A 72,089-nucleotide genomic window follows, 5' to 3' on the forward strand; every position below is an offset into this window, starting at 1 on the left:
GTAGGTTATGACACACTGTTGAGTAGTCTTCTCCTGGTCTTCCGTACGTCTTTGGTGATTATATATTTCACATGGTTTGTATATCTCTGTTAACCCCAATATGGTAATGTATCCAATCCTCATCCCTTTCTATTTGGTGAACCATAAGATTTTTTTAATGGATCTGTGATTGCCTTTCTCTGTGGAAATATCTTCATTGGTATCAATTTTTAAGTAACTCCTAAAAGTGATATGATAGGATATGTGTCTTTTGCTCTCTCACTTACTACAGGTGGCGTGATTATGTCTAGACTCATCTATGGTGCTGCAAATGACATTGTTTCATTTTTTTCACTAGCGAATATTCCATCTGTACATGGAGGAGTTCTTCTTTGTCCACCCATCTGTTGGTGGACTTTTTGGTTACTTCCATATCTTGGCTATTGTAATACTGTGCCATGCAGATTTGCCTGCCTGTGTCTTTCCAATTCTCTCTTCTTAGATTATAGGTCGAGGAGTGGGCCTGCTGGATCATATGGTAGCTCAATGTTTACCTTTTTAAGGCACCTCCATTCTGTTCTCATTCGTGGCCCTTTCCAAGTTACGTCCCACTTGAAGTTGGGGGTATGCATTTCTCCACAACACCTTCAGCATTTATTGTTTGTAGTTTCCTTGCTGATGGTTATTCTGACAAGTGTGAGCTGGTACCTCTTTGTGGTTGAATTCGCATGTGCCTCATAATCCGTTGAAATTGAGCTTTAAGGCATGTCCTTTTTATTTTTCACCCTGTGATTACCCCTTAGTTCTTCAAAGTGTTCTCTTAAAGTATGTGTCACATTTTGAAATGTTTTGGCCATTACCTCCCTCAAGACATTTTGAGGGCAGGTTTCATTTACAGTTCTGCAGTACTTGTTCCTATGAAATGACCATTAGCACAGGCTTTAAAGCTGCTTTTGCAGGTAAATGCCAGAGGGCGGCAGCCTTTCTATGCCCCCACCATGGTAACTAGGGAAAAGCCCTTGTGGCCTGTGGTGTTTCTCGGTTATAAATTAGAGTGGAGTGTGCCCGGACAAACCCACACAAGCTGATGTCTCCTTACTTTTGTTGGATTTTTAAATTTAATTTTTAGTTTTTATTGGAGTAATTTCCCAGTGTGCACGTGGACCACTTCTACTTTGCGCATTCCTCGGTTGATGGACATTTTCATTGCTTCCAAGTGTTGGCTATGGTAAATATTGTTGGAGTGCAGGATGGCCAGCCTGTGACTTCTTGATTCTCATTTTCTCAGGTGATAGGCCCAGCAGTGGGTGTGACTGATTGACTGGTAGCACAGTGTTTCCCTTTTCAAAGCACCTTCTTTGTGTTTTCATTAGTGGCTCTTACCACGTCTCCCTTAGAATCGAGGGTATGCATTTCTCCACAATCGATTTATCGTTTATTGTTTGCAGCATGTATGCTAATGGCCCGACTGGCTGCTGTGTGCTGATAGGTTTTTGTAATTTGGGTTTGCATGTCTTTGAAAATTCGTAAAACTCATCATTTTTCTCCACCGTTTACGTTTCTGTTAAAAAAAAGGAAACGGTTGGGAGTACAATATATCTCTTGAAATTTTCTTCTTGGAAGGTTGCCCTATTTTGAAAATTTTGGTCGATTTTCCACCCCAGAATTTTTTTAGAGAGCAGGTGTCATTTCCCAAACTGCAAGTTTGGTGAATATTTAGTGACCTTTAGCAATGGGTTTAAATCTGCTGTTGTGGGAAGTGACCTCAAGCAGGCAGCATTTCTCCACTCCCAAATCTGGGTACGAGGGCAGCAGAGCCTTTCTGGAAGTCGTGTTCCTAGGTTGTAAATTAAATTGGAATGTGCATGGAGAAACCCCCATAAGTTTATGTCTCATTATTTCTTCTTGGTTTTAATTTTTTTTTAATTGGGGTAAAGCTTCGAATATTGTCTGTCCTAGGTGTACACAATCTGGTTCATTTGTACATTATATATGTCTATTCAAGTACAGATCCTCTTCCCATGTAAAATGTTACAGAGGGTTCCACAGACCTCCCTTGCTACATGGTCGGTCTTTTTGAGATATGTATATACTATGTGTTTGTATACATAGAGCAACACTAATCTTAACTTATCCATTCCCCTCACCTTTCCTTTTAGATGAGCATAGTTTGTTTTCTAAGTCTGTGAGTGTCTTTCTCTGTGGAAATATATTCATTTGTGTCAGTTATTAGATAACGCCTATAAGTGATATCATAGAATACAGGTCTTTGGTTTCCGAGTTACCTCATGTTTCGTGATTATCTCCAGACTCATTTGTGGTGCCTCAAAGAGCAATGGTTCATTGTTTTCCATGGCTAATATTCCATTGTGTACATGGACCACTTCTTCTTTATCCATTCACCTCTTGTTGGATATTTTGATTGCTTCACTGTCTTGGCTATTGTGAATAAGGCTGCACTGCAGCTTTTGCGGCCTGTGTCTTCTCGATTCTTGTCTTCTCAGGTGAGAGGTCCAATGGTGCGCCTGCTGGATTGAATGGTACCTCCATTTTTACTTTTAAACACAGCTCCTTTCTGTTCTCATTATTGGCTGTTACCCCTTTTCGTCTCACCAGCAGGTAGAGGGGACACAGTTCTCTAAAACCCCTTCAGGAGTTATTGTTTGTAGACTTTTTGCTGATGGTCAGTCGACTGGTCTAAGTTGAAACTTTTTGTAGATTAGATTGCATGGGTCTAACACTCCCTGAGGTTGAGCTTTTATCCATTTTCCTTTTTTTTTTTTAAAAGAGCGTGTGTAAAACTTAAGTCTTCATACTCTCATCTTGAAACATTTGCCTGTTTTGAATTTTTTTGTCCATTCCCTACTTCAGCACAATTTTTTAGGGCAGGTGTCCTTTACAGCCCTGAGTCCTTGTGAATGTTAAGTGACCATTAGCTGTGAGTTTAAAGCTGCTCTTGCAGGAAACGGACACAAGGTGGCAGCATTTCTCCTTTACCAAATTTGGTAACTGGGGAAACAGAGCCTTAATGGAAGTGGTGTTCTAGGTTGTAAATTCGAATGGAATGTGCCAGGAAAAAAGCACTTTATGTTTATGTCTCATTACTTCTTGTTCATAATTGTAATTTACTTTTTATTTTTTATCCCAGCAAATTTGATTACAATGGTTTGTTTGTTCTAGGTGTGCAAGATGTGGTTCTTTCACACATATACGTGTATCTATTCTTCCTCGCATCCTTTTCCCATGTAGCTTATGACACAATGTTGAGTAGTCTTCTCCTGGTCTTCCGTACGTCTTTGGTGATTATATATTTCACATGGTTTGTATATCTCTGTTAACCCCAATATGGTAATGTATCCAATCCTCATCCCTTTCTATTTGGTGAACCATAAGTATTTTAATGAATCTGTGATTGCCTTTCTCTGTGGAAATATCTTCATTTTTATCAATTTTTAAGTAACTCCTAAAAGTTATATGATAGGATATGTGTCTTTTGCTTTCTCACTTACTACAGGTGGCGTGATTATGTCTAGGCTCATGTATGGTGCTGCAAATTGCATTTTTTCATTTTTTTCACTAGCGAATATTCCATCTGTACATGGAGGAGTTCTTCTTTGTCCACCCATATGTTGGTGGACTTTTTGGTTACTTCCATATCTTGGCTATCGTAATAATGTGCCATGCAGATTTGCCTGCCTGTGTCTTTCCAATTCTTTCTTCTTAGATTATAGGTGGAGGAGTGGGCCTGCTGGATCATATGGTAGCTCAATGTTTACCTTTTTAAGGCACCTCCATTCTGTTCTCATTCGTGGCCCTTTTCAAGTTACGTCCCACTTGAAGTTGAGGGTATGCATTTCTCCACAACACCTTCAGCATTTATTGTTTGTAGTTTCCTTGCTGATGGTTATTCTGACAAGTGTGAGCTGATACCTCTTTGTGGTTGAATTCGCATGTGCCTCATTATCCGTTGAAATTGAGCTTTAAGGCATGTCCTTTTTATTTTTCAAGCTGTGATTACTCCTTAGTTCTTCAAAGTGATCTCTTAAAATATGTGTCACATTTTGAAATGTTTTGGCCATTACCTCCCTCAAGACATTTTGAGAGCAGGTTTCATTTACAGTTCTGCAGTACTTGTTCCTATGAAATGACCATTAGCACAGGCTTTAAAGCTGCTTTTGCAGGTAAATGCCAGAGGGCGGCAGCCTTTCTATGTCCCCACCATGGTAACTAGGGAAAAGCCCTTGTGGCCTGTGGTGTTTCTCGGTTATAAATTAGAGTGGAGTGTGCCCAGACAAACCCACACAAGCTGATGTCTCCTTACTTTTGTTGGATTTTTAATTTAATTTTTAGTTTTTATTGGAGTAATTTCCCAGTGTGCACGTGGATCACATCTACTTTGTGCATTCCTCGGTTGATGGACATTTTCATTGCTTCCAAGTGTTGGCTATGGTAAATATTGTTGGAGTGCAGGATTGCCAGCCTGTGACTTTTTGATTCTCATTTTCTCAGGTGATAGGCCCAGCAGTGGGTGTGACTGATTGACTGGTAGCACCGTGTTTCCCTTTTCAAAGCCACTTCTTTGTGTTTTCATTAGTGGCTCTTAGCACGTCCCCCTTAGAATCGAGGGTATGCATTTCTCCACAATCGATTTAGCATTTATTGTTTGCAGCATGTATGTTAATGGCCCTACTGGCTGCTGTGTGCTGATAGGGTTGTGTAATTTGGGTTTGCATGTCTTTGAAAATTCGTAAAACTCATCATTTTTCTCCACCGTTTACTTTTCTGTTAAAAAAAAGGAAACAGTTGGGAGTACAATATATCTCTTGAAATTTTCTTCTTGGAAGGTTGCCCTATTTTGAAATTTTTGGTCTATTTTCCACCCCAGAATTTTTTTAGAGAGCAGGTGTCATTTCCTGAACTGCAAGTTTGGTGAATATTTAGTGACCTTTAGCAATGGGTTTAAAGCTGCTGTTGTGGGAAGTGACCTCAAGCAGGCAGCATTTCTCCACTCCCAAATCTGGGTACGAGGGCAGCAGAGCCTTTCTGGAAGTCGTGTTCCTAGGTTGTAAATTAAATTGGAATGTGCATGGAGAAACCCCCATAAGTTTATGTCTCATTATTTCTTCTTGGTTTTAATTTTTTTTTTTAATTGGGGTAAAGCTTAGAATATTGTTTGTCCTAGGTGTACACAATCTGGTTCATTTGTACATTATATATGTCTATTCAAGTACAGATCCTCTTCCCATGTAAAATGTTACAGAGGGTTCCACAGACCTCCCTTGCTACATGGTCGGTCTTTTTGAGATATGTATATACTATGTGTTTGTATACATAGAGCAACACTAATCTTAACTTATCCATTCCCCCCACCTTTCCTTTTAGATGAGCATAGTTTGTTTTCTAAGTCTGTGAGTGTCTTTCTCTGTGGAAATATATTCATTTGTGTCAGTTATTAGATAACGCCTATAAGTGATATCATAGAATACAGGTCTTTGGTTTCCGAGTTACCTCATGTTTCGTGATTATCTCCAGACTCATTTGTGGTGCCTCAAAGAGCAATGGTTCATTGTTTTCCATGGCTAATATTCCATTGTGTACATGGACCACTTCTTCTTTATCCATTCACCTATTGTTGGATATTTTCATTGCTTCACTGTCTTGGCTATTGTGAATAAGGCTGCACTGCAGCTTTTGCGGCCTGTGTCTTCTCGATTCTTGTCTTCTCAGGTGAGAGGTCCAATGGTGCGCCTGCTGGATTGAATGGTACCTCCATTTTTACTTTTAAACACAGCTCCTTTCTGTTCTCATTATTGGCTGTTACCCCTTTTCGTCTCACCAGCAGGTAGAGGGGACACAGTTCTCTAAAACCCCTTCAGGAGTTATTGTTTGTAGACTTTTTGCTGATGGTCAGTCGACTGGTCTAAGTTGAAACTTTTTGTAGATTAGATTGCATGGGTCTAACACTCCCTGAGGTTGAGCTTTTATCCATTTTCTTTTTTTTTTTAAAAGAGCGTGAGTAAAACTTAAGTCTTCATACTCTCATCTTGAAACATTTGCCTGTTTTGAAGTTTTTTGTCCATTCCCTACTTCAGCACAATTTTTTAGGGCAGGTGTCCTTTACAGCCCTGAGTCCTTGTGAATGTTAAGTGACCATTAGCTGTGAGTTTAAAGCTGCTCTTGCAGGAAACGGCCACAAGGTGGCAGCATTTCTCCTTTACCAAATTTGGTAACTGGGGAAACAGAGCCTTAATGGAAGTGGTGTTCTAGGTTGTAAATTCGAATGGAATGTGCCAGGGAAAAAGCACTTTATGTTTATGTCTCATTACTTCTTGTTCATAATTGTAATTTACTTTTTATTTTTTATCCCAGCAAATTTGATTACAATGGTTTGTTTGTTCTAGGTGTGCAAGATGTGGTTCTTTCACACATATACGTGTATCTATTCTTCCTCGCATCCTTTTCCCCTGTAGGTTATGACACACTGTTGAGTAGTCTTCTCCTGGTCTTCCGTATGTCTTTGGTGATTATATATTTCACATGGTTTGTATATCTCTGTTAACCCCAATATGGTAATGTATCCAATCCTCATCCCTTTCTATTTGGTGAACCATAAGATTTTTTTTAATGAAACTGTGATTGCGTTTCTCTGTGGAAATATCTTCATTGGTATCAATTTTTAAGTAATTCCTAAAAGTGATATGATAGGATATGTGTCTTTTCCTTTCTCACTTACTACAGGTGGCGTGATTATGTCTAGACTCATGTATGGTGCTGCAAATGGCATTGTTTCATTTTTTTCACTAGCGAATATTCCATTTGTACATGGAGGAGTTCTTCTTTGTCCACCCATCTGTTGGTGGACTTTTTGGTTACTTCCATATCTTGGCTATTGTAATACTGTGCCATGCAGATTTGCCTGCCTGTGTCTTTCCAATTCTCTCTTCTTAGATTATAGGTCGAGGAGTGGGCCTGCTGGATCATATGGTAGCTCAATGTTTACCTTTTTAAGGCACCTCCATTCTGTTCTCATTCGTGGCCCTTTCCAAGTTACGTCCCACTTGAAGTTGGGGGTATGCATTTCTCCACAACACCTTCAGCATTTATTGTTTGTAGTTTCCTTGCTGATGGTTATTCTGACAAGTGTGAGCTGGTACCTCTTTGTGGTTGAATTCGCATGTGCCTCATAATCCGTTGAAATTGAGCTTTAAGGCATGTCCTTTTTATTTTTCACCCTGTGATTACCCCTTAGTTCTTCAAAGTGTTCTCTTAAAGTATGTGTCACATTTTGAAATGTTTTGGCCATTACCTCCCTCAAGACATTTTGAGGGCAGGTTTCATTTACAGTTCTGCAGTACTTGTTCCTATGAAATGACCATTAGCACAGGCTTTAAAGCTGCTTTTGCAGGTAAATGCCAGAGGGCGGCAGCCTTTCTATGCCCCCACCATGGTAACTAGGGAAAAGCCCTTGTGGCCTGTGGTGTTTCTCGGTTATAAATTAGAGTGGAGTGTGCCCGGACAAACCCACACAAGCTGATGTCTCCTTACTTTTGTTGGATTTTTAAATTTAATTTTTAGTTTTTATTGGAGTAATTTCCCAGTGTGCACGGGGACCACTTCTACTTTGCGCATTCCTCGGTTGATGGACATTTTCATTGCTTCCAAGTGTTGGCTATGGTAAATATTGTTGGAGTGCAGGATGGCCAGCCTGTGACTTCTTGATTCTCATTTTCTCAGGTGATAGGCCCAGCAGTGGGTGTGACTGATTGACTGGTAGCACAGTGTTTCCCTTTTCAAAGCACCTTCTTTGTGTTTTCATTAGTGGCTCTTACCACGTCTCCCTTAGAATCGAGGGTATGCATTTCTCCACAATCGATTTATCGTTTATTGTTTGCAGCATGTATGCTAATGGCCCGACTGGCTGCTGTGTGCTGATAGGTTTTTGTAATTTGGGTTTGCATGTCTTTGAAAATTCGTAAAACTCATCATTTTTCTCCACCGTTTACGTTTCTGTTAAAAAAAAGGAAACGGTTGGGAGTACAATATATCTCTTGAAATTTTCTTCTTGGAAGGTTGCCCTATTTTGAAAATTTTGGTCGATTTTCCACCCCAGAATTTTTTTAGAGAGCAGGTGTCATTTCCCAAACTGCAAGTTTGGTGAATATTTAGTGACCTTTAGCAATGGGTTTAAAGCTGCTGTTGTGGGAAGTGACCTCAAGCAGGCAGCATTTCTCCACTCCCAAATCTGGGTACGAGGGCAGCAGAGCCTTTCTGGAAGTCGTGTTCCTAGGTTGTAAATTAAATTGGAATGTGCATGGAGAAACCCCCATAAGTTTATGTCTCATTATTTCTTCTTGGTTTTAATTTTTTTTTAATTGGGGTAAAGCTTCGAATATTGTCTGTCCTAGGTGTACACAATCTGGTTCATTTGTACATTATATATGTCTATTCAAGTACAGATCCTCTTCCCATGTAAAATGTTACAGAGGGTTCCACAGACCTCCCTTGCTACATGGTCGGTCTTTTTGAGATATGTATATACTATGTGTTTGTATACATAGAGCAACACTAATCTTAACTTATCCATTCCCCTCACCTTTCCTTTTAGATGAGCATAGTTTGTTTTCTAAGTCTGTGAGTGTCTTTCTCTGTGGAAATATATTCATTTGTGTCAGTTATTAGATAACGCCTATAAGTGATATCATAGAATACAGGTCTTTGGTTTCCGAGTTACCTCATGTTTCGTGATTATCTCCAGACTCATTTGTGGTGCCTCAAAGAGCAATGGTTCATTGTTTTCCATGGCTAATATTCCATTGTGTACATGGACCACTTCTTCTTTATCCATTCACCTCTTGTTGGATATTTTGATTGCTTCACTGTCTTGGCTATTGTGAATAAGGCTGCACTGCAGCTTTTGCGGCCTGTGTCTTCTCGATTCTTGTCTTCTCAGGTGAGAGGTCCAATGGTGCGCCTGCTGGATTGAATGGTACCTCCATTTTTACTTTTAAACACAGCTCCTTTCTGTTCTCATTATTGGCTGTTACCCCTTTTCGTCTCACCAGCAGGTAGAGGGGACACAGTTCTCTAAAACCCCTTCAGGAGTTATTGTTTGTAGACTTTTTGCTGATGGTCAGTCGACTGGTCTAAGTTGAAACTTTTTGTAGATTAGATTGCATGGGTCTAACACTCCCTGAGGTTGAGCTTTTATCCATTTTCCTTTTTTTTTTTTAAAAGAGCGTGAGTAAAACTTAAGTCTTCATACTCTCATCTTGAAACATTTGCCTGTTTTGAATTTTTTTGTCCATTCCCTACTTCAGCACAATTTTTTAGGGCAGGTGTCCTTTACAGCCCTGAGTCCTTGTGAATGTTAAGTGACCATTAGCTGTGAGTTTAAAGCTGCTCTTGCAGGAAACGGCCACAAGGTGGCAGCATTTCTCCTTTACCAAATTTGGTAACTGGGGAAACAGAGCCTTAATGGAAGTGGTGTTCTAGGTTGTAAATTCGAATGGAATGTGCCAGGAAAAAAGCACTTTATGTTTATGTCTCATTACTTCTTGTTCATAATTGTAATTTACTTTTTATTTTTTATCCCAGCAAATTTGATTACAATGGTTTGTTTGTTCTAGGTGTGGAAGATGTGGTTCTTTCACACATATACGTGTATCTATTCTTCCTCGCATCCTTTTCCCATGTAGCTTATGACACAATGTTGAGTAGTCTTCTCCTGGTCTTCCGTACGTCTTTGGTGATTATATATTTCACATGGTTTGTATATCTCTGTTAACCCCAATATGGTAATGTATCCAATCCTCATCCCTTTCTATTTGGTGAACCATAAGTATTTTAATGAATCTGTGATTGCCTTTCTCTGTGGAAATATCTTCATTTTTATCAATTTTTAAGTAACTCCTAAAAGTTATATGATAGGATATGTGTCTTTTGCTTTCTCACTTACTACAGGTGGCGTGATTATGTCTAGGCTCATGTATGGTGCTGCAAATTGCATTTTTTCATTTTTTTCACTAGCGAATATTCCATCTGTACATGGAGGAGTTCTTCTTTGTCCACCCATATGTTGGTGGACTTTTTGGTTACTTCCATATCTTGGCTATCGTAATAATGTGCCATGCAGATTTGCCTGCCTGTGTCTTTCCAATTCTTTCTTCTTAGATTATAGGTGGAGGAGTGGGCCTGCTGGATCATATGGTAGCTCAATGTTTACCTTTTTAAGGCACCTCCATTCTGTTCTCATTCGTGGCCCTTTTCAAGTTACGTCCCACTTGAAGTTGAGGGTATGCATTTCTCCACAACACCTTCAGCATTTATTGTTTGTAGTTTCCTTGCTGATGGTTATTCTGACAAGTGTGAGCTGATACCTCTTTGTGGTTGAATTCGCATGTGCCTCATTATCCGTTGAAATTGAGCTTTAAGGCATGTCCTTTTTATTTTTCAAGCTGTGATTACTCCTTAGTTCTTCAAAGTGATCTCTTAAAATATGTGTCACATTTTAAAATGTTTTGGCCATTACCTCCCTCAAGACATTTTGAGGGCAGGTTTCATTTACAGTTCTGCAGTACTTGTTCCTATGAAATGACCATTAGCACAGGCTTTAAAGCTGCTTTTGCAGGTAAATGCCAGAGGGCGGCAGCCTTTCTATGTCCCCACCATGGTAACTAGGGAAAAGCCCTTGCGGCCTGTGGTGTTTCTCGGTTATAAATTAGAGTGGAGTGTGCCCAGACAAACCCACACAAGCTGATGTCTCCTTACTTTTGTTGGATTTTTAATTTAATTTTTAGTTTTTATTGGAGTAATTTCCCAGTGTGCACGTGGATCACATCTACTTTGTGCATTCCTCGGTTGATGGACATTTTCATTGCTTCCAAGTGTTGGCTATGGTAAATATTGTTGGAGTGCAGGATTGCCAGCCTGTGACTTTTTGATTCTCATTTTCTCAGGTGATAGGCCCAGCAGTGGGTGTGACTGATTGACTGGTAGCACCGTGTTTCCCTTTTCAAAGCAACTTCTTTGTGTTTTCATTAGTGGCTCTTAGCACGTCCCCCTTAGAATCGAGGGTATGCATTTCTCCACAATCGATTTAGCATTTATTGTTTGCAGCATGTATGTTAATGGCCCTACTGGCTGCTGTGTGCTGATAGGGTTGTGTAATTTGGGTTTGCATGTCTTTGAAAATTCGTAAAACTCATCATTTTTCTCCACCGTTTACTTTTCTGTTAAAAAAAAGGAAACAGTTGGGAGTACAATATATCTCTTGAAATTTTCTTCTTGGAATGTTGCCCTATTTTGAAATTTTTGGTCGATTTTCCACCCCAGAATTTTTTTAGAGAGCAGGTGTCATTTCCTGAACTGCAAGTTTGGTGAATATTTAGTGACCTTTAGCAATGGGTTTAAAGCTGCTGTTGTGGGAAGTGACCTCAAGCAGGCAGCATTTCTCCACTCCCAAATCTGGGTACGAGGGCAGCAGAGCCTTTCTGGAAGTCGTGTTCCTAGGTTGTAAATTAAATTGGAATGTGCATGGAGAAACCCCCATAAGTTTATGTCTCATTATTTCTTCTTGGTTTTAAATTTTTTTTTTTAATTGGGGTAAAGCTTAGAATATTGTTTGTCCTAGGTGTACACAATCTGGTTCATTTGTACATTGTATATGTCTATTCAAGTACAGATCCTCTTCCCATGTAAAATGTTACAGAGGGTTCCACAGACCTCCCTTGCTACATGGTCGGTCTTTTTGAGATATGTATATACTATGTGTTTGTATACATAGAGCAACACTAATCTTAACTTATCCATTCCCCCCACCTTTCCTTTTAGATGAGCATAGTTTGTTTTCTAAGTCTGTGAGTGTCTTTCTCTGTGGAAATATATTCATTTGTGTCAGTTATTAGATAACGCCTATAAGTGATATCATAGAATACAGGTCTTTGGTTTCCGAGTTACCTCATGTTTCGTGATTATCTCCAGACTCATTTGTGGTGCCTCAAAGAGCAATGGTTCATTGTTTTCCATGGCTAATATTCCATTGTGTACATGGACCACTTCTTCTTTATCCATTCACCTATTGTTGGATATTTTCATTGCTTCACTGTCTTGGCTATTGTGAATAAGGCTGCACTGCAGCTTTTGCGGCCTGTGTCTTCTCGATTCTTGTCTTCTCAGGTGAGAGGTCCAATGGTGCGCCTGCTGGATTGAATGGTACCTCCATTTTTACTTTTAAACACAGCTCCTTTCTGTTCTCATTATTGGCTGTTACCCCTTTTCGTCTCACCAGCAGGTAGAGGGGACACAGTTCTCTAAAACCCCTTCAGGAGTTATTGTTTGTAGACTTTTTGCTGATGGTCAGTCGACTGGTCTAAGTTGAAACTTTTTGTAGATTAGATTGCATGGGTCTAACACTCCCTGAGGTTGAGCTTTTATCCATTTTCTTTTTTTTTTTTAAAAGAGCGTGAGTAAAACTTAAGTCTTCATACTCTCATCTTGAAACATTTGCCTGTTTTGAAGTTTTTTGTCCATTCCCTACTTCAGCACAATTTTTTAGGGCCGGTGTCCTTTACAGCCCTGAGTCCTTGTGAATGTTAAGTGACCATTAGCTGTGAGTTTAAAGCTGCTCTTGCAGGAAACGGCCACAAGGTGGCAGCATTTCTCCTTTACCAAATTTGGTAACTGGGGAAACAGAGCCTTAATGGAAGTGGTGTTCTAGGTTGTAAATTCGAATGGAATGTGCCAGGGAAAAAGCACTTTATGTTTATGTCTCATTACTTCTTGTTCATAATTGTAATTTACTTTTTATTTTTTATCCCAGCAAATTTGATTACAATGGTTTGTTTGTTCTAGGTGTGCAAGATGTGGTTCTTTCACACATATACGTGTATCTATTCTTCCTCGCATCCTTTTCCCCTGTAGGTTATGACACACTGTTGAGTAGTCTTCTCCTGGTCTTCCGTATGTCTTTGGTGATTATATATTTCACATGGTTTGTATATCTCTGTTAACCCCAATATGGTAATGTATCCAATCCTCATCCCTTTCTATTTGGTGAACCATAAGATTTTTTTTAATGAAACTGTGATTGCGTTTCTCTGTGGAAATATCTTCATTGGTATCAATTTTTAAGTAATTCCTAAAAGTGATATGATAGGATATGTGTCTTTTCCTTTCTCACTTACTACAGGTGGCGTGATTATGTCTAGACTCATCTATGCTGCTGCAAATGGCATTGTTTCATTTTTTTCACTAGCGAATATTCCATCTGTACATGGAGGAGTTCTTCTTTGTCCACCCATCTGTTGGTGGACTTTTTGGTTACTTCCATATCTTGGCTATCGTAATACTGTGCCATGCAGATTTGCTTGCCTGTGTCTTTCCAATTCTCTCTTCTTAGATTATAGGTCGAGGAGTGGGCCTGCTGGATCATATGGTAGCTCAATGTTTACCTTTTTAAGGCACCTCCATTCTGTTCTCATTCGTGGCCCTTTCCAAGTTACGTCCCACTTGAAGTTGGGGGTATGCATTTCTCCACAACACCTTCAGCATTTATTGTTTGTAGTTTCCTTGCTGATGGTTATTCTGACAAGTGTGAGCTGGTACCTCTTTGTGGTTGAATTCGCATGTGCCTCATAATCCGTTGAAATTGAGCTTTAAGGCATGTCCTTTTTATTTTTCACCCTGTGATTACCCCTTAGTTCTTCAAAGTGTTCTCTTAAAGTATGTGTCACATTTTGAAATGTTTTGGCCATTACCTCCCTCAAGACATTTTGAGGGCAGGTTTCATTTACAGTTCTGCAGTACTTGTTCCTATGAAATGACCATTAGCACAGGCTTTAAAGCTGCTTTTGCAGGTAAATGCCAGAGGGTGGCAGCCTTTCTATGTCCCCACCATGGTAACTAGGGAAAAGCCCTTGCGGCCTTTGGTGTTTCTCGGTTATAAATTAGAGTGGAGTTTGCCCGGACAAATCCACACAAGCTGATGTCTCCTTACTTTTGTTGGATTTTTAAATTTAATTTTTAGTTTTTATTGGAGTAATTCCCCAGTGTGCACTTGGACCACTTCTACTTTGCGCATTCCTTGGTTGATGGACATTTTCATTGCTTCCAAGTGTTGGCTATGGTAAATATTGTTGGAGTGCAGGATTGCCAGCCTTTGACTTTTTGATTCTCATTTTCTCAGGTGATAGGCCCAGCAGTGGGTGTGACTGATTGACTGGTAGCACCGTGTTTCCCTTTTCAAAACACCTTCTTTGTGTTTTCATTAGTGGCTCTTACCACGTCCCCCTTAGAATCGAGGGTATGCATTTCTCCACAATCGATTTAGCATTTATTGTTTGCAGCATGTATGTTAATGGCCCTACTGGCTGCTGTGTGCTGATAGGGTTGTGTAATTTGGGTTTGCATGTCTTTGAAAATTCGTAAAACTCATCATTTTTCTCCACCGTTTACTTTTCTGTTAAAAAAAAGGAAACAGTTGGGAGTACAATATATCTCTTGAAATTTTCTTCTTGGAAGGTTGCCCTATTTTGAAATTTTTGGTCTATTTTCCACCCCAGAATTTTTTTAGAGAGCAGGTGTCATTTCCTGAACTGCAAGTTTGGTGAATATTTAGTGACCTTTAGCAATGGGTTTAAAGCTGCTGTTGTGGGAAGTGACCTCAAGCAGGCAGCATTTCTCCACTCCCAAATCTGGGTACGAGGGCAGCAGAGCCTTTCTGGAAGTCGTGTTCCTAGGTTGTAAATTAAATTGGAATGTGCATGGAGAAACCCCCATAAGTTTATGTCTCATTATTTCTTCTTGGTTTTAATTTTTTTTTTTTAATTGGGGTAAAGCTTAGAATATTGTTTGTCCTAGGTGTACACAATCTGGTTCATTTGTACATTATATATGTCTATTCAAGTACAGATCCTCTTCCCATGTAAAATGTTACAGAGGGTTCCACAGACCTCCCTTGCTACATGGTCGGTCTTTTTGAGATATGTATATACTATGTGTTTGTATACATAGAGCAACACTAATCTTAACTTATCCATTCCCCCCACCTTTCCTTTTAGATGAGCATAGTTTGTTTTCTAAGTCTGTGAGTGTCTTTCTCTGTGGAAATATATTCATTTGTGTCAGTTATTAGATAACGCCTATAAGTGATATCATAGAATACAGGTCTTTGGTTTCCGAGTTACCTCATGTTTCGTGATTATCTCCAGACTCATTTGTGGTGCCTCAAAGAGCAATGGTTCATTGTTTTCCATGGCTAATATTCCATTGTGTACATGGACCACTTCTTCTTTATCCATTCACCTATTGTTGGATATTTTCATTGCTTCACTGTCTTGGCTATTGTGAATAAGGCTGCACTGCAGCTTTTGCGGCCTGTGTCTTCTCGATTCTTGTCTTCTCAGGTGAGAGGTCCAATGGTGCGCCTGCTGGATTGAATGGTACCTCCATTTTTACTTTTAAACACAGCTCCTTTCTGTTCTCATTATTGGCTGTTACCCCTTTTCGTCTCACCAGCAGGTAGAGGGGACACAGTTCTCTAAAACCCCTTCAGGAGTTATTGTTTGTAGACTTTTTGCTGATGGTCAGTCGACTGGTCTAAGTTGAAACTTTTTGTAGATTAGATTGCATGGGTCTAACACTCCCTGAGGTTGAGCTTTTATCCATTTTCTTTTTTTTTTTAAAAGAGCGTGAGTAAAACTTAAGTCTTCATACTCTCATCTTGAAACATTTGCCTGTTTTGAAGTTTTTTGTCCATTCCCTACTTCAGCACAATTTTTTAGGGCAGGTGTCCTTTACAGCCCTGAGTCCTTGTGAATGTTAAGTGACCATTAGCTGTGAGTTTAAAGCTGCTCTTGCAGGAAACGGCCACAAGGTGGCAGCATTTCTCCTTTACCAAATTTGGTAACTGGGGAAACAGAGCCTTAATGGAAGTGGTGTTCTAGGTTGTAAATTCGAATGGAATGTGCCAGGGAAAAAGCACTTTATGTTTATGTCTCATTACTTCTTGTTCATAATTGTAATTTACTTTTTATTTTTTATCCCAGCAAATTTGATTACAATGGTTTGTTTGTTCTAGGTGTGCAAGATGTGGTTCTTTCACACATATACGTGTATCTATTCTTCCTCGCATCCTTTTCCCCTGTAGGTTATGACACACTGTTGAGTAGTCTTCTCCTGGTCTTCCGTATGTCTTTGGTGATTATATATTTCACATGGTTTGTATATCTCTGTTAACCCCAATATGGTAATGTATCCAATCCTCATCCCTTTCTATTTGGTGAACCATAAGATTTTTTTTAATGAAACTGTGATTGCGTTTCTCTGTGGAAATATCTTCATTGGTATCAATTTTTAAGTAATTCCTAAAAGTGATATGATAGGATATGTGTCTTTTCCTTTCTCACTTACTACAGGTGGCGTGATTATGTCTAGACTCATGTATGGTGCTGCAAATGGCATTGTTTCATTTTTTTCACTAGCGAATATTCCATTTGTACATGGAGGAGTTCTTCTTTGTCCACCCATCTGTTGGTGGACTTTTTGGTTACTTCCATATCTTGGCTATCGTAATACTGTGCCATGCAGATTTGCCTGCCTGTGTCTTTCCAATTCTCTCTTCTTAGATTATAGGTCGAGGAGTGGGCCTGCTGGATCATATGGTAGCTCAATGTTTACCTTTTTAAGGCACCTCCATTCTGTTCTCATTCGTGGCCCTTTCCAAGTTACGTCCCACTTGAAGTTGGGGGTATGCATTTCTCCACAACACCTTCAGCATTTATTGTTTGTAGTTTCCTTGCTGATGGTTATTCTGACAAGTGTGAGCTGGTACCTCTTTGTGGTTGAATTCGCATGTGCCTCATAATCCGTTGAAATTGAGCTTTAAGGCATGTCCTTTTTATTTTTCACCCTGTGATTACCCCTTAGTTCTTCAAAGTGTTCTCTTAAAGTATGTGTCACATTTTGAAATGTTTTGGCCATTACCTCCCTCAAGACATTTTGAGGGCAGGTTTCATTTACAGTTCTGCAGTACTTGTTCCTATGAAATGACCATTAGCACAGGCTTTAAAGCTGCTTTTGCAGGTAAATGCCAGAGGGCGGCAGCCTTTCTATGCCCCCACCATGGTAACTAGCGAAAAGCCCTTGTGGCCTGTGGTGTTTCTCGGTTATAAATTAGAGTGGAGTGTGCCCGGACAAACCCACACAAGCTGATGTCTCCTTACTTTTGTTGGATTTTTAAATTTAATTTTTAGTTTTTATTGGAGTAATTTCCCAGTGTGCACGTGGACCACTTCTACTTTGCGCATTCCTCGGTTGATGGACATTTTCATTGCTTCCAAGTGTTGGCTATGGTAAATATTGTTGGAGTGCAGGATGGCCAGCCTGTGACTTCTTGATTCTCATTTTCTCAGGTGATAGGCCCAGCAGTGGGTGTGACTGATTGACTGGTAGCACAGTGTTTCCCTTTTCAAAGCACCTTCTTTGTGTTTTCATTAGTGGCTCTTACCACGTCTCCCTTAGAATCGAGGGTATGCATTTCTCCACAATCGATTTATCGTTTATTGTTTGCAGCATGTATGCTAATGGCCCGACTGGCTGCTGTGTGCTGATAGGTTTTTGTAATTTGGGTTTGCATGTCTTTGAAAATTCGTAAAACTCATCATTTTTCTCCACCGTTTACGTTTCTGTTAAAAAAAAGGAAACGGTTGGGAGTACAATATATCTCTTGAAATTTTCTTCTTGGAAGGTTGCCCTATTTTGAAAATTTTGGTCGATTTTCCACCCCAGAATTTTTTTAGAGAGCAGGTGTCATTTCCCAAACTGCAAGTTTGGTGAATATTTAGTGACCTTTAGCAATGGGTTTAAAGCTGCTGTTGTGGGAAGTGACCTCAAGCAGGCAGCATTTCTTCACTCCCAAATCTGGGTACGAGGGCAGCAGAGCCTTTCTGGAAGTCGTGTTCCTAGGTTGTAAATTAAATTGGAATGTGCATGGAGAAACCCCCATAAGTTTATGTCTCATTATTTCTTCTTGGTTTTAATTTTTTTTTAATTGGGGTAAAGCTTCGAATATTGTCTGTCCTAGGTGTACACAATCTGGTTCATTTGTACATTATATATGTCTATTCAAGTACAGATCCTCTTCCCATGTAAAATGTTACAGAGGGTTCCACAGACCTCCCTTGCTACATGGTCGGTCTTTTTGAGATATGTATATACTATGTGTTTGTATACATAGAGCAACACTAATCTTAACTTATCCATTCCCCTCACCTTTCCTTTTAGATGAGCATAGTTTGTTTTCTAAGTCTGTGAGTGTCTTTCTCTGTGGAAATATATTCATTTGTGTCAGTTATTAGATAACGCCTATAAGTGATATCATAGAATACAGGTCTTTGGTTTCCGAGTTACCTCATGTTTCGTGATTATCTCCAGACTCATTTGTGGTGCCTCAAAGAGCAATGGTTCATTGTTTTCCATGGCTAATATTCCATTGTGTACATGGACCACTTCTTCTTTATCCATTCACCTCTTGTTGGATATTTTGATTGCTTCACTGTCTTGGCTATTGTGAATAAGGCTGCACTGCAGCTTTTGCGGCCTGTGTCTTCTCGATTCTTGTCTTCTCAGGTGAGAGGTCCAATGGTGCGCCTGCTGGATTGAATGGTACCTCCATTTTTACTTTTAAACACAGCTCCTTTCTGTTCTCATTATTGGCTGTTACCCCTTTTCGTCTCACCAGCAGGTAGAGGGGACACAGTTCTCTAAAACCCCTTCAGGAGTTATTGTTTGTAGACTTTTTGCTGATGGTCAGTCGACTGGTCTAAGTTGAAACTTTTTGTAGATTAGATTGCATGGGTCTAACACTCCCTGAGGTTGAGCTTTTATCCATTTTCCTTTTTTTTTTTTAAAAGAGCGTGAGTAAAACTTAAGTCTTCATACTCTCATCTTGAAACATTTGCCTGTTTTGAATTTTTTTGTCCATTCCCTACTTCAGCACAATTTTTTAGGGCAGGTGTCCTTTACAGCCCTGAGTCCTTGTGAATGTTAAGTGACCATTAGCTGTGAGTTTAAAGCTGCTCTTGCAGGAAACGGACACAAGGTGGCAGCATTTCTCCTTTACCAAATTTGGTAACTGGGGAAACAGAGCCTTAATGGAAGTGGTGTTCTAGGTTGTAAATTCGAATGGAATGTGCCAGGAAAAAAGCACTTTATGTTTATGTCTCATTACTTCTTGTTCATAATTGTAATTTACTTTTTATTTTTTATCCCAGCAAATTTGATTACAATGGTTTGTTTGTTCTAGGTGTGGAAGATGTGGTTCTTTCACACATATACATGTATCTATTCTTCCTCGCATCCTTTTCCCATGTAGCTTATGACACAATGTTGAGTAGTCTTCTCCTGGTCTTCCGTACGTCTTTGGTGATTATATATTTCACATGGTTTGTATATCTCTGTTAACCCCAATATGGTAATGTATCCAATCCTCATCCCTTTCTATTTGGTGAACCATAAGTATTTTAATGAATCTGTGATTGCCTTTCTCTGTGGAAATATCTTCATTTTTATCAATTTTTAAGTAACTCCTAAAAGTTATATGATAGGATATGTGTCTTTTGCTTTCTCACTTACTACAGGTGGCGTGATTATGTCTAGGCTCATGTATGGTGCTGCAAATTGCATTTTTTCATTTTTTTCACTAGCGAATATTCCATCTGTACATGGAGGAGTTCTTCTTTGTCCACCCATATGTTGGTGGACTTTTTGGTTACTTCCATATCTTGGCTATCGTAATAATGTGCCATGCAGATTTGCCTGCCTGTGTCTTTCCAATTCTTTCTTCTTAGATTATAGGTGGAGGAGTGGGCCTGCTGGATCATATGGTAGCTCAATGTTTACCTTTTTAAGGCACCTCCATTCTGTTCTCATTCGTGGCCCTTTTCAAGTTACGTCCCACTTGAAGTTGAGGGTATGCATTTCTCCACAACACCTTCAGCATTTATTGTTTGTAGTTTCCTTGCTGATGGTTATTCTGACAAGTGTGAGCTGATACCTCTTTGTGGTTGAATTCGCATGTGCCTCATTATCCGTTGAAATTGAGCTTTAAGGCATGTCCTTTTTATTTTTCAAGCTGTGATTACTCCTTAGTTCTTCAAAGTGATCTCTTAAAATATGTGTCACATTTTGAAATGTTTTGGCCATTACCTCCCTCAAGACATTTTGAGAGCAGGTTTCATTTACAGTTCTGCAGTACTTGTTCCTATGAAATGACCATTAGCACAGGCTTTAAAGCTGCTTTTGCAGGTAAATGCCAGAGGGCGGCAGCCTTTCTATGTCCCCACCATGGTAACTAGGGAAAAGCCCTTGTGGCCTGTGGTGTTTCTCGGTTATAAATTAGAGTGGAGTGTGCCCAGACAAACCCACACAAGCTGATGTCTCCTTACTTTTGTTGGATTTTTAATTTAATTTTTAGTTTTTATTGGAGTAATTTCCCAGTGTGCACGTGGATCACATCTACTTTGTGCATTCCTCGGTTGATGGACATTTTCATTGCTTCCAAGTGTTGGCTATGGTAAATATTGTTGGAGTGCAGGATTGCCAGCCTGTGACTTTTTGATTCTCATTTTCTCAGGTGATAGGCCCAGCAGTGGGTGTGACTGATTGACTGGTAGCACCGTGTTTCCCTTTTCAAAGCCACTTCTTTGTGTTTTCATTAGTGGCTCTTAGCACGTCCCCCTTAGAATCGAGGGTATGCATTTCTCCACAATCGATTTAGCATTTATTGTTTGCAGCATGTATGTTAATGGCCCTACTGGCTGCTGTGTGCTGATAGGGTTGTGTAATTTGGGTTTGCATGTCTTTGAAAATTCGTAAAACTCATCATTTTTCTCCACCGTTTACTTTTCTGTTAAAAAAAAGGAAACAGTTGGGAGTACAATATATCTCTTGAAATTTTCTTCTTGGAAGGTTGCCCTATTTTGAAATTTTTGGTCTATTTTCCACCCCAGAATTTTTTTAGAGAGCAGGTGTCATTTCCTGAACTGCAAGTTTGGTGAATATTTAGTGACCTTTAGCAATGGGTTTAAAGCTGCTGTTGTGGGAAGTGACCTCAAGCAGGCAGCATTTCTCCACTCCCAAATCTGGGTACGAGGGCAGCAGAGCCTTTCTGGAAGTCGTGTTCCTAGGTTGTAAATTAAATTGGAATGTGCATGGAGAAACCCCCATAAGTTTATGTCTCATTATTTCTTCTTGGTTTTAATTTTTTTTTTTTAATTGGGGTAAAGCTTAGAATATTGTTTGTCCTAGGTGTACACAATCTGGTTCATTTGTACATTATATATGTCTATTCAAGTACAGATCCTCTTCCCATGTAAAATGTTACAGAGGGTTCCACAGACCTCCCTTGCTACATGGTCGGTCTTTTTGAGATATGTATATACTATGTGTTTGTATACATAGAGCAACACTAATCTTAACTTATCCATTCCCCCCACCTTTCCTTTTAGATGAGCATAGTTTGTTTTCTAAGTCTGTGAGTGTCTTTCTCTGTGGAAATATATTCATTTGTGTCAGTTATTAGATAACGCCTATAAGTGATATCATAGAATACAGGTCTTTGGTTTCCGAGTTACCTCATGTTTCGTGATTATCTCCAGACTCATTTGTGGTGCCTCAAAGAGCAATGGTTCATTGTTTTCCATGGCTAATATTCCATTGTGTACATGGACCACTTCTTCTTTATCCATTCACCTATTGTTGGATATTTTCATTGCTTCACTGTCTTGGCTATTGTGAATAAGGCTGCACTGCAGCTTTTGCGGCCTGTGTCTTCTCGATTCTTGTCTTCTCAGGTGAGAGGTCCAATGGTGCGCCTGCTGGATTGAATGGTACCTCCATTTTTACTTTTAAACACAGCTCCTTTCTGTTCTCATTATTGGCTGTTACCCCTTTTCGTCTCACCAGCAGGTAGAGGGGACACAGTTCTCTAAAACCCCTTCAGGAGTTATTGTTTGTAGACTTTTTGCTGATGGTCAGTCGACTGGTCTAAGTTGAAACTTTTTGTAGATTAGATTGCATGGGTCTAACACTCCCTGAGGTTGAGCTTTTATCCATTTTCTTTTTTTTTTTAAAAGAGCGTGAGTAAAACTTAAGTCTTCATACTCTCATCTTGAAACATTTGCCTGTTTTGAAGTTTTTTGTCCATTCCCTACTTCAGCACAATTTTTTAGGGCAGGTGTCCTTTACAGCCCTGAGTCCTTGTGAATGTTAAGTGACCATTAGCTGTGAGTTTAAAGCTGCTCTTGCAGGAAACGGCCACAAGGTGGCAGCATTTCTCCTTTACCAAATTTGGTAACTGGGGAAACAGAGCCTTAATGGAAGTGGTGTTCTAGGTTGTAAATTCGAATGGAATGTGCCAGGGAAAAAGCACTTTATGTCTCATTACTTCTTGTTCATAATTGTAATTTACTTTTTATTTTTTATCCCAGCAAATTTGATTACAATGGTTTGTTTGTTCTAGGTGTGCAAGATGTGGTTCTTTCACACATATACGTGTATCTATTCTTCCTCGCATCCTTTTCCCCTGTAGGTTATGACACACTGTTGAGTAGTCTTCTCCTGGTCTTCCGTATGTCTTTGGTGATTATATATTTCACATGGTTTGTATATCTCTGTTAACCCCAATATGGTAATGTATCCAATCCTCATCCCTTTCTATTTGGTGAACCATAAGATTTTTTTTAATGAAACTGTGATTGCGTTTCTCTGTGGAAATATCTTCATTGGTATCAATTTTTAAGTAATTCCTAAAAGTGATATGATAGGATATGTGTCTTTTCCTTTCTCACTTACTACAGGTGGCGTGATTATGTCTAGACTCATGTATGGTGCTGCAAATGGCATTGTTTCATTTTTTTCACTAGCGAATATTCCATTTGTACATGGAGGAGTTCTTCTTTGTCCACCCATCTGTTGGTGGACTTTTTGGTTACTTCCATATCTTGGCTATTGTAATACTGTGCCATGCAGATTTGCCTGCCTGTGTCTTTCCAATTCTCTCTTCTTAGATTATAGGTCGAGGAGTGGGCCTGCTGGATCATATGGTAGCTCAATGTTTACCTTTTTAAGGCACCTCCATTCTGTTCTCATTCGTGGCCCTTTCCAAGTTACGTCCCACTTGAAGTTGGGGGTATGCATTTCTCCACAACACCTTCAGCATTTATTGTTTGTAGTTTCCTTGCTGATGGTTATTCTGACAAGTGTGAGCTGGTACCTCTTTGTGGTTGAATTCGCATGTGCCTCATAATCCGTTGAAATTGAGCTTTAAGGCATGTCCTTTTTATTTTTCACCCTGTGATTACCCCTTAGTTCTTCAAAGTGTTCTCTTAAAGTATGTGTCACATTTTGAAATGTTTTGGCCATTACCTCCCTCAAGACATTTTGAGGGCAGGTTTCATTTACAGTTCTGCAGTACTTGTTCCTATGAAATGACCATTAGCACAGGCTTTAAAGCTGCTTTTGCAGGTAAATGCCAGAGGGCGGCAGCCTTTCTATGCCCCCACCATGGTAACTAGGGAAAAGCCCTTGTGGCCTGTGGTGTTTCTCGGTTATAAATTAGAGTGGAGTGTGCCCGGACAAACCCACACAAGCTGATGTCTCCTTACTTTTGTTGGATTTTTAAATTTAATTTTTAGTTTTTATTGGAGTAATTTCCCAGTGTGCACGTGGACCACTTCTACTTTGCGCATTCCTCGGTTGATGGACATTTTCATTGCTTCCAAGTGTTGGCTATGGTAAATATTGTTGGAGTGCAGGATGGCCAGCCTGTGACTTCTTGATTCTCATTTTCTCAGGTGATAGGCCCAGCAGTGGGTGTGACTGATTGACTGGTAGCACAGTGTTTCCCTTTTCAAAGCACCTTCTTTGTGTTTTCATTAGTGGCTCTTACCACGTCTCCCTTAGAATCGAGGGTATGCATTTCTCCACAATCGATTTATCGTTTATTGTTTGCAGCATGTATGCTAATGGCCCGACTGGCTGCTGTGTGCTGATAGGTTTTTGTAATTTGGGTTTGCATGTCTTTGAAAATTCGTAAAACTCATCATTTTTCTCCACCGTTTACGTTTCTGTTAAAAAAAAGGAAACGGTTGGGAGTACAATATATCTCTTGAAATTTTCTTCTTGGAAGGTTGCCCTATTTTGAAAATTTTGGTCGATTTTCCACCCCAGAATTTTTTTAGAGAGCAGGTGTCATTTCCCAAACTGCAAGTTTGGTGAATATTTAGTGACCTTTAGCAATGGGTTTAAAGCTGCTGTTGTGGGAAGTGACCTCAAGCAGGCAGCATTTCTCCACTCCCAAATCTGGGTACGAGGGCAGCAGAGCCTTTCTGGAAGTCGTGTTCCTAGGTTGTAAATTAAATTGGAATGTGCATGGAGAAACCCCCATAAGTTTATGTCTCATTATTTCTTCTTGGTTTTAATTTTTTTTTAATTGGGGTAAAGCTTCGAATATTGTCTGTCCTAGGTGTACACAATCTGGTTCATTTGTACATTATATATGTCTATTCAAGTACAGATCCTCTTCCCATGTAAAATGTTACAGAGGGTTCCACAGACCTCCCTTGCTACATGGTCGGTCTTTTTGAGATATGTATATACTATGTGTTTGTATACATAGAGCAACACTAATCTTAACTTATCCATTCCCCTCACCTTTCCTTTTAGATGAGCATAGTTTGTTTTCTAAGTCTGTGAGTGTCTTTCTCTGTGGAAATATATTCATTTGTGTCAGTTATTAGATAACGCCTATAAGTGATATCATAGAATACAGGTCTTTGGTTTCCGAGTTACCTCATGTTTCGTGATTATCTCCAGACTCATTTGTGGTGCCTCAAAGAGCAATGGTTCATTGTTTTCCATGGCTAATATTCCATTGTGTACATGGACCACTTCTTCTTTATCCATTCACCTCTTGTTGGATATTTTGATTGCTTCACTGTCTTGGCTATTGTGAATAAGGCTGCACTGCAGCTTTTGCGGCCTGTGTCTTCTCGATTCTTGTCTTCTCAGGTGAGAGGTCCAATGGTGCGCCTGCTGGATTGAATGGTACCTCCATTTTTACTTTTAAACACAGCTCCTTTCTGTTCTCATTATTGGCTGTTACCCCTTTTCGTCTCACCAGCAGGTAGAGGGGACACAGTTCTCTAAAACCCCTTCAGGAGTTATTGTTTGTAGACTTTTTGCTGATGGTCAGTCGACTGGTCTAAGTTGAAACTTTTTGTAGATTAGATTGCATGGGTCTAACACTCCCTGAGGTTGAGCTTTTATCCATTTTCCTTTTTTTTTTTTAAAAGAGCGTGAGTAAAACTTAAGTCTTCATACTCTCATCTTGAAACATTTGCCTGTTTTGAATTTTTTTGTCCATTCCCTACTTCAGCACAATTTTTTAGGGCAGGTGTCCTTTACAGCCCTGAGTCCTTGTGAATGTTAAGTGACCATTAGCTGTGAGTTTAAAGCTGCTCTTGCAGGAAACGGCCACAAGGTGGCAGCATTTCTCCTTTACCAAATTTGGTAACTGGGGAAACAGAGCCTTAATGGAAGTGGTGTTCTAGGTTGTAAATTCGAATGGAATGTGCCAGGAAAAAAGCACTTTATGTTTATGTCTCATTACTTCTTGTTCATAATTGTAATTTACTTTTTATTTTTTATCCCAGCAAATTTGATTACAATGGTTTGTTTGTTCTAGGTGTGGAAGATGTGGTTCTTTCACACATATACGTGTATCTATTCTTCCTCGCATCCTTTTCCCATGTAGCTTATGACACAATGTTGAGTAGTCTTCTCCTGGTCTTCCGTACGTCTTTGGTGATTATATATTTCACATGGTTTGTATATCTCTGTTAACCCCAATATGGTAATGTATCCAATCCTCATCCCTTTCTATTTGGTGAACCATAAGTATTTTAATGAATCTGTGATTGCCTTTCTCTGTGGAAATATCTTCATTTTTATCAATTTTTAAGTAACTCCTAAAAGTTATATGATAGGATATGTGTCTTTTGCTTTCTCACTTACTACAGGTGGCGTGATTATGTCTAGGCTCATGTATGGTGCTGCAAATTGCATTTTTTCATTTTTTTCACTAGCGAATATTCCATCTGTACATGGAGGAGTTCTTCTTTGTCCACCCATATGTTGGTGGACTTTTTGGTTACTTCCATATCTTGGCTATCGTAATAATGTGCCATGCAGATTTGCCTGCCTGTGTCTTTCCAATTCTTTCTTCTTAGATTATAGGTGGAGGAGTGGGCCTGCTGGATCATATGGTAGCTCAATGTTTACCTTTTTAAGGCACCTCCATTCTGTTCTCATTCGTGGCCCTTTTCAAGTTACGTCCCACTTGAAGTTGAGGGTATGCATTTCTCCACAACACCTTCAGCATTTATTGTTTGTAGTTTCCTTGCTGATGGTTATTCTGACAAGTGTGAGCTGATACCTCTTTGTGGTTGAATTCGCATGTGCCTCATTATCCGTTGAAATTGAGCTTTAAGGCATGTCCTTTTTATTTTTCAAGCTGTGATTACTCCTTAGTTCTTCAAAGTGATCTCTTAAAATATGTGTCACATTTTAAAATGTTTTGGCCATTACCTCCCTCAAGACATTTTGAGGGCAGGTTTCATTTACAGTTCTGCAGTACTTGTTCCTATGAAATGACCATTAGCACAGGCTTTAAAGCTGCTTTTGCAGGTAAATGCCAGAGGGCGGCAGCCTTTCTATGTCCCCACCATGGTAACTAGGGAAAAGCCCTTGCGGCCTGTGGTGTTTCTCGGTTATAAATTAGAGTGGAGTGTGCCCAGACAAACCCACACAAGCTGATGTCTCCTTACTTTTGTTGGATTTTTAATTTAATTTTTAGTTTTTATTGGAGTAATTTCCCAGTGTGCACGTGGATCACATCTACTTTGTGCATTCCTCGGTTGATGGACATTTTCATTGCTTCCAAGTGTTGGCTATGGTAAATATTGTTGGAGTGCAGGATTGCCAGCCTGTGACTTTTTGATTCTCATTTTCTCAGGTGATAGGCCCAGCAGTGGGTGTGACTGATTGACTGGTAGCACCGTGTTTCCCTTTTCAAAGCAACTTCTTTGTGTTTTCATTAGTGGCTCTTAGCACGTCCCCCTTAGAATCGAGGGTATGCATTTCTCCACAATCGATTTAGCATTTATTGTTTGCAGCATGTATGTTAATGGCCCTACTGGCTGCTGTGTGCTGATAGGGTTGTGTAATTTGGGTTTGCATGTCTTTGAAAATTCGTAAAACTCATCATTTTTCTCCACCGTTTACTTTTCTGTTAAAAAAAAGGAAACAGTTGGGAGTACAATATATCTCTTGAAATTTTCTTCTTGGAAGGTTGCCCTATTTTGAAATTTTTGGTCGATTTTCCACCCCAGAATTTTTTTAGAGAGCAGGTGTCATTTCCTGAACTGCAAGTTTGGTGAATATTTAGTGACCTTTAGCAATGGGTTTAAAGCTGCTGTTGTGGGAAGTGACCTCAAGCAGGCAGCATTTCTCCACTCCCAAATCTGGGTACGAGGGCAGCAGAGCCTTTCTGGAAGTCGTGTTCCTAGGTTGTAAATTAAATTGGAATGTGCATGGAGAAACCCCCATAAGTTTATGTCTCATTATTTCTTCTTGGTTTTAAATTTTTTTTTTTAATTGGGGTAAAGCTTAGAATATTGTTTGTCCTAGGTGTACACAATCTGGTTCATTTGTACATTGTATATGTCTATTCAAGTACAGATCCTCTTCCCATGTAAAATGTTACAGAGGGTTCCACAGACCTCCCTTGCTACATGGTCGGTCTTTTTGAGATATGTATATACTATGTGTTTGTATACATAGAGCAACACTAATCTTAACTTATCCATTCCCCCCACCTTTCCTTTTAGATGAGCATAGTTTGTTTTCTAAGTCTGTGAGTGTCTTTCTCTGTGGAAATATATTCATTTGTGTCAGTTATTAGATAACGCCTATAAGTGATATCATAGAATACAGGTCTTTGGTTTCCGAGTTACCTCATGTTTCGTGATTATCTCCAGACTCATTTGTGGTGCCTCAAAGAGCAATGGTTCATTGTTTTCCATGGCTAATATTCCATTGTGTACATGGACCACTTCTTCTTTATCCATTCACCTATTGTTGGATATTTTCATTGCTTCACTGTCTTGGCTATTGTGAATAAGGCTGCACTGCAGCTTTTGCGGCCTGTGTCTTCTCGATTCTTGTCTTCTCAGGTGAGAGGTCCAATGGTGCGCCTGCTGGATTGAATGGTACCTCCATTTTTACTTTTAAACACAGCTCCTTTCTGTTCTCATTATTGGCTGTTACCCCTTTTCGTCTCACCAGCAGGTAGAGGGGACACAGTTCTCTAAAACCCCTTCAGGAGTTATTGTTTGTAGACTTTTTGCTGATGGTCAGTCGACTGGTCTAAGTTGAAACTTTTTGTAGATTAGATTGCATGGGTCTAACACTCCCTGAGGTTGAGCTTTTATCCATTTTCTTTTTTTTTTTTAAAAGAGCGTGAGTAAAACTTAAGTCTTCATACTCTCATCTTGAAACATTTGCCTGTTTTGAAGTTTTTTGTCCATTCCCTACTTCAGCACAATTTTTTAGGGCCGGTGTCCTTTACAGCCCTGAGTCCTTGTGAATGTTAAGTGACCATTAGCTGTGAGTTTAAAGCTGCTCTTGCAGGAAACGGCCACAAGGTGGCAGCATTTCTCCTTTACCAAATTTGGTAACTGGGGAAACAGAGCCTTAATGGAAGTGGTGTTCTAGGTTGTAAATTCGAATGGAATGTGCCAGGGAAAAAGCACTTTATGTTTATGTCTCATTACTTCTTGTTCATAATTGTAATTTACTTTTTATTTTTTATCCCAGCAAATTTGATTACAATGGTTTGTTTGTTCTAGGTGTGCAAGATGTGGTTCTTTCACACATATACGTGTATCTATTCTTCCTCGCATCCTTTTCCCCTGTAGGTTATGACACACTGTTGAGTAGTCTTCTCCTGGTCTTCCGTATGTCTTTGGTGATTATATATTTCACATGGTTTGTATATCTCTGTTAACCCCAATATGGTAATGTATCCAATCCTCATCCCTTTCTATTTGGTGAACCATAAGATTTTTTTTAATGAAACTGTGATTGCGTTTCTCTGTGGAAATATCTTCATTGGTATCAATTTTTAAGTAATTCCTAAAAGTGATATGATAGGATATGTGTCTTTTCCTTTCTCACTTACTACAGGTGGCGTGATTATGTCTAGACTCATCTATGCTGCTGCAAATGGCATTGTTTCATTTTTTTCACTAGCGAATATTCCATCTGTACATGGAGGAGTTCTTCTTTGTCCACCCATCTGTTGGTGGACTTTTTGGTTACTTCCATATCTTGGCTATCGTAATACTGTGCCATGCAGATTTGCTTGCCTGTGTCTTTCCAATTCTCTCTTCTTAGATTATAGGTCGAGGAGTGGGCCTGCTGGATCATATGGTAGCTCAATGTTTACCTTTTTAAGGCACCTCCATTCTGTTCTCATTCGTGGCCCTTTCCAAGTTACGTCCCACTTGAAGTTGGGGGTATGCATTTCTCCACAACACCTTCAGCATTTATTGTTTGTAGTTTCCTTGCTGATGGTTATTCTGACAAGTGTGAGCTGGTACCTCTTTGTGGTTGAATTCGCATGTGCCTCATAATCCGTTGAAATTGAGCTTTAAGGCATGTCCTTTTTATTTTTCACCCTGTGATTACCCCTTAGTTCTTCAAAGTGTTCTCTTAAAGTATGTGTCACATTTTGAAATGTTTTGGCCATTACCTCCCTCAAGACATTTTGAGGGCAGGTTTCATTTACAGTTCTGCAGTACTTGTTCCTATGAAATGACCATTAGCACAGGCTTTAAAGCTGCTTTTGCAGGTAAATGCCAGAGGGTGGCAGCCTTTCTATGTCCCCACCATGGTAACTAGGGAAAAGCCCTTGCGGCCTTTGGTGTTTCTCGGTTATAAATTAGAGTGGAGTTTGCCCGGACAAATCCACACAAGCTGATGTCTCCTTACTTTTGTTGGATTTTTAAATTTAATTTTTAGTTTTTATTGGAGTAATTCCCCAGTGTGCACTTGGACCACTTCTACTTTGCGCATTCCTTGGTTGATGGACATTTTCATTGCTTCCAAGTGTTGGCTATGGTAAATATTGTTGGAGTGCAGGATTGCCAGCCTTTGACTTTTTGATTCTCATTTTCTCAGGTGATAGGCCCAGCAGTGGGTGTGACTGATTGACTGGTAGCACCGTGTTTCCCTTTTCAAAACACCTTCTTTGTGTTTTCATTAGTGGCTCTTACCACGTCCCCCTTAGAATCGAGGGTATGCATTTCTCCACAATCGATTTAGCATTTATTGTTTGCAGCATGTATGTTAATGGCCCTACTGGCTGCTGTGTGCTGATAGGGTTGTGTAATTTGGGTTTGCATGTCTTTGAAAATTCGTAAAACTCATCATTTTTCTCCACCGTTTACTTTTCTGTTAAAAAAAAGGAAACAGTTGGGAGTACAATATATCTCTTGAAATTTTCTTCTTGGAAGGTTGCCCTATTTTGAAATTTTTGGTCTATTTTCCACCCCAGAATTTTTTTAGAGAGCAGGTGTCATTTCCTGAACTGCAAGTTTGGTGAATATTTACTGACCTTTAGCAATGGGTTTAAAGCTGCTGTTGTGGGAAGTGACCTCAAGCAGGCAGCATTTCTCCACTCCCAAATCTGGGTACGAGGGCAGCAGAGCCTTTCTGGAAGTCGTGTTCCTAGGTTGTAAATTAAATTGGAATGTGCATGGAGAAACCCCCATAAGTTTATGTCTCATTATTTCTTCTTGGTTTTAATTTTTTTTTTTTAATTGGGGTAAAGCTTAGAATATTGTTTGTCCTAGGTGTACACAATCTGGTTCATTTGTACATTATATATGTCTATTCAAGTACAGATCCTCTTCCCATGTAAAATGTTACAGAGGGTTCCACAGACCTCCCTTGCTACATGGTCGGTCTTTTTGAGATATGTATATACTATGTGTTTGTATACATAGAGCAACACTAATCTTAACTTATCCATTCCCCCCACCTTTCCTTTTAGATGAGCATAGTTTGTTTTCTAAGTCTGTGAGTGTCTTTCTCTGTGGAAATATATTCATTTGTGTCAGTTATTAGATAACGCCTATAAGTGATATCATAGAATACAGGTCTTTGGTTTCCGAGTTACCTCATGTTTCGTGATTATCTCCAGACTCATTTGTGGTGCCTCAAAGAGCAATGGTTCATTGTTTTCCATGGCTAATATTCCATTGTGTACATGGACCACTTCTTCTTTATCCATTCACCTATTGTTGGATATTTTCATTGCTTCACTGTCTTGGCTATTGTGAATAAGGCTGCACTGCAGCTTTTGCGGCCTGTGTCTTCTCGATTCTTGTCTTCTCAGGTGAGAGGTCCAATGGTGCGCCTGCTGGATTGAATGGTACCTCCATTTTTACTTTTAAACACAGCTCCTTTCTGTTCTCATTATTGGCTGTTACCCCTTTTCGTCTCACCAGCAGGTAGAGGGGACACAGTTCTCTAAAACCCCTTCAGGAGTTATTGTTTGTAGACTTTTTGCTGATGGTCAGTCGACTGGTCTAAGTTGAAACTTTTTGTAGATTAGATTGCATGGGTCTAACACTCCCTGAGGTTGAGCTTTTATCCATTTTCTTTTTTTTTTTAAAAGAGCGTGAGTAAAACTTAAGTCTTCATACTCTCATCTTGAAACATTTGCCTGTTTTGAAGTTTTTTGTCCATTCCCTACTTCAGCACAATTTTTTAGGGCAGGTGTCCTTTACAGCCCTGAGTCCTTGTGAATGTTAAGTGACCATTAGCTGTGAGTTTAAAGCTGCTCTTGCAGGAAACGGCCACAAGGTGGCAGCATTTCTCCTTTACCAAATTTGGTAACTGGGGAAACAGAGCCTTAATGGAAGTGGTGTTCTAGGTTGTAAATTCGAATGGAATGTGCCAGGGAAAAAGCACTTTATGTTTATGTCTCATTACTTCTTGTTCATAATTGTAATTTACTTTTTATTTTTTATCCCAGCAAATTTGATTACAATGGTTTGTTTGTTCTAGGTGTGCAAGATGTGGTTCTTTCACACATATACGTGTATCTATTCTTCCTCGCATCCTTTTCCCCTGTAGGTTATGACACACTGTTGAGTAGTCTTCTCCTGGTCTTCCGTATGTCTTTGGTGATTATATATTTCACATGGTTTGTATATCTCTGTTAACCCCAATATGGTAATGTATCCAATCCTCATCCCTTTCTATTTGGTGAACCATAAGATTTTTTTTAATGAAACTGTGATTGCGTTTCTCTGTGGAAATATCTTCATTGGTATCAATTTTTAAGTAATTCCTAAAAGTGATATGATAGGATATGTGTCTTTTCCTTTCTCACTTACTACAGGTGGCGTGATTATGTCTAGACTCATGTATGGTGCTGCAAATGGCATTGTTTCATTTTTTTCACTAGCGAATATTCCATTTGTACATGGAGGAGTTCTTCTTTGTCCACCCATCTGTTGGTGGACTTTTTGGTTACTTCCATATCTTGGCTATCGTAATACTGTGCCATGCAGATTTGCCTGCCTGTGTCTTTCCAATTCTCTCTTCTTAGATTATAGGTCGAGGAGTGGGCCTGCTGGATCATATGGTAGCTCAATGTTTACCTTTTTAAGGCACCTCCATTCTGTTCTCATTCGTGGCCCTTTCCAAGTTACGTCCCACTTGAAGTTGGGGGTATGCATTTCTCCACAACACCTTCAGCATTTATTGTTTGTAGTTTCCTTGCTGATGGTTATTCTGACAAGTGTGAGCTGGTACCTCTTTGTGGTTGAATTCGCATGTGCCTCATAATCCGTTGAAATTGAGCTTTAAGGCATGTCCTTTTTATTTTTCACCCTGTGATTACCCCTTAGTTCTTCAAAGTGTTCTCTTAAAGTATGTGTCACATTTTGAAATGTTTTGGCCATTACCTCCCTCAAGACATTTTGAGGGCAGGTTTCATTTACAGTTCTGCAGTACTTGTTCCTATGAAATGACCATTAGCACAGGCTTTAAAGCTGCTTTTGCAGGTAAATGCCAGAGGGCGGCAGCCTTTCTATGCCCCCACCATGGTAACTAGCGAAAAGCCCTTGTGGCCTGTGGTGTTTCTCGGTTATAAATTAGAGTGGAGTGTGCCCGGACAAACCCACACAAGCTGATGTCTCCTTACTTTTGTTGGATTTTTAAATTTAATTTTTAGTTTTTATTGGAGTAATTTCCCAGTGTGCACGTGGACCACTTCTACTTTGCGCATTCCTCGGTTGATGGACATTTTCATTGCTTCCAAGTGTTGGCTATGGTAAATATTGTTGGAGTGCAGGATGGCCAGCCTGTGACTTCTTGATTCTCATTTTCTCAGGTGATAGGCCCAGCAGTGGGTGTGACTGATTGACTGGTAGCACAGTGTTTCCCTTTTCAAAGCACCTTCTTTGTGTTTTCATTAGTGGCTCTTACCACGTCTCCCTTAGAATCGAGGGTATGCATTTCTCCACAATCGATTTATCGTTTATTGTTTGCAGCATGTATGCTAATGGCCCGACTGGCTGCTGTGTGCTGATAGGTTTTTGTAATTTGGGTTTGCATGTCTTTGAAAATTCGTAAAACTCATCATTTTTCTCCACCGTTTACGTTTCTGTTAAAAAAAAGGAAACGGTTGGGAGTACAATATATCTCTTGAAATTTTCTTCTTGGAAGGTTGCCCTATTTTGAAAATTTTGGTCGATTTTCCACCCCAGAATTTTTTTAGAGAGCAGGTGTCATTTCCCAAACTGCAAGTTTGGTGAATATTTAGTGACCTTTAGCAATGGGTTTAAAGCTGCTGTTGTGGGAAGTGACCTCAAGCAGGCAGCATTTCTTCACTCCCAAATCTGGGTACGAGGGCAGCAGAGCCTTTCTGGAAGTCGTGTTCCTAGGTTGTAAATTAAATTGGAATGTGCATGGAGAAACCCCCATAAGTTTATGTCTCATTATTTCTTCTTGGTTTTAATTTTTTTTTAATTGGGGTAAAGCTTCGAATATTGTCTGTCCTAGGTGTACACAATCTGGTTCATTTGTACATTATATATGTCTATTCAAGTACAGATCCTCTTCCCATGTAAAATGTTACAGAGGGTTCCACAGACCTCCCTTGCTACATGGTCGGTCTTTTTGAGATATGTATATACTATGTGTTTGTATACATAGAGCAACACTAATCTTAACTTATCCATTCCCCTCACCTTTCCTTTTAGATGAGCATAGTTTGTTTTCTAAGTCTGTGAGTGTCTTTCTCTGTGGAAATATATTCATTTGTGTCAGTTATTAGATAACGCCTATAAGTGATATCATAGAATACAGGTCTTTGGTTTCCGAGTTACCTCATGTTTCGTGATTATCTCCAGACTCATTTGTGGTGCCTCAAAGAGCAATGGTTCATTGTTTTCCATGGCTAATATTCCATTGTGTACATGGACCACTTCTTCTTTATCCATTCACCTCTTGTTGGATATTTTGATTGCTTCACTGTCTTGGCTATTGTGAATAAGGCTGCACTGAAGCTTTTGCGGCCTGTGTCTTCTCGATTCTTGTCTTCTCAGGTGAGAGGTCCAATGGTGCGCCTGCTGGATTGAATGGTACCTCCATTTTTACTTTTAAACACAGCTCCTTTCTGTTCTCATTATTGGCTGTTACCCCTTTTCGTCTCACCAGCAGGTAGAGGGGACACAGTTCTCTAAAACCCCTTCAGGAGTTATTGTTTGTAGACTTTTTGCTGATGGTCAGTCGACTGGTCTAAGTTGAAACTTTTTGTAGATTAGATTGCATGGGTCTAACACTCCCTGAGGTTGAGCTTTTATCCATTTTCCTTTTTTTTTTTTAAAAGAGCGTGAGTAAAACTTAAGTCTTCATACTCTCATCTTGAAACATTTGCCTGTTTTGAATTTTTTTGTCCATTCCCTACTTCAGCACAATTTTTTAGGGCAGGTGTCCTTTACAGCCCTGAGTCCTTGTGAATGTTAAGTGACCATTAGCTGTGAGTTTAAAGCTGCTCTTGCAGGAAACGGACACAAGGTGGCAGCATTTCTCCTTTACCAAATTTGGTAACTGGGGAAACAGAGCCTTAATGGAAGTGGTGTTCTAGGTTGTAAATTCGAATGGAATGTGCCAGGAAAAAAGCACTTTATGTTTATGTCTCATTACTTCTTGTTCATAATTGTAATTTACTTTTTATTTTTTATCCCAGCAAATTTGATTACAATGGTTTGTTTGTTCTAGGTGTGGAAGATGTGGTTCTTTCACACATATACGTGTATCTATTCTTCCTCGCATCCTTTTCCCATGTAGCTTATGACACAATGTTGAGTAGTCTTCTCCTGGTCTTCCGTACGTCTTTGGTGATTATATATTTCACATGGTTTGTATATCTCTGTTAACCCCAATATGGTAATGTATCCAATCCTCATCCCTTTCTATTTGGTGAACCATAAGTATTTTAATGAATCTGTGATTGCCTTTCTCTGTGGAAATATCTTCATTTTTATCAATTTTTAAGTAACTCCTAAAAGTTATATGATAGGATATGTGTCTTTTGCTTTCTCACTTACTACAGGTGGCGTGATTATGTCTAGGCTCATGTATGGTGCTGCAAATTGCATTTTTTCATTTTTTTCACTAGCGAATATTCCATCTGTACATGGAGGAGTTCTTCTTTGTCCACCCATATGTTGGTGGACTTTTTGGTTACTTCCATATCTTGGCTATCGTAATAATGTGCCATGCAGATTTGCCTGCCTGTGTCTTTCCAATTCTTTCTTCTTAGATTATAGGTGGAGGAGTGGGCCTGCTGGATCATATGGTAGCTCAATGTTTACCTTTTTAAGGCACCTCCATTCTGTTCTCATTCGTGGCCCTTTTCAAGTTACGTCCCACTTGAAGTTGAGGGTATGCATTTCTCCACAACACCTTCAGCATTTATTGTTTGTAGTTTCCTTGCTGATGGTTATTCTGACAAGTGTGAGCTGATACCTCTTTGTGGTTGAATTCGCATGTGCCTCATTATCCGTTGAAATTGAGCTTTAAGGCATGTCCTTTTTATTTTTCAAGCTGTGATTACTCCTTAGTTCTTCAAAGTGATCTCTTAAAATATGTGTCACATTTTAAAATGTTTTGGCCATTACCTCCCTCAAGACATTTTGAGGGCAGGTTTCATTTACAGTTCTGCAGTACTTGTTCCTATGAAATGACCATTAGCACAGGCTTTAAAGCTGCTTTTGCAGGTAAATGCCAGAGGGCGGCAGCCTTTCTATGTCCCCACCATGGTAACTAGGGAAAAGCCCTTGCGGCCTGTGGTGTTTCTCGGTTATAAATTAGAGTGGAGTGTGCCCAGACAAACCCACACAAGCTGATGTCTCCTTACTTTTGTTGGATTTTTAATTTAATTTTTAGTTTTTATTGGAGTAATTTCCCAGTGTGCACGTGGATCACATCTACTTTGTGCATTCCTCGGTTGATGGACATTTTCATTGCTTCCAAGTGTTGGCTATGGTAAATATTGTTGGAGTGCAGGATTGCCAGCCTGTGACTTTTTGATTCTCATTTTCTCAGGTGATAGGCCCAGCAGTGGGTGTGACTGATTGACTGGTAGCACCGTGTTTCCCTTTTCAAAGCAACTTCTTTGTGTTTTCATTAGTGGCTCTTAGCACGTCCCCCTTAGAATCGAGGGTATGCATTTCTCCACAATCGATTTAGCATTTATTGTTTGCAGCATGTATGTTAATGGCCCTACTGGCTGCTGTGTGCTGATAGGGTTGTGTAATTTGGGTTTGCATGTCTTTGAAAATTCGTAAAACTCATCATTTTTCTCCACCGTTTACTTTTCTGTTAAAAAAAAGGAAACAGTTGGGAGTACAATATATCTCTTGAAATTTTCTTCTTGGAAGGTTGCCCTATTTTGAAATTTTTGGTCGATTTTCCACCCCAGAATTTTTTTAGAGAGCAGGTGTCATTTCCTGAACTGCAAGTTTGGTGAATATTTAGTGACCTTTAGCAATGGGTTTAAAGCTGCTGTTGTGGGAAGTGACCTCAAGCAGGCAGCATTTCTCCACTCCCAAATCTGGGTACGAGGGCAGCAGAGCCTTTCTGGAAGTCGTGTTCCTAGGTTGTAAATTAAATTGGAATGTGCATGGAGAAACCCCCATAAGTTTATGTCTCATTATTTCTTCTTGGTTTTAAATTTTTTTTTTTAATTGGGGTAAAGCTTAGAATATTGTTTGTCCTAGGTGTACACAATCTGGTTCATTTGTACATTGTATATGTCTATTCAAGTACAGATCCTCTTCCCATGTAAAATGTTACAGAGGGTTCCACAGACCTCCCTTGCTACATGGTCGGTCTTTTTGAGATATGTATATACTATGTGTTTGTATACATAGAGCAACACTAATCTTAACTTATCCATTCCCCCCACCTTTCCTTTTAGATGAGCATAGTTTGTTTTCTAAGTCTGTGAGTGTCTTTCTCTGTGGAAATATATTCATTTGTGTCAGTTATTAGATAACGCCTATAAGTGATATCATAGAATACAGGTCTTTGGTTTCCGAGTTACCTCATGTTTCGTGATTATCTCCAGACTCATTTGTGGTGCCTCAAAGAGCAATGGTTCATTGTTTTCCATGGCTAATATTCCATTGTGTACATGGACCACTTCTTCTTTATCCATTCACCTATTGTTGGATATTTTCATTGCTTCACTGTCTTGGCTATTGTGAATAAGGCTGCACTGCAGCTTTTGCGGCCTGTGTCTTCTCGATTCTTGTCTTCTCAGGTGAGAGGTCCAATGGTGCGCCTGCTGGATTGAATGGTACCTCCATTTTTACTTTTAAACACAGCTCCTTTCTGTTCTCATTATTGGCTGTTACCCCTTTTCGTCTCACCAGCAGGTAGAGGGGACACAGTTCTCTAAAACCCCTTCAGGAGTTATTGTTTGTAGACTTTTTGCTGATGGTCAGTCGACTGGTCTAAGTTGAAACTTTTTGTAGATTAGATTGCATGGGTCTAACACTCCCTGAGGTTGAGCTTTTATCCATTTTCTTTTTTTTTTTTAAAAGAGCGTGAGTAAAACTTAAGTCTTCATACTCTCATCTTGAAACATTTGCCTGTTTTGAAGTTTTTTGTCCATTCCCTACTTCAGCACAATTTTTTAGGGCCGGTGTCCTTTACAGCCCTGAGTCCTTGTGAATGTTAAGTGACCATTAGCTGTGAGTTTAAAGCTGCTCTTGCAGGAAACGGCCACAAGGTGGCAGCATTTCTCCTTTACCAAATTTGGTAACTGGGGAAACAGAGCCTTAATGGAAGTGGTGTTCTAGGTTGTAAATTCGAATGGAATGTGCCAGGGAAAAAGCACTTTATGTTTATGTCTCATTACTTCTTGTTCATAATTGTAATTTACTTTTTATTTTTTATCCCAGCAAATTTGATTACAATGGTTTGTTTGTTCTAGGTGTGCAAGATGTGGTTCTTTCACACATATACGTGTATCTATTCTTCCTCGCATCCTTTTCCCCTGTAGGTTATGACACACTGTTGAGTAGTCTTCTCCTGGTCTTCCGTATGTCTTTGGTGATTATATATTTCACATGGTTTGTATATCTCTGTTAACCCCAATATGGTAATGTATCCAATCCTCATCCCTTTCTATTTGGTGAACCATAAGATTTTTTTTAATGAAACTGTGATTGCGTTTCTCTGTGGAAATATCTTCATTGGTATCAATTTTTAAGTAATTCCTAAAAGTGATATGATAGGATATGTGTCTTTTCCTTTCTCACTTACTACAGGTGGCGTGATTATGTCTAGACTCATCTATGCTGCTGCAAATGGCATTGTTTCATTTTTTTCACTAGCGAATATTCCATCTGTACATGGAGGAGTTCTTCTTTGTCCACCCATCTGTTGGTGGACTTTTTGGTTACTTCCATATCTTGGCTATCGTAATACTGTGCCATGCAGATTTGCTTGCCTGTGTCTTTCCAATTCTCTCTTCTTAGATTATAGGTCGAGGAGTGGGCCTGCTGGATCATATGGTAGCTCAATGTTTACCTTTTTAAGGCACCTCCATTCTGTTCTCATTCGTGGCCCTTTCCAAGTTACGTCCCACTTGAAGTTGGGGGTATGCATTTCTCCACAACACCTTCAGCATTTATTGTTTGTAGTTTCCTTGCTGATGGTTATTCTGACAAGTGTGAGCTGGTACCTCTTTGTGGTTGAATTCGCATGTGCCTCATAATCCGTTGAAATTGAGCTTTAAGGCATGTCCTTTTTATTTTTCACCCTGTGATTACCCCTTAGTTCTTCAAAGTGTTCTCTTAAAGTATGTGTCACATTTTGAAATGTTTTGGCCATTACCTCCCTCAAGACATTTTGAGGGCAGGTTTCATTTACAGTTCTGCAGTACTTGTTCCTATGAAATGACCATTAGCACAGGCTTTAAAGCTGCTTTTGCAGGTAAATGCCAGAGGGTGGCAGCCTTTCTATGTCCCCACCATGGTAACTAGGGAAAAGCCCTTGCGGCCTTTGGTGTTTCTCGGTTATAAATTAGAGTGGAGTTTGCCCGGACAAACCCACACAAGCTGATGTCTCCTTACTTTTGTTGGATTTTTAAATTTAATTTTTAGTTTTTATTGGAGTAATTCCCCAGTGTGCACTTGGACCACTTCTACTTTGCGCATTCCTTGGTTGATGGACATTTTCATTGCTTCCAAGTGTTGGCTATGGTAAATATTGTTGGAGTGCAGGATTGCCAGCCTGTGACTTTTTGATTCTCATTTTCTCAGGTGATAGGCCCAGCAGTGGGTGTGACTGATTGACTGGTAGCACCGTGTTTCCCTTTTCAAAACACCTTCTTTGTGTTTTCATTAGTGGCTCTTACCACGTCCCCCTTAGAATCGAGGGTATGCATTTCTCCACAATCGATTTAGCATTTATTGTTTGCAGCATGTATGTTAATGGCCCTACTGGCTGCTGTGTGCTGATAGGGTTGTGTAATTTGGGTTTGCATGTCTTTGAAAATTCGTAAAACTCATCATTTTTCTCCACCGTTTACTTTTCTGTTAAAAAAAAGGAAACAGTTGGGAGTACAATATATCTCTTGAAATTTTCTTCTTGGAAGGTTGCCCTATTTTGAAATTTTTGGTCGATTTTCCACCCCAGAATTTTTTTAGAGAGCAGGTGTCATTTCCTGAACTGCAAGTTTGGTGAATATTTAGTGACCTTTAGCAATGGGTTTAAAGCTGCTGTTGTGGGAAGTGACCTCAAGCAGGCAGCATTTCTCCACTCCCAAATCTGGGTACGAGGGCAGCAGAGCCTTTCTGGAAGTCGTGTTCCTAGGTTGTAAATTAAATTGGAATGTGCATGGAGAAACCCCCATAAGTTTATGTCTCATTATTTCTTCTTGGTTTTAATTTTTTTTTTTTAATTGGGGTAAAGCTTAGAATATTGTCTGTCCTAGGTGTACACAATCTGGTTCATTTGTACATTATATATGTCTATTCAAGTACAGATCCTCTTCCCATGTAAAATGTTACAGAGGGTTCCACAGACCTCCCTTGCTACATGGTCGGTCTTTTTGAGATATGTATATACTATGTGTTTGTATACATAGAGCAACACTAATCTTAACTTATCCATTCCCCCCACCTTTCCTTTTAGATGAGCATAGTTTGTTTTCTAAGTCTGTGAGTGTCTTTCTCTGTGGAAATATATTCATTTGTGTCAGTTATTAGATAACGCCTATAAGTGATATCATAGAATACAGGTCTTTGGTTTCCGAGTTACCTCATGTTTCGTGATTATCTCCAGACTCATTTGTGGTGCCTCAAAGAGCAATGGTTCATTGTTTTCCATGGCTAATATTCCATTGTGTACATGGACCACTTCTTCTTTATCCATTCACCTATTGTTGGATATTTTCATTGCTTCACTGTCTTGGCTATTGTGAATAAGGCTGCACTGCAGCTTTTGCGGCCTGTGTCTTCTCGATTCTTGTCTTCTCAGGTGAGAGGTCCAATGGTGCGCCTGCTGGATTGAATGGTACCTCCATTTTTACTTTTAAACACAGCTCCTTTCTGTTCTCATTATTGGCTGTTACCCCTTTTCGTCTCACCAGCAGGTAGAGGGGACACAGTTCTCTAAAACCCCTTCAGGAGTTATTGTTTGTAGACTTTTTGCTGATGGTCAGTCGACTGGTCTAAGTTGAAACTTTTTGTAGATTAGATTGCATGGGTCTAACACTCCCTGAGGTTGAGCTTTTATCCATTTTCCTTTTTTTTTTTTAAAAGAGCGTGAGTAAAACTTAAGTCTTCATACTCTCATCTTGAAACATTTGCCTGTTTTGAAGTTTTTTGTCCATTCCCTACTTCAGCACAATTTTTTAGGGCAGGTGTCCTTTACAGCCCTGAGTCCTTGTGAATGTTAAGTGACCATTAGCTGTGAGTTTAAAGCTGCTCTTGCAGGAAACGGACACAAGGTGGCAGCATTTCTCCTTTACCAAATTTGGTAACTGGGGAAACAGAGCCTTAATGGAAGTGGTGTTCTAGGTTGTAAATTCGAATGGAATGTGCCAGGAAAAAAGCACTTTATGTTTATGTCTCATTACTTCTTGTTCATAATTGTAATTTACTTTTTATTTTTTATCCCAGCAAATTTGATTACAATGGTTTGTTTGTTCTAGGTGTGGAAGATGTGGTTCTTTCACACATATACGTGTATCTATTCTTCCTCGCATCCTTTTCCCATGTAGCTTATGACACAATGTTGAGTAGTCTTCTCCTGGTCTTCCGTACGTCTTTGGTGATTATATATTTCACATGGTTTGTATATCTCTGTTAACCCCAATATGGTAATGTATCCAATCCTCATCCCTTTCTATTTGGTGAACCATAAGTATTTTAATGAATCTGTGATTGCCTTTCTCTGTGGAAATATCTTCATTTTTATCAATTTTTAAGTAACTCCTAAAAGTTATATGATAGGATATGTGTCTTTTGCTTTCTCACTTACTACAGGTGGCGTGATTATGTCTAGGCTCATGTATGGTGCTGCAAATTGCATTTTTTCATTTTTTTCACTAGCGAATATTCCATCTGTACATGGAGGAGTTCTTCTTTGTCCACCCATATGTTGGTGGACTTTTTGGTTACTTCCATATCTTGGCTATCGTAATAATGTGCCATGCAGATTTGCCTGCCTGTGTCTTTCCAATTCTTTCTTCTTAGATTATAGGTGGAGGAGTGGGCCTGCTGGATCATATGGTAGCTCAATGTTTACCTTTTTAAGGCACCTCCATTCTGTTCTCATTCGTGGCCCTTTTCAAGTTACGTCCCACTTGAAGTTGAGGGTATGCATTTCTCCACAACAGCTTCAGCATTTATTGTTTGTAGTTTCCTTGCTGATGGTTATTCTGACAAGTGTGAGCTGATACCTCTTTGTGGTTGAATTCGCATGTGCCTCATTATCCGTTGAAATTGAGCTTTAAGGCATGTCCTTTTTATTTTTCAAGCTGTGATTACTCCTTAGTTCTTCAAAGTGATCTCTTAAAATATGTGTCACATTTTAAAATGTTTTGGCCATTACCTCCCTCAAGACATTTTGAGGGCAGGTTTCATTTACAGTTCTGCAGTACTTGTTCCTATGAAATGACCATTAGCACAGGCTTTAAAGCTGCTTTTGCAGGTAAATGCCAGAGGGCGGCAGCCTTTCTATGTCCCCACCATGGTAACTAGGGAAAAGCCCTTGCGGCCTGTGGTGTTTCTCGGTTATAAATTAGAGTGGAGTGTGCCCAGACAAACCCACACAAGCTGATGTCTCCTTACTTTTGTTGGATTTTTAATTTAATTTTTAGTTTTTATTGGAGTAATTTCCCAGTGTGCACGTGGATCACATCTACTTTGTGCATTCCTTGGTTGATGGACATTTTCATTGCTTCCAAGTGTTGGCTATGGTAAATATTGTTGGAGTGCAGGATTGCCAGCCTGTGACTTTTTGATTCTCATTTTCTCAGGTGATAGGCCCAGCAGTGGGTGTGACTGATTGACTGGTAGCACCGTGTTTCCCTTTTCAAAGCCACTTCTTTGTGTTTTCATTAGTGGCTCTTAGCACGTCCCCCTTAGAATCGAGGGTATGCATTTCTCCACAATCGATTTAGCATTTATTGTTTGCAGCATGTATGTTAATGGCCCTACTGGCTGCTGTGTGCTGATAGGGTTGTGTAATTTGGGTTTGCATGTCTTTGAAAATTCGTAAAACTCATCATTTTTCTCCACCGTTTACTTTTCTGTTAAAAAAAAGGAAACAGTTGGGAGTACAATATATCTCTTGAAATTTTCTTCTTGGAAGGTTGCCCTATTTTGAAATTTTTGGTCGATTTTCCACCCCAGAATTTTTTTAGAGAGCAGGTGTCATTTCCTGAACTGCAAGTTTGGTGAATATTTAGTGACCTTTAGCAATGGGTTTAAAGCTGCTGTTGTGGGAAGTGACCTCAAGCAGGCAGCATTTCTCCACTCCCAAATCTGGGTACGAGGGCAGCAGAGCCTTTCTGGAAGTCGTGTTCCTAGGTTGTAAATTAAATTGGAATGTGCATGGAGAAACCCCCATAAGTTTATGTCTCATTATTTCTTCTTGGTTTTAAATTTTTTTTTTTAATTGGGGTAAAGCTTAGAATATTGTTTGTCCTAGGTGTACACAATCTGGTTCATTTGTACATTATATATGTCTATTCAAGTACAGATCCTCTTCCCATGTAAAATGTTACAGAGGGTTCCACAGACCTCCCTTGCTACATGGTCGGTCTTTTTGAGATATGTATATACTATGTGTTTGTATACATAGAGCAACACTAATCTTAACTTATCCATTCCCCCCACCTTTCCTTTTAGATGAGCATAGTTTGTTTTCTAAGTCTGTGAGTGTCTTTCTCTGTGGAAATATATTCATTTGTGTCAGTTATTAGATAACGCCTATAAGTGATATCATAGAATACAGGTCTTTGGTTTCCGAGTTACCTCATGTTTCGTGATTATCTCCAGACTCATTTGTGGTGCCTCAAAGAGCAATGGTTCATTGTTTTCCATGGCTAATATTCCATTGTGTACATGGACCACTTCTTCTTTATCCATTCACCTATTGTTGGATATTTTCATTGCTTCACTGTCTTGGCTATTGTGAATAAGGCTGCACTGCAGCTTTTGCGGCCTGTGTCTTCTCGATTCTTGTCTTCTCAGGTGAGAGGTCCAATGGTGTGCCTGCTGGATTGAATGGTACCTCCATTTTTACTTTTAAACACAGCTCCTTTCTGTTCTCATTATTGGCTGTTACCCCTTTTCGTCTCACCAGCAGGTAGAGGGGACACAGTTCTCTAAAACCCCTTCAGGAGTTATTGTTTGTAGACTTTTTGCTGATGGTCAGTCGACTGGTCTAAGTTGAAACTTTTTGTAGATTAGATTGCATGGGTCTAACACTCCCTGAGGTTGAGCTTTTATCCATTTTCTTTTTTTTTTTTAAAAGAGCGTGAGTAAAACTTAAGTCTTCATACTCTCATCTTGAAACATTTGCCTGTTTTGAAGTTTTTTGTCCATTCCCTACTTCAGCACAATTTTTTAGGGCCGGTGTCCTTTACAGCCCTGAGTCCTTGTGAATGTTAAGTGACCATTAGCTGTGAGTTTAAAGCTGCTCTTGCAGGAAACGGCCACAAGGTGGCAGCATTTCTCCTTTACCAAATTTGGTAACTGGGGAAACAGAGCCTTAATGGAAGTGGTGTTCTAGGTTGTAAATTCGAATGGAATGTGCCAGGGAAAAAGCACTTTATGTTTATGTCTCATTACTTCTTGTTCATAATTGTAATTTACTTTTTATTTTTTATCCCAGCAAATTTGATTACAATGGTTTGTTTGTTCTAGGTGTGCAAGATGTGGTTCTTTCACACATATACGTGTATCTATTCTTCCTCGCATCCTTTTCCCCTGTAGGTTATGAAACACTGTTGAGTAGTCTTCTCCTGGTCTTCCGTATGTCTTTGGTGATTATATATTTCACATGGTTTGTATATCTCTGTTAACCCCAATATGGTAATGTATCCAATCCTCATCCTTTTCTATTTGGTGAACCATAAGATTTTTTTTAATGAAACTGTGATTGCGTTTCTCTGTGGAAATATCTTCATTGGTATCAATTTTTAAGTAATTCCTAAAAGTGATATGATAGGATATGTGTCTTTTCCTTTCTCACTTACTACAGGTGGCGTGATTATGTCTAGACTCATCTATGCTGCTGCAAATGGCATTGTTTCATTTTTTTCACTAGCGAATATTCCATCTGTACATGGAGGAGTTCTTCTTTGTCCACCCATCTGTTGGTGGACTTTTTGGTTACTTCCATATCTTGGCTATCGTAATACTGTGCCATGCAGATTTGCTTGCCTGTGTCTTTCCAATTCTCTCTTCTTAGATTATAGGTCGAGGAGTGGGCCTGCTGGATCATATGGTAGCTCAATGTTTACCTTTTTAAGGCACCTCCATTCTGTTCTCATTCGTGGCCCTTTCCAAGTTACGTCCCACTTGAAGTTGGGGGTATGCATTTCTCCACAACACCTTCAGCATTTATTGTTTGTAGTTTCCTTGCTGATGGTTATTCTGACAAGTGTGAGCTGGTACCTCTTTGTGGTTGAATTCGCATGTGCCTCATAATCCGTTGAAATTGAGCTTTAAGGCATGTCCTTTTTATTTTTCACCCTGTGATTACCCCTTAGTTCTTCAAAGTGTTCTCTTAAAGTATGTGTCACATTTTGAAATGTTTTGGCCATTACCTCCCTCAAGACATTTTGAGGGCAGGTTTCATTTACAGTTCTGCAGTACTTGTTCCTATGAAATGACCATTAGCACAGGCTTTAAAGCTGCTTTTGCAGGTAAATGCCAGAGGGTGGCAGCCTTTCTATGTCCCCACCATGGTAACTAGGGAAAAGCCCTTGCGGCCTTTGGTGTTTCTCGGTTATAAATTAGAGTGGAGTTTGCCCGGACAAACCCACACAAGCTGATGTCTCCTTACTTTTGTTGGATTTTTAAATTTAATTTTTAGTTTTTATTGGAGTAATTCCCCAGTGTGCACTTGGACCACTTCTACTTTGCGCATTCCTTGGTTGATGGACATTTTCATTGCTTCCAAGTGTTGGCTATGGTAAATATTGTTGGAGTGCAGGATTGCCAGCCTGTGACTTTTTGATTCTCATTTTCTCAGGTGATAGGCCCAGCAGTGGGTGTGACTGATTGACTGGTAGCACCGTGTTTCCCTTTTCAAAACACCTTCTTTGTGTTTTCATTAGTGGCTCTTACCACGTCCCCCTTAGAATCGAGGGTATGCATTTCTCCACAATCGATTTAGCATTTATTGTTTGCAGCATGTATGTTAATGGCCCTACTGGCTGCTGTGTGCTGATAGGGTTGTGTAATTTGGGTTTGCATGTCTTTGAAAATTCGTAAAACTCATCATTTTTCTCCACCGTTTACTTTTCTGTTAAAAAAAAGGAAACAGTTGGGAGTACAATATATCTCTTGAAATTTTCTTCTTGGAAGGTTGCCCTATTTTGAAATTTTTGGTCTATTTTCCACCCCAGAATTTTTTTAGAGAGCAGGTGTCATTTCCTGAACTGCAAGTTTGGTGAATATTTAGTGACCTTTAGCAATGGGTTTAAAGCTGCTGTTGTGGGAAGTGACCTCAAGCAGGCAGCATTTCTCCACTCCCAAATCTGGGTACGAGGGCAGCAGAGCCTTTCTGGAAGTCGTGTTCCTAGGTTGTAAATTAAATTGGAATGTGCATGGAGAAACCCCCATAAGTTTATGTCTCATTATTTCTTCTTGGTTTTAATTTTTTTTTTTTAATTGGGGTAAAGCTTAGAATATTGTCTGTCCTAGGTGTACACAATCTGGTTCATTTGTACATTATATATGTCTATTCAAGTACAGATCCTCTTCCCATGTAAAATGTTACAGAGGGTTCCACAGACCTCCCTTGCTACATGGTCGGTCTTTTTGAGATATGTATATACTATGTGTTTGTATACATAGAGCAACACTAATCTTAACTTATCCATTCCCCCCACCTTTCCTTTTAGATGAGCATAGTTTGTTTTCTAAGTCTGTGAGTGTCTTTCTCTGTGGAAATATATTCATTTGTGTCAGTTATTAGATAACGCCTATAAGTGATATCATAGAATACAGGTCTTTGGTTTCCGAGTTACCTCATGTTTCGTGATTATCTCCAGACTCATTTGTGGTGCCTCAAAGAGCAATGGTTCATTGTTTTCCATGGCTAATATTCCATTGTGTACATGGACCACTTCTTCTTTATCCATTCACCTATTGTTGGATATTTTCATTGCTTCACTGTCTTGGCTATTGTGAATAAGGCTGCACTGCAGCTTTTGCGGCCTGTGTCTTCTCGATTCTTGTCTTCTCAGGTGAGAGGTCCAATGGTGCGCCTGCTGGATTGAATGGTACCTCCATTTTTACTTTTAAACACAGCTCCTTTCTGTTCTCATTATTGGCTGTTACCCCTTTTCGTCTCACCAGCAGGTAGAGGGGACACAGTTCTCTAAAACCCCTTCAGGAGTTATTGTTTGTAGACTTTTTGCTGATGGTCAGTCGACTGGTCTAAGTTGAAACTTTTTGTAGATTAGATTGCATGGGTCTAACACTCCCTGAGGTTGAGCTTTTATCCATTTTCCTTTTTTTTTTTTAAAAGAGCGTGAGTAAAACTTAAGTCTTCATACTCTCATCTTGAAACATTTGCCTGTTTTGAATTTTTTTGTCCATTCCCTACTTCAGCACAATTTTTTAGGGCAGGTGTCCTTTACAGCCCTGAGTCCTTGTGAATGTTAAGTGACCATTAGCTGTGAGTTTAAAGCTGCTCTTGCAGGAAACGGACACAAGGTGGCAGCATTTCTCCTTTACCAAATTTGGTAACTGGGGAAACAGAGCCTTAATGGAAGTGGTGTTCTAGGTTGTAAATTCGAATGGAATGTGCCAGGAAAAAAGCACTTTATGTTTATGTCTCATTACTTCTTGTTCATAATTGTAATTTACTTTTTATTTTTTATCCCAGCAAATTTGATTACAATGGTTTGTTTGTTCTAGGTGTGGAAGATGTGGTTCTTTCACACATATACGTGTATCTATTCTTCCTCGCATCCTTTTCCCATGTAGCTTATGACACAATGTTGAGTAGTCTTCTCCTGGTCTTCCGTACGTCTTTGGTGATTATATATTTCACATGGTTTGTATATCTCTGTTAACCCCAATATGGTAATGTATCCAATCCTCATCCCTTTCTATTTGGTGAACCATAAGTATTTTAATGAATCTGTGATTGCCTTTCTCTGTGGAAATATCTTCATTTTTATCAATTTTTAAGTAACTCCTAAAAGTTATATGATAGGATATGTGTCTTTTGCTTTCTCACTTACTACAGGTGGCGTGATTATGTCTAGGCTCATGTATGGTGCTGCAAATTGCATTTTTTCATTTTTTTCACTAGCGAATATTCCATCTGTACATGGAGGAGTTCTTCTTTGTCCACCCATATGTTGGTGGACTTTTTGGTTACTTCCATATCTTGGCTATCGTAATAATGTGCCATGCAGATTTGCCTGCCTGTGTCTTTCCAATTCTTTCTTCTTAGATTATAGGTGGAGGAGTGGGCCTGCTGGATCATATGGTAGCTCAATGTTTACCTTTTTAAGGCACCTCCATTCTGTTCTCATTCGTGGCCCTTTTCAAGTTACGTCCCACTTGAAGTTGAGGGTATGCATTTCTCCACAACAGCTTCAGCATTTATTGTTTGTAGTTTCCTTGCTGATGGTTATTCTGACAAGTGTGAGCTGATACCTCTTTGTGGTTGAATTCGCATGTGCCTCATTATCCGTTGAAATTGAGCTTTAAGGCATGTCCTTTTTATTTTTCAAGCTGTGATTACTCCTTAGTTCTTCAAAGTGATCTCTTAAAATATGTGTCACATTTTAAAATGTTTTGGCCATTACCTCCCTCAAGACATTTTGAGGGCAGGTTTCATTTACAGTTCTGCAGTACTTGTTCCTATGAAATGACCATTAGCACAGGCTTTAAAGCTGCTTTTGCAGGTAAATGCCAGAGGGCGGCAGCCTTTCTATGTCCCCACCATGGTAACTAGGGAAAAGCCCTTGCGGCCTGTGGTGTTTCTCGGTTATAAATTAGAGTGGAGTGTGCCCAGACAAACCCACACAAGCTGATGTCTCCTTACTTTTGTTGGATTTTTAATTTAATTTTTAGTTTTTATTGGAGTAATTTCCCAGTGTGCACGTGGATCACATCTACTTTGTGCATTCCTTGGTTGATGGACATTTTCATTGCTTCCAAGTGTTGGCTATGGTAAATATTGTTGGAGTGCAGGATTGCCAGCCTGTGACTTTTTGATTCTCATTTTCTCAGGTGATAGGCCCAGCAGTGGGTGTGACTGATTGACTGGTAGCACCGTGTTTCCCTTTTCAAAGCCACTTCTTTGTGTTTTCATTAGTGGCTCTTAGCACGTCCCCCTTAGAATCGAGGGTATGCATTTCTCCACAATCGATTTAGCATTTATTGTTTGCAGCATGTATGTTAATGGCCCTACTGGCTGCTGTGTGCTGATAGGGTTGTGTAATTTGGGTTTGCATGTCTTTGAAAATTCGTAAAACTCATCATTTTTCTCCACCGTTTACTTTTCTGTTAAAAAAAAGGAAACAGTTGGGAGTACAATATATCTCTTGAAATTTTCTTCTTGGAAGGTTGCCCTATTTTGAAATTTTTGGTCGATTTTCCACCCCAGAATTTTTTTAGAGAGCAGGTGTCATTTCCTGAACTGCAAGTTTGGTGAATATTTAGTGACCTTTAGCAATGGGTTTAAAGCTGCTGTTGTGGGAAGTGACCTCAAGCAGGCAGCATTTCTCCACTCCCAAATCTGGGTACGAGGGCAGCAGAGCCTTTCTGGAAGTCGTGTTCCTAGGTTGTAAATTAAATTGGAATGTGCATGGAGAAACCCCCATAAGTTTATGTCTCATTATTTCTTCTTGGTTTTAAATTTTTTTTTTTAATTGGGGTAAAGCTTAGAATATTGTTTGTCCTAGGTGTACACAATCTGGTTCATTTGTACATTATATATGTCTATTCAAGTACAGATCCTCTTCCCATGTAAAATGTTACAGAGGGTTCCACAGACCTCCCTTGCTACATGGTCGGTCTTTTTGAGATATGTATATACTATGTGTTTGTATACATAGAGCAACACTAATCTTAACTTATCCATTCCCCCCACCTTTCCTTTTAGATGAGCATAGTTTGTTTTCTAAGTCTGTGAGTGTCTTTCTCTGTGGAAATATATTCATTTGTGTCAGTTATTAGATAACGCCTATAAGTGATATCATAGAATACAGGTCTTTGGTTTCCGAGTTACCTCATGTTTCGTGATTATCTCCAGACTCATTTGTGGTGCCTCAAAGAGCAATGGTTCATTGTTTTCCATGGCTAATATTCCATTGTGTACATGGACCACTTCTTCTTTATCCATTCACCTATTGTTGGATATTTTCATTGCTTCACTGTCTTGGCTATTGTGAATAAGGCTGCACTGCAGCTTTTGCGGCCTGTGTCTTCTCGATTCTTGTCTTCTCAGGTGAGAGGTCCAATGGTGCGCCTGCTGGATTGAATGGTACCTCCATTTTTACTTTTAAACACAGCTCCTTTCTGTTCTCATTATTGGCTGTTACCCCTTTTCGTCTCACCAGCAGGTAGAGGGGACACAGTTCTCTAAAACCCCTTCAGGAGTTATTGTTTGTAGACTTTTTGCTGATGGTCAGTCGACTGGTCTAAGTTGAAACTTTTTGTAGATTAGATTGCATGGGTCTAACACTCCCTGAGGTTGAGCTTTTATCCATTTTCTTTTTTTTTTTTAAAAGAGCGTGAGTAAAACTTAAGTCTTCATACTCTCATCTTGAAACATTTGCCTGTTTTGAAGTTTTTTGTCCATTCCCTACTTCAGCACAATTTTTTAGGGCCGGTGTCCTTTACAGCCCTGAGTCCTTGTGAATGTTAAGTGACCATTAGCTGTGAGTTTAAAGCTGCTCTTGCAGGAAACGGCCACAAGGTGGCAGCATTTCTCCTTTACCAAATTTGGTAACTGGGGAAACAGAGCCTTAATGGAAGTGGTGTTCTAGGTTGTAAATTCGAATGGAATGTGCCAGGGAAAAAGCACTTTATGTTTATGTCTCATTACTTCTTGTTCATAATTGTAATTTACTTTTTATTTTTTATCCCAGCAAATTTGATTACAATGGTTTGTTTGTTCTAGGTGTGCAAGATGTGGTTCTTTCACACATATACGTGTATCTATTCTTCCTCGCATCCTTTTCCCCTGTAGGTTATGACACACTGTTGAGTAGTCTTCTCCTGGTCTTCCGTATGTCTTTGGTGATTATATATTTCACATGGTTTGTATATCTCTGTTAACCCCAATATGGTAATGTATCCAATCCTCATCCTTTTCTATTTGGTGAACCATAAGATTTTTTTTAATGAAACTGTGATTGCGTTTCTCTGTGGAAATATCTTCATTGGTATCAATTTTTAAGTAATTCCTAAAAGTGATATGATAGGATATGTGTCTTTTCCTTTCTCCCTTACTACAGGTGGCGTGATTATGTCTAGACTCATCTATGCTGCTGCAAATGGCATTGTTTCATTTTTTTCACTAGCGAATATTCCATCTGTACATGGAGGAGTTCTTCTTTGTCCACCCATCTGTTGGTGGACTTTTTGTTTACTTCCATATCTTGGCTATCGTAATACTGTGCCATGCAGATTTGCTTGCCTGTGTCTTTCCAATTCTCTCTTCTTAGATTATAGGTCGAGGAGTGGGCCTGCTGGATCATATGGTAGCTCAATGTTTACCTTTTTAAGGCACCTCCATTCTGTTCTCATTCGTGGCCCTTTCCAAGTTACGTCCCACTTGAAGTTGGGGGTATGCATTTCTCCACAACACCTTCAGCATTTATTGTTTGTAGTTTCCTTGCTGATGGTTATTCTGACAAGTGTGAGCTGGTACCTCTTTGTGGTTGAATTCGCATGTGCCTCATAATCCGTTGAAATTGAGCTTTAAGGCATGTCCTTTTTATTTTTCACCCTGTGATTACCCCTTAGTTCTTCAAAGTGTTCTCTTAAAGTATGTGTCACATTTTGAAATGTTTTGGCCATTACCTCCCTCAAGACATTTTGAGGGCAGGTTTCATTTACAGTTCTGCAGTACTTGTTCCTATGAAATGACCATTAGCACAGGCTTTAAAGCTGCTTTTGCAGGTAAATGCCAGAGGGCGGCAGCCTTTCTATGTCCCCACCATGGTAACTAGGGAAAAGCCCTTGCGGCCTTTGGTGTTTCTCGGTTATAAATTAGAGTGGAGTTTGCCCGGACAAACCCACACAAGCTGATGTCTCCTTACTTTTGTTGGATTTTTAAATTTAATTTTTAGTTTTTATTGGAGTAATTCCCCAGTGTGCACTTGGACCACTTCTACTTTGCGCATTCCTCGGTTGATGGACATTTTCATTGCTTCCAAGTGTTGGCTATGGTAAATATTGTTGGAGTGCAGGATTGCCAGCCTGTGACTTTTTGATTCTCATTTGCTCAGGTGATAGGCCCAGCAGTGGGTGTGACTGATTGACTGGTAGCACCGTGTTTCCCTTTTCAAAACACCTTCTTTGTGTTTTCATTAGTGGCTCTTACCACGTCCCCCTTAGAATCGAGGGTATGCATTTCTCCACAATCGATTTAGCATTTATTGTTTGCAGCATGTATGTTAATGGCCCTACTGGCTGCTGTGTGCTGATAGGGTTGTGTAATTTGGGTTTGCATGTCTTTGAAAATTCGTAAAACTCATCATTTTTCTCCACCGTTTACTTTTCTGTTAAAAAAAAGGAAACAGTTGGGAGTACAATATATCTCTTGAAATTTTCTTCTTGGAAGGTTGCCCTATTTTGAAATTTTTGGTCTATTTTCCACCCCAGAATTTTTTTAGAGAGCAGGTGTCATTTCCCGAACTGCAAGTTTGGTGAATATTTAGTGACCTTTGGCAATGGATTTAAAGCTGCTGTTGTGGGAAGTGACCTCAAGCAGGCAGCATTTCTCCACTCCCAAATCTGGGTACGAGGGCAGCAGAGCCTTTCTGGAAGTCGTGTTCCTAGGTTGTAAATTAAATTGGAATGTGCATGGAGAAACCCCCATAAGTTTATGTCTCATTATTTCTTCTTGGTTTTAATTTTTTTTTAATTGGGGTAAAGCTTAGAATATTGTTTGTCCTAGGTGTACACAATCTGGTTCATTTGTACATTATATATGTCTATTCAAGTACAGATCCTCTTCCCATGTAAAATGTTACAGAGGGTTCCACAGAACTCCCTTGCTACATGGTCGGTCTTTTTGTGATATGTATATACTATGTGTTTGTATACATAGAGCAACACTAATCTTAACTTATCCATTCCCCCCACCTTTCCTTTTAGATGAGCATAGTTTGTTTTCTAAGTCTGTGAGTGTCTTTCTCTGTGGAAATATATTCATTTGTGTCAGTTATTAGATAACGCCTATAAGTGATATCATAGAATACAGGTCTTTGGTTTCCGAGTTACCTCATGTTTCGTGATTATCTCCAGACTCATTTGTGGTGCCTCAAAGAGCAATGGTTCATTGTTTTCCATGGCTAATATTCCATTGTGTACATGGACCACTTCTTCTTTATCCATTCACCTCTTGTTGGATATTTTGATTGCTTCACTGTCTTGGCTATTGTGAATAAGGCTGCACTGCAGCTTTTGCGGCCTGTGTCTTCTCGATTCTTGTCTTCTCAGGTGAGAGGTCCAATGGTGCGCCTGCTGGACTGAATGGTACCTCCATTTTTACTTTTAAACACAGCTCCTTTCTGTTCTCATTATTGGCTGTTACCCCTTTACGTCTCACCAGCAGGTAGAGGGGACACAGTTCTTAAAAACCCCGTCAGCATTTATTGTTTGTAGACATTTTGCTGATGGTCAGTCGACTGGTCTAAGTTGAAACTTTTTGTAGATTAGATTGCCTGGGTCTAACACTCCCTGAGGTTGAGCTTTTATGCATTTTCCTTTTTTTTTTAAAAGAGCGTGAGTAAAACTTAACTCTTCATACTCTCATCTTGAAACATTTGCCTGTTTTGAATTTTTTTGTCCATTCCCTACTTCAGCACAATTTTTTAGGGCAGGTGTCCTTTACAGCCCTGAGTCCTTGTGAATGTTAAGTGACCATTAGCTGTGAGTTTAAAGCTGCTCTTGCAGGAAACGGCCACAAGGTGGCAGCATTTCTCCTTTACCAAATTTGGTAACTGGGGAAACAGAGCCTTAATGGAAGTGGTGTTCTAGGTTGTAAATTCGAATGGAATGTGCCAGGAAAAAAGCACTTTATGTTTATGTCTCATTACTTCTTGTTCATAATTGTAATTTACTTTTTATTTTTTATCCCAGCAAATTTGATTACAATGGTTTGTTTGTTCTAGGTGTGCAAGATGTGGTTCTTTCACACATATACGTGTATCTATTCTTCCTCGCATCCTTTTCCCATGTAGGTTATGACACACTGTTGAGTAGTCTTCTCCTGGTCTTCCGTACGTCTTTGGTGATTATATATTTCACATGGTATGTATATCTCTGTTAACCCCAATATGGTAATGTATGCAATCCTCATCCGTTTCTATTTGGTGAACCATCAGTTTTTTTAATGAATCTGTGATTGCCTTTCTCTGTGGAAATATCTTCATTGGTATCCATTTTTAAGTAACTCCTAAAAGAGATATGATAGGATATGTGTCTTTTGCTTTCTCACTTACTACAGATGGCGTGATTACGTCTAGACTCATGTATGGTGCTGTAAATGGCATTGTTTCATTTTTTTCACTAGCGAATATTCCATCTGTACATGGAGGAGTTCTTCTTTGTCCACCCATCTGTTTGTGGACTTTTTGGTTACTTCCATATCTTGGCTATTGTAATACTGTGACATGCAGATTTGCCTGCCTGTTTCTTTCCAATTCTTTCTTCTTAGATTATAGGTCGAGGAGTGGGCCTGCTGGATCATACGGTAGCTCAATGTTTACCTTTTTAAGGCACCTCCATTCTGTTCTCATTCGTGGCCCTTTTCAAGTTACGTCCCATTTGAAGTTGAGGGTATGCATTTCTCCACAACACCTTCAGCATTTATTGTTTGTAGTTTCCTTGCTGATCGTTATTCTGACAAGTGTGAGCTGATACCTCTTTGTGGTTGAATTCGCCTGTGCCTCATAATCCGTTGAAATTGAACTTTAAGGCATGTCCTTTTTATTTTTCAACCTGTGATTACCCCTTATTTCTTCAAAGTGTTCTCTTAAAGTATGTGTCACATTTTGAAATGTTTTGGCCATTACCTCCCTCAAGACATTTTGAGGGTAGGTTTCATTTACACTTCTGCAGTACTTGTTCCTATGAAATGACCATTAGCACAGGCTTTAAAGCTGCTTTTGCAGGTAAATGCCAGAGGGTGGCAGCCTTTCTATGTCCCCACCATGGTAACTAGGGAAAAGCCTTTGCGGCCTGTGGTGTTTCTCGGTTATAAATTAGAGTGGAGTTTGCCCGGACAAACCCACACAAGCTGATGTCTCCTTACTTTTGTTGGATTTATAAATTTAATTTTTAGTTTTTATTGGAGTAATTCCCCAGTGTGCACGTGGACCACTTCTACTTTGCGCATTTCTTAGTTGATGGACATTTTCATTGCTTCCAAGTGTTGGCTATGGTAAATATTGTTGGAGTGCAGGATTGCCAGCCTGTGACTTTTTGATTCTCATTTTCTCAGGTGATAGGCCCAGCAGTGGGTGTGACTGATTGACTGGTAGTACCGTGTTTCCCTTTTCAAAACACCTTCTTTGTGTTTTCATTAGTGGCTCTTACCTCGTCCCCCTTAGAATCGAGGGTATGCATTTCTCCACAATCGATTTAGCATTTATTGTTTGCAGCATGTATGCTAATGGCCCTACTGGCTGCTGTCTGCTGATAGGGTTGTGTAATTTGGGTTTGCATGTCTTTGAAAATTCGTAAAACTCATCATTTTTCTCCACCGTTTACTTTTCTGTTAAAAAAAAGGAAACAGTTGGGAGTACAATATATCTCTTGAAATTTTCTTCTTGGAAGGTTGCCCTATTTTGAAATTTTTGGTCTATTTTCCACCCCAGAATTTTTTTAGAGAGCAGGTGTCATTTCCCGAACTGCAAGTTTGGTGAATATTTAGTGACCTTTGGCAATGGGTTTAAAGCTGCTGTTGTGGGAAGTGACCTCAAGCAGGCAGCATTTCTCCACTCCCAAATCTGGGTACTAGGGCAGCAGAGCCTTTCTGGAAGTCGTGTTCCTAGGTTGTAAATTAATTTGGAATGTGCATGGAGAAACCCCCATAAGTTTATGTCTCATTATTTCTTCTTTGTTTTAATTTTTTTTTAATTGGGGTAAAGCTTAGAATATTGTTTGTCCTAGGTGTACACAATCTGGTTCATTTGTACATTATATATGTCTATTCAAGTACAGATCCTCTTCCCATGTAAAATGTTACAGAGGGTTCCACAGACCTCCCTTGCTACATGGTCGGTCTTTTTGTGATATGTATATACTATGTGTTTGTATACATAGAGCAACACTAATCTTAACTTATCCATTCCCCCCACCTTTCCTTTTAGATGAGCATAGTTTGTTTTCTAAGTCTGTGAGTGTCTTTCTCTGTGGAAATATATTCATTTGTGTCAGTTATTAGATAACACCTATAAGTGATATCATAGAATACAGGTCTTTGGTTTCCGAGTTACCTCATGTTTCGTGATTATCTCCAGACTCATTTGTGGTGCCTCAAAGAGCAATGGTTCATTGTTTTCCATGGCTAATATTCCATTGTGTACATGGACCACTTCTTCTTTATCCATTCACCTCTTGTTGGATATTTTGATTGCTTCACTGTCTTGGCTATTGTGAATAAGGCTGCACTGCAGCTTTTGCGGCCTGTGTCTTCTCGATTCTTGTCTTCTCAGGTGAGAGGTCCAATGGTGCGCCTGCTGGACTGAATGGTACCTCCATTTTTACTTTTAAACACAGCTCCTTTCTGTTCTCATTATTGGCTGTTACCCCTTTACGTCTCACCAGCAGGTAGAGGGGACACAGTTCTTAAAAACCCCGTCAGCATTTATTGTTTGTAGACATTTTGCTGATGGTCAGTCGACTGGTCTAAGTTGAAACTTTTTGTAGATTAGATTGCCTGGGTCTAACACTCCCTGAGGTTGAGCTTTTATGCATTTTCCTTTTTTTTTAAAAGAGCGTGAATAAAACTTAACTCTTCATACTCTCATCTTGAAACATTTGCCTGTTTTGAATTTTTTTGTCCATTCCCTACTTCAGCACAATTTTTTAGGGCAGGTGTCCTTTACAGCCCTGAGTCCTTGTGAATGTTAAGTGACCATTAGCTGTGAGTTTAAAGCTGCTCTTGCAGGAAACGGCCACAAGGTGGCAGCATTTCTCCTTTACCAAATTTGGTAACTGGGGAAACAGAGCCTTAATGGATGTGGTGTTCTAGGTTGTAAATTCGAATGGAATGTGCCAGGGAAAAAGCACTTTATGTTTATGTCTCATTACTTCTTGTTCATAATTGAAATTTACTTTTTATTTTTTATCCCAGCAAATTTGATTACAATGGTTTGTTTGTTCTAGGTGTGCAAGATGTGGTTCTTTCACACATATACGTGTATCTATTCTTCCTCGCATCCTTTTCCCATGTAGGTTATGACACACTGTTGAGTAGTCTTCTCCTGGTCTTCCGTACGTCTTTGGTGATTATATATTTCACATGGTATGTATATCTCTGTTAACCCCAATATGGTAATGTATGCAATCCTCATCCGTTTCTATTTGGTGAACCATCAGTTTTTTTAATGAATCTGTGATTGCCTTTCTCTGTGGAAATATCTTCATTGGTATCAATTTTTAAGTAACTCCTAAAAGAGATATAATAGGATATGTGTCTTTTGCTTTCTCACTTACTACAGATGGCGTGATTACGTCTAGACTCATGTATGGTGCTGTAAATGGCATTGTTTCATTTTTTTCACTAGCGAATATTCCATCTGTACATGGAGGAGTTCTTCTTTGTCCACCCATCTGTTTGTGGACTTTTTGGTTACTTCCATATCTTGGCTATTGTAATACTGTGACATGCAGATTTGCCTGCCTGTTTCTTTCCAATTCTTTCTTCTTAGATTATAGGTCGAGGAGTGGGCCTGCTGGATCATACGGTAGCTCAATGTTTACCTTTTTAAGGCACCTCCATTCTGTTCTCATTCGTGGCCCTTTTCAAGTTACGTCCCATTTGAAGTTGAGGGTATGCATTTCTCCACAACACCTTCAGCATTTATTGTTTGTAGTTTCCTTGCTGATCGTTATTCTGACAAGTGTGAGCTGATACCTCTTTGTGGTTGAATTCGCCTGTGCCTCATAATCCGTTGAAATTGAACTTTAAGGCATGTCCTTTTTATTTTTCAACCTGTGATTACCCCTTAGTTCTTCAAAGTGTTCTCTTAAAGTATGTGTCACATTTTGAAATGTTTTGGCCATTACCTCCCTCAAGACATTTTGAGGGCAGGTTTCATTTACAGTTCTGCAGTACTTGTTCCTATGAAATGACCATTAGCACAGGCTTTAAAGCTGCTTTTGCAGGTAAATGCCAGAGGGCGGCAGCCTTTCTATGTCCCCACCATGGTAACTAGGGAAAAGCCCTTGCGGCCTTTGGTGTTTCTCGGTTATAAATTAGAGTGGAGTTTGCCCGGACAAACCCACACAAGCTGATGTCTCCTTACTTTTGTTGGATTTTTAAATTTAATTTTTAGTTTTTATTGGAGTAATTCCCCAGTGTGCACTTGGACCACTTCTACTTTGCGCATTCCTCGGTTGATGGACATTTTCATTGCTTCCAAGTGTTGGCTATGGTAAATATTGTTGGAGTGCAGGATTGCCAGCCTGTGACTTTTTGATTCTCATTTGCTCAGGTGATAGGCCCAGCAGTGGGTGTGACTGATTGACTGGTAGCACCGTGTTTCCCTTTTCAAAACACCTTCTTTGTGTTTTCATTAGTGGCTCTTACCACGTCCCCCTTAGAATCGAGGGTATGCATTTCTCCACAATCGATTTAGCATTTATTGTTTGCAGCATGTATGTTAATGGCCCTACTGGCTGCTGTGTGCTGATAGGGTTGTGTAATTTGGGTTTGCATGTCTTTGAAAATTCGTAAAACTCATCATTTTTCTCCACCGTTTACTTTTCTGTTAAAAAAAAGGAAACAGTTGGGAGTACAATATATCTCTTGAAATTTTCTTCTTGGAAGGTTGCCCTATTTTGAAATTTTTGGTCTATTTTCCACCCCAGAATTTTTTTAGAGAGCAGGTGTCATTTCCCGAACTGCAAGTTTGGTGAATATTTAGTGACCTTTGGCAATGGATTTAAAGCTGCTGTTGTGGGAAGTGACCTCAAGCAGGCAGCATTTCTCCACTCCCAAATCTGGGTACGAGGGCAGCAGAGCCTTTCTGGAAGTCGTGTTCCTAGGTTGTAAATTAAATTGGAATGTGCATGGAGAAACCCCCATAAGTTTATGTCTCATTATTTCTTCTTGGTTTTAATTTTTTTTTAATTGGGGTAAAGCTTAGAATATTGTTTGTCCTAGGTGTACACAATCTGGTTCATTTGTACATTATATATGTCTATTCAAGTACAGATCCTCTTCCCATGTAAAATGTTACAGAGGGTTCCACAGAACTCCCTTGCTACATGGTCGGTCTTTTTGTGATATGTATATACTATGTGTTTGTATACATAGAGCAACACTAATCTTAACTTATCCATTCCCCCCACCTTTCCTTTTAGATGAGCATAGTTTGTTTTCTAAGTCTGTGAGTGTCTTTCTCTGTGGAAATATATTCATTTGTGTCAGTTATTAGATAACGCCTATAAGTGATATCATAGAATACAGGTCTTTGGTTTCCGAGTTACCTCATGTTTCGTGATTATCTCCAGACTCATTTGTGGTGCCTCAAAGAGCAATGGTTCATTGTTTTCCATGGCTAATATTCCATTGTGTACATGGACCACTTCTTCTTTATCCATTCACCTCTTGTTGGATATTTTGATTGCTTCACTGTCTTGGCTATTGTGAATAAGGCTGCACTGCAGCTTTTGCGGCCTGTGTCTTCTCGATTCTTGTCTTCTCAGGTGAGAGGTCCAATGGTGCGCCTGCTGGACTGAATGGTACCTCCATTTTTACTTTTAAACACAGCTCCTTTCTGTTCTCATTATTGGCTGTTACCCCTTTACGTCTCACCAGCAGGTAGAGGGGACACAGTTCTTAAAAACCCCGTCAGCATTTATTGTTTGTAGACATTTTGCTGATGGTCAGTCGACTGGTCTAAGTTGAAACTTTTTGTAGATTAGATTGCCTGGGTCTAACACTCCCTGAGGTTGAGCTTTTATGCATTTTCCTTTTTTTTTTAAAAGAGCGTGAGTAAAACTTAACTCTTCATACTCTCATCTTGAAACATTTGCCTGTTTTGAATTTTTTTGTCCATTCCCTACTTCAGCACAATTTTTTAGGGCAGGTGTCCTTTACAGCCCTGAGTCCTTGTGAATGTTAAGTGACCATTAGCTGTGAGTTTAAAGCTGCTCTTGCAGGAAACGGCCACAAGGTGGCAGCATTTCTCCTTTACCAAATTTGGTAACTGGGGAAACAGAGCCTTAATGGAAGTGGTGTTCTAGGTTGTAAATTCGAATGGAATGTGCCAGGAAAAAAGCACTTTATGTTTATGTCTCATTACTTCTTGTTCATAATTGTAATTTACTTTTTATTTTTTATCCCAGCAAATTTGATTACAATGGTTTGTTTGTTCTAGGTGTGCAAGATGTGGTTCTTTCACACATATACGTGTATCTATTCTTCCTCGCATCCTTTTCCCATGTAGGTTATGACACACTGTTGAGTAGTCTTCTCCTGGTCTTCCGTACGTCTTTGGTGATTATATATTTCACATGGTATGTATATCTCTGTTAACCCCAATATGGTAATGTATGCAATCCTCATCCGTTTCTATTTGGTGAACCATCAGTTTTTTTAATGAATCTGTGATTGCCTTTCTCTGTGGAAATATCTTCATTGGTATCCATTTTTAAGTAACTCCTAAAAGAGATATGATAGGATATGTGTCTTTTGCTTTCTCACTTACTACAGATGGCGTGATTACGTCTAGACTCATGTATGGTGCTGTAAATGGCATTGTTTCATTTTTTTCACTAGCGAATATTCCATCTGTACATGGAGGAGTTCTTCTTTGTCCACCCATCTGTTTGTGGACTTTTTGGTTACTTCCATATCTTGGCTATTGTAATACTGTGACATGCAGATTTGCCTGCCTGTTTCTTTCCAATTCTTTCTTCTTAGATTATAGGTCGAGGAGTGGGCCTGCTGGATCATACGGTAGCTCAATGTTTACCTTTTTAAGGCACCTCCATTCTGTTCTCATTCGTGGCCCTTTTCAAGTTACGTCCCATTTGAAGTTGAGGGTATGCATTTCTCCACAACACCTTCAGCATTTATTGTTTGTAGTTTCCTTGCTGATCGTTATTCTGACAAGTGTGAGCTGATACCTCTTTGTGGTTGAATTCGCCTGTGCCTCATAATCCGTTGAAATTGAACTTTAAGGCATGTCCTTTTTATTTTTCAACCTGTGATTACCCCTTATTTCTTCAAAGTGTTCTCTTAAAGTATGTGTCACATTTTGAAATGTTTTGGCCATTACCTCCCTCAAGACATTTTGAGGGTAGGTTTCATTTACACTTCTGCAGTACTTGTTCCTATGAAATGACCATTAGCACAGGCTTTAAAGCTGCTTTTGCAGGTAAATGCCAGAGGGTGGCAGCCTTTCTATGTCCCCACCATGGTAACTAGGGAAAAGCCTTTGCGGCCTGTGGTGTTTCTCGGTTATAAATTAGAGTGGAGTTTGCCCGGACAAACCCACACAAGCTGATGTCTCCTTACTTTTGTTGGATTTATAAATTTAATTTTTAGTTTTTATTGGAGTAATTCCCCAGTGTGCACGTGGACCACTTCTACTTTGCGCATTTCTTAGTTGATGGACATTTTCATTGCTTCCAAGTGTTGGCTATGGTAAATATTGTTGGAGTGCAGGATTGCCAGCCTGTGACTTTTTGATTCTCATTTTCTCAGGTGATAGGCCCAGCAGTGGGTGTGACTGATTGACTGGTAGTACCGTGTTTCCCTTTTCAAAACACCTTCTTTGTGTTTTCATTAGTGGCTCTTACCTCGTCCCCCTTAGAATCGAGGGTATGCATTTCTCCACAATCGATTTAGCATTTATTGTTTGCAGCATGTATGCTAATGGCCCTACTGGCTGCTGTCTGCTGATAGGGTTGTGTAATTTGGGTTTGCATGTCTTTGAAAATTCGTAAAACTCATCATTTTTCTCCACCGTTTACTTTTCTGTTAAAAAAAAGGAAACAGTTGGGAGTACAATATATCTCTTGAAATTTTCTTCTTGGAAGGTTGCCCTATTTTGAAATTTTTGGTCTATTTTCCACCCCAGAATTTTTTTAGAGAGCAGGTGTCATTTCCCGAACTGCAAGTTTGGTGAATATTTAGTGACCTTTGGCAATGGGTTTAAAGCTGCTGTTGTGGGAAGTGACCTCAAGCAGGCAGCATTTCTCCACTCCCAAATCTGGGTACTAGGGCAGCAGAGCCTTTCTGGAAGTCGTGTTCCTAGGTTGTAAATTAATTTGGAATGTGCATGGAGAAACCCCCATAAGTTTATGTCTCATTATTTCTTCTTTGTTTTAATTTTTTTTTAATTGGGGTAAAGCTTAGAATATTGTTTGTCCTAGGTGTACACAATCTGGTTCATTTGTACATTATATATGTCTATTCAAGTACAGATCCTCTTCCCATGTAAAATGTTACAGAGGGTTCCACAGACCTCCCTTGCTACATGGTCGGTCTTTTTGTGATATGTATATACTATGTGTTTGTATACATAGAGCAACACTAATCTTAACTTATCCATTCCCCCCACCTTTCCTTTTAGATGAGCATAGTTTGTTTTCTAAGTCTGTGAGTGTCTTTCTCTGTGGAAATATATTCATTTGTGTCAGTTATTAGATAACACCTATAAGTGATATCATAGAATACAGGTCTTTGGTTTCCGAGTTACCTCATGTTTCGTGATTATCTCCAGACTCATTTGTGGTGCCTCAAAGAGCAATGGTTCATTGTTTTCCATGGCTAATATTCCATTGTGTACATGGACCACTTCTTCTTTATCCATTCACCTCTTGTTGGATATTTTGATTGCTTCACTGTCTTGGCTATTGTGAATAAGGCTGCACTGCAGCTTTTGCGGCCTGTGTCTTCTCGATTCTTGTCTTCTCAGGTGAGAGGTCCAATGGTGCGCCTGCTGGACTGAATGGTACCTCCATTTTTACTTTTAAACACAGCTCCTTTCTGTTCTCATTATTGGCTGTTACCCCTTTACGTCTCACCAGCAGGTAGAGGGGACACAGTTCTTAAAAACCCCGTCAGCATTTATTGTTTGTAGACATTTTGCTGATGGTCAGTCGACTGGTCTAAGTTGAAACTTTTTGTAGATTAGATTGCCTGGGTCTAACACTCCCTGAGGTTGAGCTTTTATGCATTTTCCTTTTTTTTTAAAAGAGCGTGAATAAAACTTAACTCTTCATACTCTCATCTTGAAACATTTGCCTGTTTTGAATTTTTTTGTCCATTCCCTACTTCAGCACAATTTTTTAGGGCAGGTGTCCTTTACAGCCCTGAGTCCTTGTGAATGTTAAGTGACCATTAGCTGTGAGTTTAAAGCTGCTCTTGCAGGAAACGGCCACAAGGTGGCAGCATTTCTCCTTTACCAAATTTGGTAACTGGGGAAACAGAGCCTTAATGGATGTGGTGTTCTAGGTTGTAAATTCGAATGGAATGTGCCAGGGAAAAAGCACTTTATGTTTATGTCTCATTACTTCTTGTTCATAATTGTAATTTACTTTTTATTTTTTATCACAGCAAATTTGATTACAATGGTTTGTTTGTTCTAGGTGTGCAAGATGTGGTTCTTTCACACATATACGTGTATCTATTCTTCCTCGCATCCTTTTCCCATGTAGGTTATGACACACTGTTGAGTAGTCTTCTCCTGGTCTTCCGTACGTCTTTGGTGATTATATATTTCACATGGTATGTATATCTCTGTTAACCCCAATATGGTAATGTATGCAATCCTCATCCGTTTCTATTTGGTGAACCATCAGTTTTTTTAATGAATCTGTGATTGCCTTTCTCTGTGGAAATATCTTCATTGGTATCAATTTTTAAGTAACTCCTAAAAGAGATATAATAGGATATGTGTCTTTTGCTTTCTCACTTACTACAGATGGCGTGATTACGTCTAGACTCATGTATGGTGCTGTAAATGGCATTGTTTCATTTTTTTCACTAGCGAATATTCCATCTGTACATGGAGGAGTTCTTCTTTGTCCACCCATCTGTTTGTGGACTTTTTGGTTACTTCCATATCTTGGCTATTGTAATACTGTGACATGCAGATTTGCCTGCCTGTTTCTTTCCAATTCTTTCTTCTTAGATTATAGGTCGAGGAGTGGGCCTGCTGGATCATACGGTAGCTCAATGTTTACCTTTTTAAGGCACCTCCATTCTGTTCTCATTCGTGGCCCTTTTCAAGTTACGTCCCATTTGAAGTTGAGGGTATGCATTTCTCCACAACACCTTCAGCATTTATTGTTTGTAGTTTCCTTGCTGATCGTTATTCTGACAAGTGTGAGCTGATACCTCTTTGTGGTTGAATTCGCCTGTGCCTCATAATCCGTTGAAATTGAACTTTAAGGCATGTCCTTTTTATTTTTCAACCTGTGATTACCCCTTAGTTCTTCAAAGTGTTCTCTTAAAGTATGTGTCACATTTTGAAATGTTTTGGCCATTACCTCCCTCAAGACATTTTGAGGGTAGGTTTCATTTACACTTCTGCAGTACTTGTTCCTATGAAATGACCATTAGCACAGGCTTTAAAGCTGCTTTTGCAGGTAAATGCCAGAGGGTGGCAGCCTTTCTATGTCCCCACCATGGTAACTAGGGAAAAGCCCTTGCGGCCTGTGGTGTTTCTCGGTTATAAATTAGAGTGGAGTTTGCCCGGACAAACCCACACAAGCTGATGTCTCCTTACTTTTGTTGGATTTTTAAATTTAATTTTTAGTTTTTATTGGAGTAATTCCCCAGTGTGCACGTGGACCACTTCTACTTTGCGCATTCCTCAGTTGATGGACATTTTCATTGCTTCCAAGTGTTGGCTATGGTAAATATTGTTGGAGTGCAGGATTGCCAGCCTGTGACTTTTTGATTCTCATTTTCTCAGGTGATAGGCCCAGCAGTGGGTGTGACTGATTGACTGGTAGTACCGTGTTTCCCTTTTCAAAACACCTTCTTTGTGTTTTCATTAGTGGCTCTTACCTCGTCCCCCTTAGAATCGAGGGTATGCATTTCTCCACAATCGATTTAGCATTTATTGTTTGCAGCATGTATGCTAATGGCCCTACTGGCTGCTGTGTGCTGATAGGGTTGTGTAATTTGGGTTTGCATGTCTTTGAAAATTCGTAAAACTCATCATTTTTCTCCACCGTTTACTTTTCTGTTAAAAAAAAGGAAACAGTTGGGAGTACAATATATCTCTTGAAATTTTCTTCTTGGAAGGTTGCCCTATTTTGAAATTTTTGGTCTATTTTCCACCCCAGAATTTTTTTAGAGAGCAGGTGTCATTTCCCGAACTGCAAGTTTGGTGAATATTTAGTGACCTTTGGCAATGGGTTTAAAGCTGCTGTTGTGGGAAGTGACCTCAAGCAGGCAGCATTTCTCCACTCCCAAATCTGGGTACAAGGGCAGCAGAGCCTTTCTGGAAGTCGTGTTCCTAGGTTGTAAATTAAATTGGAATGTGCATGGAGAAACCCCCATAAGTTTATGTCTCATTATTTCTTCTTGGTTTTAATTTTTTTTTAATTGGGGTAAAGCTTAGAATATTGTTTGTCCTAGGTGTACACAATCTGGTTCATTTGTACATTATATATGTCTATTCAAGTACAGATCCTCTTCCCATGTAAAATGTTACAGAGGGTTCCACAGACCTCCCTTGCTACATGGTCGGTCTTTTTGTGATATGTATATACTATGTGTTTGTATACATAGAGCAACACTAATCTTAACTTATCCATTCCCCCCACCTTTCCTTTTAGATGAGCATAGTTTGTTTTCTAAGTCTGTGAGTGTCTTTCTCTGTGGAAATATATTCATTTGTGTCAGTTATTAGATAACACCTATAAGTGATATCATAGAATACAGGTCTTTGGTTTCCGAGTTACCTCATGTTTCGTGATTATCTCCAGACTCATTTGTGGTGCCTCAAAGAGCAATGGTTCATTGTTTTCCATGGCTAATATTCCATTGTGTACATGGACCACTTCTTCTTTATCCATTCACCTCTTGTTGGATATTTTGATTGCTTCACTCTCTTGGCTATTGTGAATAAGGCTGCACTGCAGCTTTTGCGGCCTGTGTCTTCTCGATTCTTGTCTTCTCAGGTGAGAGGTCCAATGGTGCGCCTGCTGGACTGAATGGTACCTCCATTTTTACTTTTAAACACAGCTCCTTTCTGTTCTCATTATTGGCTGTTACCCCTTTACGTCTCACCAGCAGGTAGAGGGGACACAGTTCTTAAAAACCCCGTCAGCATTTATTGTTTGTAGACATTTTGCTGATGGTCAGTCGACTGGTCTAAGTTGAAACTTTTTGTAGATTAGATTGCCTGGGTCTAACACTCCCTGAGGTTGAGCTTTTATGCATTTTCCTTTTTTTTAAAAGAGCGTGAATAAAACTTAACTCTTCATACTCTCATCTTGAAACATTTGCCTGTTTTGAATTTTTTTGTCCATTCCCTACTTCAGCACAATTTTTTAGGGCAGGTGTCCTTTACAGCCCTGAGTCCTTGTGAATGTTAAGTGACCATTAGCTGTGAGTTTAAAGCTGCTCTTGCAGGAAACGGCCACAAGGTGGCAGCATTTCTCCTTTACCAAATTTGGTAACTGGGGAAACAGAGCCTTAATGGATGTGGTGTTCTAGGTTGTAAATTCGAATGGAATGTGCCAGGGAAAAAGCACTTTATGTTTATGTCTCATTACTTCTTGTTCATAATTGTAATTTACTTTTTATTTTTTATCACAGCAAATTTGATTACAATGGTTTGTTTGTTCTAGGTGTGCAAGATGTGGTTCTTTCACACATATACGTGTATCTATTCTTCCTCGCATCCTTTTCCCATGTAGGTTATGACACACTGTTGAGTAGTCTTCTCCTGGTCTTCCGTACGTCTTTGGTGATTATATATTTCACATGGTTTGTATATCTCTGTTAACCCCAATATGGTAATGTATCCAATCCTCATCCCTTTCTATTTGGTGAACCATAAGATTTTTTTAATGAAACTGTGATTGTATTTCTCTGTGGAAATATCTTCATTGGTATCAATTTTTAAGTAACTCCTAAAAGTGATATGATAGGATATGTGTCTTTTCCTTTCTCACTTACTACAGGTGGCGTGATTACGTCTAGACTCATGTATGGTGCTGCAAATGGCATTGTTTCATTTTTTTCACTAGCGAATATTCCATCTGTACATGGAGGAGTTCTTCTTTGTCCACCCATCTGTTTGTGGACTTTTTGGTTACGTCCGTATCTTGGCTATTGTAATACTGTGACATGCAGATTTGCCTGCCTGTTTCTTTCCAATTCTTTCTTCTTAGATTATAGGTCGAGGAGTGGGCCTGCTGGATCATACGGTAGCTCAATGTTTACCTTTTTAAGGCACCTCCATTCTGTTCTCATTCGTGGCCCTTTTCAAGTTACGTCCCATTTGAAGTTGAGGGTATGCATTTCTCCACAACACCTTCAGCATTTATTGTTTGTAGTTTCCTTGCTGATCGTTATTCTGACAAGTGTGAGCTGATACCTCTTTGTGGTTGAATTCGCCTGTGCCTCATAATCCGTTGAAATTGAACTTTAAGGCATGTCCTTTTTATTTTTCAACCTGTGATTACCCCTTAGTTCTTCAAAGTGTTCTCTTAAAGTATGTGTCACATTTTGAAATGTTTTGGCCATTACCTCCCTCAAGACATTTTGAGGGTAGGTTTCATTTACACTTCTGCAGTACTTGTTCCTATGAAATGACCATTAGCACAGGCTTTAAAGCTGCTTTTGCAGGTAAATGCCAGAGGGTGGCAGCCTTTCTATGTCCCCACCATGGTAACTAGGGAAAAGCCCTTGCGGCCTGTGGTGTTTCTCGGTTATAAATTAGAGTGGAGTTTGCCCGGACAAACCCACACAAGCTGATGTCTCCTTACTTTTGTTGGATTTTTAAATTTAATTTTTAGTTTTTATTGGAGTAATTCCCCAGTGTGCACGTGGACCACTTCTACTTTGCGCATTCCTCAGTTGATGGACATTTTCATTGCTTCCAAGTGTTGGCTATGGTAAATATTGTTGGAGTGCAGGATTGCCAGCCTGTGACTTTTTGATTCTCATTTTCTCAGGTGATAGGCCCAGCAGTGGGTGTGACTGATTGACTGGTAGTACCGTGTTTCCCTTTTCAAAACACCTTCTTTGTGTTTTCATTAGTGGCTCTTACCTCGTCCCCCTTAGAATCGAGGGTATGCATTTCTCCACAATCGATTTAGCATTTATTGTTTGCAGCATGTATGCTAATGGCCCTACTGGCTGCTGTGTGCTGATAGGGTTGTGTAATTTGGGTTTGCATGTCTTTGAAAATTCGTAAAACTCATCATTTTTCTCCACCGTTTACTTTTCTGTTAAAAAAAAGGAAACAGTTGGGAGTACAATATATCTCTTGAAATTTTCTTCTTGGAAGGTTGCCCTATTTTGAAATTTTTGGTCGATTTTCCACCCCAGAATTTTTTTAGAGAGCAGGTGTCATTTCCCAAACTGCAAGTTTGGTGAATATTTAGTGACCTTTGGCAATGGGTTTAAAGCTGCTGTTGTGGGAAGTGACCTCAAGCAGGCAGCATTTCTCCACTCCCAAATCTGGGTACTAGGGCAGCAGAGCCTTTCTGGAAGTCGTGTTCCTAGGTTGTAAATTAAATTGGAATGTGCATGGAGAAACCCCCATAAGTTTATGTCTCATTATTTCTTCTTGGTTTTAATTTTTTTTTAATTGGGGTAAAGCTTAGAATATTGTTTGTCCTAGGTGTACACAATCTGGTTCATTTGTACATTATATATGTCTATTCAAGTACAGATCCTCTTCCCATGTAAAATGTTACAGAGGGTTCCACAGACCTCCCTTGCTACATGGTCGGTCTTTTTGTGATATGTATATACTATGTGTTTGTATACATAGAGCAACACTAATCTTAACTTATCCATTCCCCCCACCTTTCCTTTTAGATGAGCATAGTTTGTTTTCTAAGTCTGTGAGTGTCTTTCTCTGTGGAAATATATTCATTTGTGTCAGTTATTAGATAACACCTATAAGTGATATCATAGAATACAGGTCTTTGGTTTCCGAGTTACCTCATGTTTCGTGATTATCTCCAGACTCATTTGTGGTGCCTCAAAGAGCAATGGTTCATTGTTTTCCATGGCTAATATTCCATTGTGTACATGGACCACTTCTTCTTTATCCATTCACCTCTTGTTGGATATTTTGATTGCTTCACTGTCTTGGCTATTGTGAATAAGGCTGCACTGCAGCTTTTGCGGCCTGTGTCTTCTCGATTCTTGTCTTCTCAGGTGAGAGGTCCAATGGTGCGCCTGCTGGACTGAATGGTACCTCCATTTTTACTTTTAAACACAGCTCCTTTCTGTTCTCATTATTGGCTGTTACCCCTTTACGTCTCACCAGCAGGTAGAGGGGACACAGTTCTTAAAAACCCCGTCAGCATTTATTGTTTGTAGACATTTTGCTGATGGTCAGTCGACTGATCTAAGTTGAAACTTTTTGTAGATTAGATTGCCTGGGTCTAACACTCCCTGAGGTTGAGCTTTTATGCATTTTCCTTTTTTTTTAAAAGAGCGTGAATAAAACTTAACTCTTCATACTCTCATCTTGAAACATTTGCCTGTTTTGAATTTTTTTGTCCATTCCCTACTTCAGCACAATTTTTTAGGGCAGGTGTCCTTTACAGCCCTGAGTCCTTGTGAATGTTAAGTGACCATTAGCTGTGAGTTTAAAGCTGCTCTTGCAGGAAACGGCCACAAGGTGGCAGCATTTCTCCTTTACCAAATTTGGTAACTGGGGAAACAGAGCCTTAATGGATGTGGTGTTCTAGGTTGTAAATTCGAATGGAATGTGCCAGGGAAAAAGCACTTTATGTTTATGTCTCATTACTTCTTGTTCATAATTGTAATTTACTTTTTATTTTTTATCACAGCAAATTTGATTACAATGGTTTGTTTGTTCTAGGTGTGCAAGATGTGGTTCTTTCACACATATACGTGTATCTATTCTTCCTCGCATCCTTTTCCCATGTAGGTTATGACACACTGTTGAGTAGTCTTCTCCTGGTCTTCCGTACGTCTTTGGTGATTATATATTTCACATGGTTTGTATATCTCTGTTAACCCCAATATGGTAATGTATCCAATCCTCATCCCTTTCTATTTGGTGAACCATAAGATTTTTTTAATGAAACTGTGATTGTATTTCTCTGTGGAAATATCTTCATTGGTATCAATTTTTAAGTAACTCCTAAAAGTGATATGATAGGATATGTGTCTTTTCCTTTCTCACTTACTACAGGTGGCGTGATTACGTCTAGACTCATGTATGGTGCTGCAAATGGCATTGTTTCATTTTTTTCACTAGCGAATATTCCATCTGTACATGGAGGAGTTCTTCTTTGTCCACCCATATGTTGGTGGACTTTTTGGTTACTTCCATATCTTGGCTATCGTAATACTGTGCCATGCAGATTTGCCTGCCTGTGTCTTTCCAATTCTCTCTTCTTAGATTATAGGTCGAGGAGTGGGCCTGCTGGATCATATGGTAGCTCAATGTTTACCTTTTTAAGGCACCTCCATTCTGTTCTCATTCGTGGCCCTTTTCAAGTTACGTCCCACTTGAAGTTGAGGGTATGCATTTCTCCACAACACCTTCAGCATTTATTGTTTGTAGTTTCCTTGCTGATGGTTATTCTGACAAGTGTGAGCTGATACCTCTATGTGGTTGAATTCGCATGTGCCTCATAATCCGGTGAAATTGAGCTTTAAGGCATGTCCGTTTTATTTTTCAACCTGTGATTACTCCTTAGTTCTTCAAAGTGATCTCTTAAAATATGTGTCATATTTTGAAATGTTTTGGCCATTACCTCCCTCAAGACATTTTGAGGGCAGGTTTCATTTACAGTTCTGCAGTACTTGTTCCTATGAAATGACCATTAGCACAGGCTTTAAAGCTCCATTTGCAGGTAAATGCCAGAGGGCGGCAGCCTTTCTATGTCCCCACCATGGTAACTAGGGAAAAGCCCTTGCGGCCTGTGGTGTTTCTCGGTTATAAATTAGAGTGGAGTTTGCCCGGACAAACCCACACAAGCTGATGTCTCCTTACTTTTGTTGGATTTTTAAATTTAATTTTTAGTTTTTATTGGAGTAATTCCCCAGTGTGCACGTGGACCACTTCTACTTTGCGCATTCCTCGGTTGATGGACATA

The sequence above is a fragment of the Eschrichtius robustus genome, chromosome 9, assembly GCF_028021215.1.
Source record: "Eschrichtius robustus isolate mEscRob2 chromosome 9, mEscRob2.pri, whole genome shotgun sequence".
NCBI classification, from domain to species: domain Eukaryota; kingdom Metazoa; phylum Chordata; class Mammalia; order Artiodactyla; family Eschrichtiidae; genus Eschrichtius; species Eschrichtius robustus.